This window comes from Chroicocephalus ridibundus, chromosome Z (genome assembly GCF_963924245.1).
Source record: "Chroicocephalus ridibundus chromosome Z, bChrRid1.1, whole genome shotgun sequence".
NCBI classification, from domain to species: domain Eukaryota; kingdom Metazoa; phylum Chordata; class Aves; order Charadriiformes; family Laridae; genus Chroicocephalus; species Chroicocephalus ridibundus.
In genome coordinates this window covers 47,735,901-47,796,848 of record NC_086316.1, presented here as the reverse complement: position 1 = coordinate 47,796,848, position 60,948 = coordinate 47,735,901, and the positions used below count along the sequence as shown (strand labels likewise).

Sequence of the window (60,948 nt, the reverse complement as noted above, 5' to 3'; positions counted from 1 at the left end):
CGCAAAGCTATACTTGGCTCTGATTAAAAAGTTGGGTGTTCCACCTTGTTGAATGACTGTTTGCCTTCTTTTGCTCTTTTCTCTCTCTCTCTCAGTCTTTCTCATGAGTCATATACACATGGAAACATTATCTGAGTCAAGACTTTTGAAAAAATGCGGACTTAGAGTCACTACTAGGTGCTACATTTTAATCACATGGAAATGTTTAAACTGGCAAAACAAGACCATCACCAGCTTTCTTTTGCCTGTGAATAGGAGAAAGACTCTGTCAAACGAGTGCTGAAATAGATTTACAATATTGCTGAGAACAGTATTAAAATATTTTAAGCACTGTAAAGAAGAATACATATATGCATGCAATATACAATATATATACACAATACATATATACCACGCAATATTCTCCAATACTACTCTATCTATGTTGGCTTTTCTTTTTCATTGGGTTATACTTCGAAGTCATTCTTTACTTATGCTTGCAGTTGCAGGTAGCATAGCCTGGTAGGACTGGATTTGCAAACCTATACTGCCAAAGGACACCGTGAGGAGACGAGAACCAACCGCCCACACAGTACACATTCAGAGGGGAGTTACTTCGAACTAGTCCTAGTCTGCTTCTAAGAGCTGAATGGCTATTAGTGGTTGGATCATAACAGACAGAGGCCAAGTATGCTTATCCTGTCTTAGTGTCATCAAAAAGGCATCCAGTTCTGCTCTCCTGTATCAGTCTCCCATGTGAACCAACGAGTGTAAGTGGGGATGATCAGGAATATAATTTTGGAAGTGCACTCCTGATCCAAAATGAAATGCAAATGTAGGCTTACTGTCATTTGGCTTATTTATTCTCCTTTAAGATTTCTACAGCTGAGTTCAGCAAAAGCAGAATTTGGATAGTTGAGATTTATGCAGACCCGTACCTACTCTACAGACTACTTTTCAACTCTTTTTAAACATTTACTCTTTCTTTGTGTCCAGGTATTCTCTAATACTATGTTCACTACCACTTTTAGAGTCTTTCTGAGTGTTTTGCCATTCTTTTTTTCCTCTGCAACTTCTTTCTTGACGATTTTTTTTTCTTTTCCCCATATTTGGCATTTATTTTGATTTCTGTGTTTTATTCTGTACACTTTCCTTTGCTGAAAAATCTCTGCTAATTATTGTCACAGTATATTTTTACTTTTGGTTCGCTCTTCCTTCGTTTCCTTCTTCTCTTATTTTGTTACTTGTTTCTTATATGGGACCAGGATCGGGTTTGTTTGACAACTATGGCTAATGAAATTATCTCAGAGGGCAAATGTATGTGATTTGGAACTGACACCTTTCAAGAACAGATAATGGAGAAGCCTGTGGAGAGATATATCTGTCATGCAAGTCTTATGTCCAGTTCTTAACTTCATGAAAAAAGTCATCCAGAGAAGAGTCATAGGTGAAAACCTGATGTGTGTTTTGTTTTAAGCAGCTTATTAAAAAATAAAATAAAATTGACAAGCAAAACTGACATCCGAAAAACCAGAACTTATTTAATTTCAGTACTGTGCAAATTCTCCATACTTGTTGCTTAAAAATTTGTGGTGTGCTATGTTCTCACTAATGGGCAGAGCTTGTAGTAAGGTAGTAAGTAAGGCTGACCCTCTCTAACAAGAGGTGAATTGTTGCTCTGGATTTGGTCCAGAGAAAATATGACCCCGTCAGTAGCAGGCTATGTAATTGTTGTACTTGTTGTCTGTAGACTACTGTCCCAGAGCTTATCTGGTGGCTGCTGATGGTGAGTGTCTGTCAGACGGTGCTGATAGCTGCGCTGGCAGAGAATTGTGGAACACTGAAGCTGCGCAGACCGAGAGACCTTAGAGGTTATGATGAGCTTGGGACACATATATCTGCAGAGGGACTTTATGAGAGTGAGCAACTCTATGAAAAAGAGAGGTTGAGGAAGAAGGATGAAGGGAAACAATGCACTAGAGGAGGAAAGAGGAGGAGGAAAACATACAAGTTACGTGCAGGAATATAAGCACAGGAAAAACAGAGCAGGTGTAGGTCACAAAGGAGATTGCCTTCCTCACCTCCCCTTCTTTTCTTTCCCTTCAATATTTCTTGCTTGTTATCTGTTAAGACTTTTTTATGTATGTATCACTACAAAGCCAAATGCAAATTGTCCAGTGTTCTGTGTGTTCATGTTTTTCCTTTTATAATACTGTCAAAGAATTAGGGAATTCGGTCTCCCTATAGCCAGTATAGCATAGTTCTGGTGCTCTAAACACAGCAGAAAGACAGTAGTGCCTCTTTAAGGATATAAACCATGTGCTGGAGAGCACCCAGAGGTAAACCAGTGTAGTAAAAAAGACTAATGAAAGGAGCAATATTACGTTTTGAAAGTGGATTTTAATATTGTTTAATATTACTGAGATTACATTTGTGTAGTATGATGAACAAATTCAGTAGTCTACGAAATATGTCTAGAATAAGTCTATTATTTTTGAAAGACACAGAAATGTATCTACCTGCTAATTACTCATAAGTGCTTTTGTTAAGGCCACAAAGAAAAGAAAATGCAAAGAAAGCTTAGAGCATTTAGTAGAACACATAAATTCAGATTCTACCTGTAGGATATATTGAAAAAAGAACATTTTCACAGCACTACAGAGACCTTCCACTGAAAATAAAAAATACTTCTTTCTGAACAGGAATTTCAAAATTAGTTAGCTATGTACCAGACATTAAATTTTCCTTTTCTCAGTTAGTCACATGAAAATTTTCTACATTATTCTTTATATTGTTAATATAAGCAAGTACCTCTTATACAAACAGAAAGGAAAATGGTTAATGAGTTATTTGGGATTTAAAACTTTTCAGAATTCAGATAGCCTTTTCAGATTCATTTGAAGATGCTAAATTCTGCCCCTCAAGCAGCATTATGAGTTCTTCTGTGGGATTTTGATTGTGACAGTCTTCACTTCTGTGTATTCATGAAGGCCATATTCTCCCCTAGATAAAAGAGAACCAAGAGCAATATTTATGCTAATGCTTTTTATATGAGTTATGTCCTGGATGGGATTTTTGGTGGTGGTGTGCAATTGGCCAGATGTATAACAAGCATACTGGATGTATTCGGAAGACATCTGTGAAGCTAGACTGCTGCTGGAAGCCTTTCAAAAAGCTACAACAACTGCCTACTGAAAAAATGGGAGAGAGTGCAATTTCATTTCTGTGCAAAAGAATGGTGTTTAATCAATTTAGTGCATTTCTAAACTGGGTTTCTGTGCAGCAAATCAGGCACATGCTAGGTATTCACAAGCATGTTCAAGCATGTATATTTGCAAAGGCCTTCCTCTAATGTCAAGATTTTTCTCCAGAGTCAAAGAATAGGTGCTTCATCTCAAGTAAATGGGGGACATACTTAATTCACTATGAATTCTCCCAGTCGGTGAAAAACACTTAAATCTTACTGACGTGTTATTAGCATGATTCCATCTTTATGTTTTATGTGGTGAGATGATGCTTGTTTGTGTGCCTAGGTGTTTGACATCTGACTCACTCGAACTATTTAGACGTAATTGATTGTTTTATAGAACAAGCGTTTGCTACAGTTCAACATTACCCAGTTCTCACTGCCATTATACTAGATACATATGTATGCAAAACAGAAACCCCTGCTCAGGATTTTTGTGCTATGGGAAAATGTTCTCTTCATTTTTGAAGAGGCATTCTGTTACTATGTGACATTCAGTAGTTTAATTCATAATGGTATTATCATTCCAAGAATTATACAGGGAATTTTATTCTGGGATTCAAGGAAGTCAGCTTAACACACTGACTTCCTGATTATTGCAGTGCAGTTGTTTCACACATATTTCTGCCTCTCCTAAAATTGATTGACACATGTTTACAATACTTTTTTCCCATAGCAAACATCTATCTGGTGCTGATTCCTTAATTCCTTCCTTGCCTTCTGGCAGGAATACTTTTACTGGTCCACCAATTGTGATTTTGAACAAAGCATTAGGAAAAACTTCATTTGCACTTCATTTGCTTAACTCCTTCAAAATGCATTGTTACAGAGAATATTAATCTTTATGGCAGCCTATTATTGTTTTCCTGTTATTTATAGCAAATAAATCCAAAAAATATTTCTGCAAAACTCTGTAATTCAGAGTCGGTGATCTCCCAGTTTTTGGCACTCAGCAAATGCAAACCAGTACTTGATAGTAATGGCCTAAATTATTGGTGGTTTTTTGTTGGTTTTTTTTTGTTTGTTTGTTTGTTTTTTCATTTTGACATCTTCTAAAGCTCTCAGCATTGGCATAACTCTGTTTCCTTTGAAGTCAGTGGGAGATTTGCCATGAGGAGCAGATTGAGTCCAGTGATGAGCAAGCATGAAAAAACTAGTCTTTATCTCTTAAAAAAAAATGAAAAAGAGAAGAAGAAGCTCTGAAGCACTTCATCTGCACATGTATTTTTTAATTACTTCCATTATTCATTAGAAGTACTATGCATTTGACTTAATAAAAGAGAAAGCTTACGTATTTTGATTTTTATTCATTGCTTTAAAAATAATTTGTTGCTCCCAGATATATGTAATTTTTACAAAGGACTGCCTTTGATTTATGTTCCAAAAAACCCCAGAAAACAACTCTACATAATGTAATGAACATGTATTATATCAAATGTTTCATGATGTAACACATTACATGATTGTCTTGCTAATATGAAGATCAGGATGAATACTGGTAAGACAGGGCATGATTCAAGGTGAAACTGGACTAAACCTTTGTTTAGTTTGAAAGAATTTGATTAGCTTATAATTTCTGTATAGTCCTCCACTTCTAGTTTGGGAAAAGGCCAAAGGTCTGAAGACTACAGGGGACTATTTTTGTCATAACTTTTGAGCAAGATGGAACGTCCTGTAAAAACATTGTTATTGCAAGACTTTTAAACCAAAAACTCTTGCTTAAATCAAGGATTTTGAAATGTCTTGTGTTTTCAAAAACCTAGCATTTAAAGGGGATTCCACAAACTACAGACATATATATCTTCATGCAAATGACACTTTCTGTATATATGCAAAAAATGTAAACCATAAACACAATGATCAGTTTTAGATATCAGTAGACTGAAAGCTAATTAAAACGGTCATTTTGAAAAAGTGTGTATTTTTGTTTTCTTATTTGTTTTATAGAGGAATTCTTTGCTTGACATTGTGTCTGGCAATGTGAAGCCTCGAAACACTATATAGACTAATTTGACAAAATCTCAAACTAGAATGTTTAAAGCTGGGGTATGGAATTTTATTTTGCAGTTCCTGTGAATCTACATTTTTAAAAGTATTTACTTACATTTCTCGTCCATTTCCTGACATCTTAAATCCTCCAAATGGACACTGAGCAGACATTGCACTATAACAATTAACCCTAGAAGAACAGGAGAATTAATTTTGACAGCATAAAACAACTTTTCTTTTTTTCCACTTCTGAAAAATCAGTGCTTTTCAGTTAATTGTAAAAAGCCTTTGATGTTACTTACAAACTATATCTGACTAACATATTTGCAAAAATATGTGTAGTTCAAGGTTCAGAGAAACAAAACATTACCAGAAACTATACTTATGATCAGGGTTCTAACACTCAAGGGTCTTCAAGCAGACTGACAGTCGTATCTTTCTCTGACAGTTATGATAAAATTCCTTTCTAACTAATGCACAGACTCCCAAACCAAAGATTAGTCACAGTCAAACCTTCTGCAGGTACACTTCCAATAGGTAAATTCAGAGTCACTTCAGTACATATTTAGGAAATGTTGTTGGGTTCTACTCAATGTTTGACCATATTCTGTATTGTGGTTGAGAACAAAAATACAATAATGAATAAGAAAGGAATTTCACTGTGGAATTTGTAGTATGAAGAGTTTTGGCAGAATATGCATCCTGCTCCCTAGCTGAGAAGCTCTTTTTGTCTTGCAACGTTGGCAAATCAGATATTCTCTATTTTCATATCTTATACTTTCTCCTGCTGCCAGTCTACTGGTGTTAACAAATGAGTTTCTTCTCATAGTTAGATTCCTAGACAGACCAGTAATCATGTAAGAGTAAAACCCAAAGATTACACTTCTATTTTAAGCTTTCTTCCATTTAATGAATACCAACTCCTAAGTCAAAACAGTTAACTTATTTTTAGAAAGTGTATGTTTTTAGGTGACAGGACCTGGTCAGGAATTTGTGCTGGTTGCAAGTTCTTTCAGATAAAATGTAAATCGGACACAGGCTTTGTGTTCAAGTAAAATTGGTTGGTCTTTTTCTGATGCATTGAGATAACTGTAGGGAAATGCAGGTCTCTGTCAGTGACAATCATTAGACTCAGTCTGTTATTTCTCCAAGATTTCACTCTTGTGTCTCTCAGCCTTTGCCTTTCCAGCTGCATGTAGGTTGCCTCTTTCCATCTCTGGAAACAGCTGTCCTTGTACTCGTAGCAGGTCTCCCCCACTTGTGTTTCTTTCTCTTTTTCAACCACATTTTTTCAATCTTTTCCCTCACAGGTCATTGTTCTGCCCAGGTTAATGGCCAGAGAACTTCAGATAATTAATTTTTTTACACAGTACAGAAAATTTTCCCGACAAAGTAAGTGTGTATTGGGCTATTCTCAGATCCTGAACACAAAGAAAAGTGTCACTTGTATTTCCTTCTGTCTCTTTTCCTTTTTAGCAAATCAGTTTCCTCCTTCAGACTAACTTTACAGGACAATCGTATGAAGACTTACATGAAGTCTTCACGTAAGCATTTTAAGTATGGAAAGGTGAGGGGAAGAGATACATGGGAGGATAGATTAATCTACCTCTCTAAAGATGACGAAGAATTGAATTATAAAAGTATACCACTCGAAGAAGTGTTAAAATGTCCTACAATTACTGCCATTGGCACCTGCATTTCTGAATGAAGAATTAAAAAAAACCAACATTACTTACCATACTGTTCCAGCCTGAAGAGCAGCTGCAAACGTCAGTGCTTTATCAATGTCTTTGGTAAAAACTGCTGCTGCTAAGCCATAGGTAGTATTATTTGCCCTCTTGATAACCTCATCTATAGTTTTAAACTTCATGATTTGTTGAACAGGTCCAAATATCTGTTTCAGACACAAGTAAACATATGGACTAGTATAGCTTACTATAAATAATAATAATTTAGTAAAGTAAATAATTCATATTTTTAAAATTTATTTGTGTCAGATGGCCTTATTCCTAAATTCATTCAGTCAAGAGTGTATGTCTCAGAACAGAGATCTAAAAAAGATGATAAATTTGCACAAAGATGAAATTTTTTGTAGTATGGAGCAAATCAGGATAGCCTATTGCAAAATGATTAACAAAACAATAAATAAATAAATAAGATGAAAACAAATAAATAAAGATGAAAAGACAACCCCTATAAAGGTAGTTAGCATGTTGCTGCAGTATGTTGCGTACCTGTACTGGTTACCAACAGACTGGTGTTTTCTTGGTAAGTTCCAGTTTTAGTGTTGAGAAGGACATTCAACTTTTCCTTCCCCTAAACTTTCTACTAGACTTTTATCTCTGCAGATAGTTGCACAACTGGGCATGTACCCCAAACGAGATAGCTAATTCTGCTCTAAATTATGGGTGTTATGTGAGGTAGTAGTCCCTCAGGCTTGGCTTTCCCACTATTCTCGCTCTGTCTTCTCAGCCAGAGGTGCCCACACACACCCACACGGTGCAAAGGCTGTGTAGGGCAAGGGGGAATTACCACATCTAATTACTTCCATTCCCATAGATCGTGAGATTTCCACCGGATTTTCCTAGAAAATGTTTAGTGCTAGTTTCTAACCAGGGATTGATTTACGTAGATCAAAAAAAACCATCAAACATTCCCTCACTGTCCAATCTGTGAGTTTCAGAACCTGGATATTCTTTTAGTTGCCTTGGCTCTCTGGGGTTTCATTATTCAATGCACTTAAAATAGTGTGAGAAATGCAGTTCTTGTACCGCTGACATGAAGGAAACATACATCTGTGAAGAAACATACCTCTGTGCAGTTTCCTACCAGCCTCCTAGACCAACAGAAACAATCAGAATTATTTCTCATACAGCTCTCTCCTGTTTTACAGCTCTGTTCCATTCACAATTAACTCTAGATGCTCTGGTGTTCGTTTTAACTCAGAATGTTGGCCCTTGCTGAATATACTAGATATGTTCATCAGACTGCATCAGCAGTATCGCTGGCTACATAAAGCAACACCTTGATTGGTAACAATTTTGTAGGAGCTTTCTAGTATGTTTAATGGACACCAATTGCAGCACAATTGCAGCAGTTACTAATCAAGATGAATGTAAAAAAAAGAAAACAAAGCACAGAGAAGAGGTCATGACTGGACTTTGAGGCTATGTTTACTGAACTGTTTTTCTCAATGGCACAGCAACTCTGCAGTCCGAACTCTCATTCCTTTCAGATGATCACCGCTGCCTGGGCACTGCCACCGTAGTTGCGTCAGTAAAAGCTCTTTCAACGCTATGTAGACACTTCTGCAAACTGATCTAGGTTAAACTCTGCTTTGCTGTAATTACCACCAAAAAAAGCCTGTGGAAGCACAATCTATTTTCTCTCATTGCAAAATAGCTGCTTGGTGTATGTTGTGTTCAAACCCCAACTTAAGTGGCTCCTTAGGCAATGCAAAGAGTTCTCAAGCTGTGCCTTCAAGGTCTGCTTCTCTGTTAAAGGTTACTGTGACTCTGATATGTGAGACATGGGCAGTATGGAGTGATGTAAACAGTCTGGACCTCAGCATTTCTTATCTAGTGCCAGCTTAAACCAGAGCCTTTATTGGCAGGCCAGCTTCATGCTCCTCTCCCTCACCTCCACTGAGTTGGTGAAACAGGCATCAGAACCCAAGAAAAGCATTTTAAACACCACCAGAATGGAACGACAGATTTAATGAGAGCATTTTTATGTAGCCACTTGACCTTATAAATGGATATTTTGTACAGACATTTAAACAGACAATCTCCAGTGAGAGTACAGACTGCCAAGAATTTATTTACCTCTTCTTTGGCGATGCGCATATCATCTGTAACATTAGAAAAAACTGTGGGCTGGATGAAGTAACCTTTGTCTCCCCATGGACCTCCTCCACATTCCAGTTTGGCTCCTTCCTTTTTCCCACTCTCAATTAGCTCCAGGATTTTTTTAAACTGCTCCTTATCAATCTAAATGAAAAGATATCACAGGGATGAAACAGCATACACTGATAACAATTGGTCTTCTAACTCATTAACCAAAACCTAACAATGTTCCAGCTTTGTTCAATTGCATGTATTGAAGTGGAACAGCTGGAGACTGCTGCAATTATTCTTGTCACTAACTTCTCAAAACTTTACGGGTTTTTCTCAAATGGAGCAGTAATCAGAAATTTTGACGTAGGAGAACCAGCTGTAGAGGGACTGATACCCTGTTTTTCTTTGGTAAAAAAAGAAAAAAAATCTATAAAATGAATGTCTTTTGTACTTCTCTGGGTACTCTTGCCAACTGCAAATGGTTCATCAAAATAAAAATTCTGCAAAAATAACAGGAGGGTTTGGTCTAGGCAGCAAGACCCTTCTGTACTTCACTAGGAAAATGTGTTTATGGTGGCAGTACAATAGGGGCTTATATTTCTCTAACCCCTTCCAGTTTTCAGTGACAAAGTGGATAAAAGAGGGCTAGAAACAGATCAGACATAGTTTCTTCTCCTCCCTTTCCAAATCATCCAATCACCACTTCAGACCTGAAGGGAAAGTGTGCACAAGATAACATTTATGTCAAGAAAAACTCAGTGATAAAGCTTGTTTGGTATAGACCTCTGACACCCTCTTGTTTTGTTGGTATTTTTTTTCATGTGTTTAATTTTCATTATTCTTTCCTTCACTCTTTCAGAGTTAAGCCCTTCTGGCACTGGCTTATGAAGATACTGAGATTACTTCTAGAGGGACTCTTGCAGAGAAGCTTCCTCTCTGTGATCATACTTGCCAGTCAGCAAAGTAGGTGTGTGTCTTGGTGTGTATCTTATTCTCTTATTCATGCAGTAATAAGGTCGCATTTCAGTTTAAGCAACAAGTATTACCATGGTCATAGGACACAACGGTATTTTCAAAGGTTCTGGGGAATCCTGGGTGCGTATTAGACTAAACAGCTATTCAGCTAAAGCTGTGATAAAGGCTTATATTTATAAGGACATGAATTTATAAGGATATTTATAAGGAGGTGATTTTTAGTTCTGAGTGCTTCCCTTGTCATTTTGCTTTCAAACAATTGCTTCACTGCATGCTGAAGACATAAAATTTCTGCTACCCTGGTGGCCAAATATCTCTTGTACATAAACATCTTGAAGAGAAGACAAGTTTTAGATGATACAGATCACGTTGCTGTCAGTCATTCCTTTGTTATTCTCATCATCATTATTTTTCTTAATAACGTGTGAATTAGTGTATATATGATCTTTTGCATTACAGTAGGGCTTTTGGCTCTTCTTTGGTGCCCACTGTGCAAAGCATTACCCAAACTTGCTGCCTGAGGCAGGTGCTGTCCCAGAGGGCCCGTGAACTGAAGGACAAATACAGCTGTCAAGGAGTCTTCTATGATAAGAGAGCACAGTGAATATGCCTGATACAGGCTATAATTTTTATTTTCTAGAAAGAATTAGTCAAAGCACAAGGAATTTGAAGAACAAGAGAGATATTTAACACAATTACCACAAAAAAAATGAACCTAAACTGCGTAGTTACAATTTTCCATTAAATAGGACCATACCGCTTCTAAAAGGAGAATCTTTGCTAATCTATAAAAAAGTTCAGATTTCTGCTAAAGCTTGCTTAGAAGAAAAATAGGTCAAGAAAGGCAAATGATGAGACTGGAGGAGAAAAGAGTCTTCATGCTCTGTCAAATATTTTCAGTAATGCTTTTTTTCCACAAGTTTAACCTTCTCTTTTTTTTTAAGTAAAAATTTGTTTTTTTTTTAAATAAAAGTTTACTTTCATTTCTCATTTAGATTGTTAGCATGACTTTCAAACTCAGTAAAGCCACAATAACAAGAGAGTGTATTCCTGTTAGTTTTGTATTAGCTGTTCACCAGACACCTGGAGTTTACTTGTTTCAAACTTCCAGTGCTCTGGAAGGACTTATTTTGTCTTACTCAGGTGAACATTAACTTATTAGCAAAACACATTGCAGGATACCAAAATAGCATCCTTAGTATTTTAAAGTTCTCCAACGCTTGTGTGGCTTGGAATGCAGTTTTGCAATTTACTTGGTGTCTTTGATTGTATAAAGTGACTGTGATAACGAATGAAGAACTTGTTATGTTATCAAATGTGTGGGAGTTGCTTTGTCTGCGGCTTTTACTTTGTGACAATGAAATATGTGCATAACAGCTCTGCCAAGAAAGTGTACATCTTGTAGTACAAGCTGATATGGAAATAAGACTCTAGGTGAAAACTAATTTAGCAATGCTCTAATGTGATCCACTGAATCCACAGCATTGTGATAGCAATGTTTTTCAATGTTACATTTTAGCATTCCTTTAACAGGGAAGCTGTTGGCATAAACTTTACACATAAGCGGGAAAAAGTACAAAATGATGCATCTTGATTGAGCAATGTTCTAAAACAGAGAGCAGCATAATGAACACTAACACCTTGAAAAAGGAGAAAAGACACTATCAAATTGTATTTCCCCAAGCTACTCACTTACAGTGGCACTGTTTGAATATAATGTTAGTAATCTTTGACGTGGATGATCATACTAGCACTTTTACAGCTGTTGCATTGGAGCTTTCTCAAAGCATTTCAATTCTACGTAGTTGTTTCTATTCCATAATAAAAGGAAATAGAAAAGAGAAAGAAATCTCACCCTTAGGCTTATGATAGTGGCACGAACAACCATCACTCCAGTTTCTTCCTGCTGGTCCTGCAGACTAACCACTAGACAACTGTACTTAGCCTTGACACTAATGCAACAGGTTTAGAAGTACATTAAACTGTGATGTCATGTCACAATTATGTTGGAAAGGCATAACATTACTTACTTGAGGGCCTTGCTGTACACCAGGCAACAGAGGATTCCCAAGAGTATACTTCTTTGCTCGTTCAATGCTCCGGCGAACAAACTCCTCATAAATAGGCTCTTCCACAAAAATCCTAGATCCTGCTATACAACACTGTCCTTGGTGGTAGAACAGACCAATATGTGCAAATTCCACAGCGCTGTCCACTGCAAAGAAATGCAGAGTTCATCAGATCATAAACTTGAATGGTCACATCATAAATTCTTTACAGACCTTTGCCACTCCATTACATTTCCCCTTTTAGCACTTTTTATTTTTATGGCCCTTTAAAACACAGATACTCATTCATTTACTTATATCCAAAACTACTCTTATCAAAAGTAGCATGGTACACCTGGACAAACAAACATTCAGCTGCTCTATGTGAAACATAGATTCAATATTATTTGCTCTATCAGCAGTACCAAGAGGAGTACTCGGCTAGAAAATTAATAAACCTGTACAAGATCCATCTAGCTGCTTTTGGTCTGCATTCACGTTTTGGTAGGATGATCATTAATTACAGTAAAGGTGGACAGGTTGTCAAAGGTTCATATCCATTCAGGAGCTAATAATTTTTGGTGGCAATCTAACTTAAAACTATAGCATGACCAGAAAACCTTAAAAATTACTCCTTCATTAAACAAATACAAATTATTTATTGACAAAGAAAAGAAAAAGAACATGGGATTTGCAAAAGGAGTAGGTTTATATAATAAAAATGCTACTAACAGTCTGCATCCGCAAATATAATGTTAGGACTTTTTCCTCCAAGTTCCAATGTAACTCTCTTCAGATTGCTCTTCCCTGCTGCTTCTTTAATCAGTTTGCCAACCTAAAAGGTAGGGAGAAGACAGCTTCATCTCATAAAGTTTATTATGACCTCAATAACACTTCTCTGAGTTCCTCAAAAGTGAAAATCAGTTCACAGCTGTCTACTATTCCAGTACCTGTAGAAATGAAAAATAAATTTAAAAAAATAATAGTTTGAAAAGAGGAGCCCGGGTGCAGATGACTTGCAGCCCACAAACCAGGAATGCTTTCTAGAAGAGTTTCCCTCTGGACACACTCATGTTAACTGCCAAAGACATCTGGTGCTTTTTTTGGTTACCACCACTCTACTTAGTTGTGTCTGTAATCTAAAGTAGGCATTGATTCCTGCTCTGCCAGTGACTCCCATTAGGTTGAAAATCCTCTGTTTTATACATTGAAAAGACCTTTGATGCACAAAGTGTATGAGAGAAAAAGTAGATATCTACACTGTCTGCATGGCCAACTCTTCCTTATTCCAGTTTCTCCCATAGGAGAAAAAAGAAGAGGAAATGGACACTGTAAGGCAGAATCTCTGTCCTTCTTCTTTCCATTGATGGCATAATTAAAGGAACTACTTAATATGAATTGTTCTGGAAAAACTGTGAAGGGAAAACATGCTGGTAATCCTTGCGTCTTTCATCTGTAACTGTTCATGTGTAGCAACCATTGTATGTCTCCCTTCCTCTGCCAGCCTTCCTGCCTTCATTTCTTGCTGTTAAATTACACTGTCAGAAGAGGACTGTCACCAAAGTCTATGAATACACCCTCTGGTCCACCTGCCTTTAGAGGAACATGGGGCATTGAGAATTGTAGTTGTTACTGTTCATTTGGAACATCTGTGGGATATTTCTCAGATGTCTGGGTTTTGGGTTGTTTTCCTTTCCCATTACTTTAAAGTTAAAGGTTTCTAAGAGTAAACATAGCTTTTGTACTCAGTGCCTACTGATCCTTGACATGAGACAGTGATACTTATCTTTGGAGTGTACATCCAAGAAGCTAAGAGACCAGTTGTCAGGTCTTCCATGTAGCATGAATGCAGAGAGATAATATAATGTACTGCGTTAATGGTATAGCTATATAATGCCTGTATGGAGAAATTTTCAATTGTATCACTCGCACTTCTTCAGAGTGAAGGTTAGGGAAAATTATCAGTGACTTTCCTTTTAATTATTAAACTGATAAATATTCAAATACCCTTATAAGACCACACAGATGATCATCAGTGTCATTCAAATACCAAAAAGCCAACACCTCTTCTAAGTGTGTGCAGAACCGGGAATGAAATTTCTGAATTACCCTCCTACCATCCTGTTGTTATTAAAATTCAAGAGAATGGAGCACAGCTTGTTTCACTTTTTGCATTTTTTAAATAATTATTCTTAAAAAAAGAAGCAAACATAAAGTTATGAAAACATTTTCTTTTTAAAGGACAAGACTTAAAATAGCTTTGGTATACTAGAACCTATTGTATCTCATGGTGTGCCTTTGTTTGAAGGGCTTTCCTGCAATACAAACATTGTTTAAATATGTTCAAAGTTAATAATAACCAACAAATCATTAAACAGACTTTGTTTAACAAACCAGAAGCCAAAAGAAAGAAAGAAGTTAAAATAGTTACATAGAACCAGTTAGACATTAAATCATTACTGGGAATCAGAGGGGCACAGTTCCTGCTTATATTTTCTTGCATTCATTATAGTACCTCTGTAGAGCCTGTGAAAGCTACTTTATCTACATCCATGTGGTGAGAAATTGCTGCTCCAGCGGTGGGTCCAAAGCCTGGCACAATGTTCACTACTCCAGGTGGAAATCCTGCCTGAATTGGAAGAAAGAACCCTGTAAATTTGGGGAAGGATAATGACTAAAAGAATATGTCATATAGTCTTCCCTTTTCAGTTCTCCAGCCATCTTTTCCCATACAGTTATTCTCAGCCTTAGCACCCCAAATGTGTTCATTCTCACATGATTTATGCCCTCTTTCCCTCACCTATATTTAGGCTATTAACTGGCTCTTTTTTTTAAAAAACAAAACAAATCAAAAAAGAACATTCCATTTTAGTTCTTTTTCAGTACCATTGATAAGGAATGAATTTGGGTTTTCTTCCCCCAGTCAGATGTGTAAAGAAAAAGATTGCTTAATTTCATGTCTGCTTCAGTAAAGCTATTTGAATCATCCCGTGTGCTTACTGACTTCTGCTCACTAACCTTACGCTAGCTGGAATTTAATTCATGATCTGCTGATTTAGACTGAAATTCTATTAAGAAAGATGATGGAAATAATACTTCAAACTCAAAGTCTTTGCTTCTTCCTCTGGAGGTGGGTTGAAAGTAGAGTGGGCAACATGGGAGTTGACAGCACAAAAGACGTAGATCAGCCACCAAGCATGAAAAACCTGGTTACCTGAGACATGCACATTTCCGTTATCTTGAAAATTTTCTATTTAAAGAGGTTTTTCCTGTAGGCCAAATCAAACCTATTGTTTCCCACCAATTCTGTGTTAGTTATGTTCCGTTCATAGGCAAAATAAGTTATTTTCTTCCAACAGCTTGTCAGGCAAACTTCCATGGATGTGTGAAGTGTGACTGGATTTCCTGCTGGCTTATGAAACAGCTGTGGGATCTCAATGGCACTTACAAAGCAGTGCAAGCACAGAATTAAAAGACCAAAAAGATGCATTTCCTGTATTATCACTTAAATGAGTCTCTTTTTAGCATTAAACAGGACTTTGGAATTGCAAAGATTTCATTTTCATTTGGAAAATAGGGAATTTCAGCTGGTGAGTTACAGCTTCTAAACCTCATGTCCTGCATTATGGACACCAGATAATTACTTTTGTTCGAGCAACTTTGGTTCCTGACAGGTTCATGCTCAGATATGCACCATCAATACTTTTTATGCTCATTTCATATTGTACGTTAAAATCTACCCAGGAACCGGTGAGATAATGAGGTTGCTTCAATTTGCTTAGCATTCTGTTTCATACTTAATTTGTAGAGAAAAATAAGAAGAATATGGGACTAATTCACACTGTTACTCTCGGCATTTAATTTCCATGTCTGTATTAGAAGTTATTCTCTACATATTAGCAAAGGAGCCTTGTAAGGACTTTTAATAAGGATAATGAGGATTACCAAAAGCGACTATATAGTTCTTTTTTCAGAGAAATATATTTTCTGATATTTATTGTTAAAAATTAATAGAGACCGTATCTCATATTTTTTTTAAAGAAATTCCTCCTCCCCAATATTATCTAATAGCATTTACTGTGTGATGCAATAGCAGCAGGACTTGGCTCCTTCCTGATACTCACTTAGTTTCTGTGAAATATTAACGCATATCGAGTCTGTATGCTTTGCTGAATCATTGTTTTGAAGCAGAATAATAAAATGTGCTAAGTCATTTCCATTAACACTCTGCAAGATTACTGTGCTGGTGATTATTGACATCTGCGCCAACTCTTCAAACATGTTAGATTACATTTGTTGATTTCATTGTGAAGCAAGTTAGCTAAACTATTTAACTGTTCTTTGGGTATTTGCTGGGCTGGGCACAATAGTCAACGTAACTTTGGAGACATTGGAGAAACTACCACGCTCCTTGTGTTCAATAAAGTATATTCTCCCAGTTTCTGTGCAAAGAGAGTTCACAAATTTGGCAGCAGACACCAGTTCAATTTTACAACTCCCTGTTAAGAAAAAAGCCAGGTGGATGAAAGGTTTTTTCAATTAAAGAACAATAATAATTAGCTGTACAAACAGGTCCTTTTCTGTGATAACTATGTTAATATAGTAATTGCCATCCAACTCGAAGTACTTTGCTCTTGAGTCCTTGTTTGCTTTTGACTTTGAAAGATACTGTGCTTTTGTAATACAAATATGTTTGCCAAGGAATGAAGTTTACTAAATTGCTATTGTGGGGGGTTTTTTTGGTGTATGGACTAGGCTGAAAGATATGCATGCTTTTGCCCTGGATTTGCTTCACTGGTTTACAGTAAGTTAAGTTCCATAGTACAAGGCTAGACATGCAATGAGAGGTACTTGCAGAGGACAGTCTGGCTTATATTACCTCTGTGGCACTTAGCTGCACTGTAGTCTTACATTTCTGAGAAGGGCAAAATACTCTGCTGTTGCTGACTTACCTCTTTAATTAAGGATCCCATGTAAAGGGCAGTGAGTGGAGTTTGTTCTGCTGGTTTGACAACCACTGTGTTTCCACAACAAAGGGCAGGGGCGATCTTCCAGATGAACATAACCAATGGAAAGTTCCACTGAAAGACAGACGAGAAGGTGTATCCTATTTCTAATACATCACCAAAATGCCTTTGCTTTTTCTATGATAATAGCACAAATTGTGAACTGGGTGGTTGAACTCTTTGTTGAACTCTTTTCAGAATGAAGATATTTTGAAAAAGCAACTGGCAAGCCGTGTTATACAAAGACCAGTGATTTTGGTGTATGTGAGTCCAGGGGATTCAAGGTTTTAGTTAAAAGCTCAAGAGACAATAAGTGTACTCCTTTAACAAAGCCTTACAGAAAGTTGCTGGATTAGTGGTGAAATTGGGAGTTTTGCTATCTTAAATGATCACATCCATCATCAATTCAGTTTTCTAAGGGAGACAAGGTAATAACGTGTAACGCTGCCCCTGCTCTCTTCCCTGGAGGTTTCACTGGCAGCTCCCCATTGTGGTCAGTCCAGCCAGACTGCAGAGCAACTGACTCCTTTGACCCCATATTCAGCAGTACGATGGACAATGTGACTGGGGAAAAATGGGTTGCTCCTTCGAGAATATTTCTAATAGTTTTGGAAGCAATGAGCTCATGACCCTCATCACAAAAGATGCAGTGTGCCTTACCTTTATGAAAGTGGGGAAAAAGGCACTTAACAGTTGCCTATTATGTCAGAAACGTTTGGAGAAGTATACATGCAACTGTTCTTTATCCCTCTTCTTATCTCATTTAAATCTCACCCCACCCCTAAAAATTACAGGAGCACAACAGATACCACAAAGTAAAGGGATTACAGGGTTTTCTGAATCTTCATCATTAAGGTGGAAATGTGTGAGTGGAAGGGAAATCGAATTGCTGAGCTAGCAAAAGCGTTTTGTAGCATTCACATAGTCCTCAAGGTTTTCAGCTTACGACAAAACCTCCAACTTCGTGGGTTCACATTTCAATGGAGTGAAAATAAAGATACACTCAGAAGTCCTTGAACATTTTATAATGTTTGTACTAACTGCTTATACTTCCAGATTGCATATTTTTAAAAATGGCAACATCTAGTGTGTCTAGTCTATCTTGACTGTGAGTGCTTTACTTGAAATACCCTATGCCTGATATACAAGAGAATCTAAACCAGCAGATTCCCAAATATGCAGCTGGATCCATACCCCAGTGATGTTCTCTAAATCAATGCGGTGGTCAAAAGAGACAGCACCTCTGAAAGCTTAACTGAAAGACATCAGGAACATGTGCGACACGCATGTCTGAGCAAACCTGATAGACAAGCTGACTGTTTCAGAATCTGGTTAAGTTGTCAAGCAGGTCAGGTTAGGCTGCCCACACCTACCATGTGCAAAGAGGTGGGTGGATTAGGAGTGTCTAGTGCATATAACCATTTTCACAGCAACTCATTGTAGCTGTGTAGACCTCACAAATAAGTTTAAAAGTTGAGTTCCTCAGTGTTTTGGATGTTCAGACTCAGGCAGGCCTTTTGAATCTTCACTTAAAATATGTGTCTTCAAAGCTGGGAATTTAGACACTCTGAACAGGAGTTTGGGAACATATGGCTCAGTATCACTGAGCTTATTGGACACATTCTTTGAGTTGTTACTTGTACCATCAACACAGTGAATGAGTTTTAGTCATAAGTAAAGATCCAGCTGTCTGGATGCTGTACAGAGCAGTACAGATATTGCAGGTCCAAAAGAGCTTATTGTTTATAGGCTGTAAATATTCTACTTGTTTATTTCTAATAAATTTTCTACTTGTTTATTTCTAATTCTTTCAGTTCTAACAAAACACAATTCTGTCTTTCAAACCAATCCATCAATCAATCTTTTGAGATTTATTTTTCCCCTCCATATACAGGGAGGATAGAGATGAGGCTAGACCAGACCGACTCATCAAAAACTCCATGTTGCAGAATTTGATGAGTACGCAGGGTAGCCTTTGTCTTTCAGGATCTGAAAGTTTCTGATTGGTAATGCTTCATAAATGCACTTGCATAGACAAACTTTCAAAAGACTTCCATTTGTAACAGGAATGTTTGTGTTTTACATAAATGGCTCCAACTTACAGGAATAATTTGTCCACAAACACCAATAGGCTCATGTCTTGTAAACGTAAAAAAGTTTCCATCTAGGGGAAGAAGCAATAAATTAGGCATTCAGACAAAGCATTTGTGAGAAACAGTTAAATCGGAAAGACGATAAAGTTGGATGCTAAACTTAGCTAGATAAAATTTTACTTATAAATGATATTTTCAAAATCTTAACTATGCAAAAAAACAACCATAAAGTACATCTGGATTCAATATCTACTTTCTTCATAGCTCCGAGGTTTGATTCTGCCAGTCTGACTGACTTTCTGCAGTGATAACCCTGCTTCTCAATATGGTATGCACAGCACACCGATGAGCATTCCTCATTTCTTTTTTCTTTTATCACCTTTGCTTTTGGAAAGTGCTCTTTTAAAAACTACTTGCAATCCTAGGTACATATCAGACATTTTTTTAATATTAGATCTTAGCTTAAATCAAATCCATTAAGTATAGCATTCTCTTTGATTCAAATAAACATGTGTTCCATTAAGCCTAGTATAGAGATCTATGTGATGCAAAAAAGTTGGAAGTATTTATCACTCTAGTTTTCCTTAATTCCTTCTTTATTACCATTCTTTTCTTTGTCCTGAGAGAAGGAAGCTAGAAGCAATGTTTTCATAGAGCTGCTTAATGGGAGAGGGAATGAAATGAAATTTCAGCAAAATAAAGGAATGTTTCCTCATTCCTATGTCTTAGTACTCCTCCTAATATGTTATCCAATAACTGAAACAAATATTACTGTTTGTGCTAATCTTAGATTTAATAAGCAAATACCTGGTTTTCATTAGTGTACCATTGCATAAGCTATATATTACTGTGCAAAAGTAACCTACCAGACTTCTTAGGTGTACATACAGACTAAAATATTTTGGTCAATAAACAGTGTATATTAGTGGTGTATAGAACAAGAAATAAATGTGAATAATTGCACTAAATGTTTAAAACAAGCACTATGATAAATCTTAAATAACCTCTATTAAGCTATCCAAAATATCTTCCATTTGAGATAGGTGTTGCACAACTTCTAGAAAAAAGCAGTTTTTCACAGATCATATTGGCTTCAGTTCTGTCCTTTTGTTATCTCAAAACTACTCACCCATTGGAACAGTACGCCCATGGATTTTATCAGCCCAGCCTGCAGAGTAGCGTAATGTTTTGATACAGGCACCTAAATCCATTAGGTAGGCAGTGGAAAAGAGTTTCCCACCATCAATGGCTTCCATTGTCTGCAGACAACAGCAATTGCAAAGTTAATATCTAATATTGACAATGGTTCTCATGAGTGTACTCTATCACTTAGTTTTTGGTTGTTCAGTTCAGAGATTTTCAGCTTTAGTACAAACATTTGGATTAATTCCACTCTGAAGGATACTTAGCATTTGAAAAACCCAAGGTAGAAACGTACAAATGAGAAATTTTCGTGATGGTTTATTCACAGTGAGCTATGCAGAGAACATGATCACGGCACATTTGTAATGGTGAGATGTTCTGAAAAAACAATAACGTTTCTCCCATCTGAATCAGTTACACTGTTCTAATTTATATTAAATATTCTACAAGTGTAGATGAAAAGATCAGCTAGGAGTCTGTGCAAATAACTGATGCAAATAAAATGCGTGGCCTCCCTCAGACTATTCGCACTAAGACTCAAGGTAGGCAGTAGTTTCCTGGAAATAACTGTCACATTAACTGAGGGTCTTGTGCTTTATAATTACTAAGGAACATCTTTCTAGGCGCTTAATTAGCAACTTATATAAGCAGGAAGACTCAAAGCATGGAATAAAATACCCCAAATATACCTTGAGTTTTTGATGTGCAAAGGAAAGATCTGAGCCACCAAGATCTCTTAATTGAGAAATATTCACAATAAAAAATAAATATTTACACAGAAGAGACTTCTTTTATTGGCTAACTATTAACTGAATTAACTAACTGGTCTTCTTTGAAGCCAGGCCTGACTCTCCATAGCATGGATCTCCATTCCAGGCAGATATAAACCTTGAGAATGATAATCAGTGAATACTCTTCAACATCTACAACTTTTCAGTTGACCAATTCTGTTCCACCCACAGTGCTCTAATGATCCCACAGAGACACCAACCCTAAGTAGGGTTGATTTCCAGCCAAATCTAGAGAGTGTGGTTTGGATTAATGCCATTGTAATACCCCTATATTGTTGGGACATCTAGTAAAGAACATGTGCAGTTCTTCAATGGTGTCAACGTCTTCTTGACACTGCTAGTGTTTTTTTCTTGTTTTTCAGCATAGAGACTCTGGGAACAATCCTGTTAGAATGCTTAGTAGGAAAACCCCTAACTACAGTTTCAAGATCTAGTTAGATCTATTTTATTTTCTAAATTTATTATTTTATATGCCTAAGTTTCTTCAGCATTTCAGGTGGAGTCTACAGACTGATTCTGCAAGCACAATGTATCACCAACAACTCCCCTGTGGAGTTTGCAGTTTTAGTTAACGGGACACATTGCAGATATCACACTTGGGAAGAGAACAGAACAAACGGAGAAGCCAGCAATGCTTGATGGCTTTCAGCGACAAGGAACTGATTAAATGAGATATGCCTCTGTCATTCCAGGCGATATACGCAGCACTGTGTTGTTCTGTGTGGACATGGGAGAAAATTTTTCCTGGCCTCAAACTTGCGAACTCTATGGCTTTGAACACCACAACAGACTGAAACATAAGAAACAAAATTGTCAGTGGCTCTTTCAGTACGCTGCTTTGACTTATTCTTCCAGTAGCCTACCTGTATGGCTATTGAGCCTCTGGAGCTTCAGGAGGGGCATCTTATCATTATACGAAACACTGAAATGGAATAATTTTGATCCTGGCCAGATGCACAAACACAGAAAAATGCATTTACAATGAGCTTTGGGGGTCTATTTGGACCTCTAGTGTTACAAGGCTATTTGCTATTCTATAGTACTAGTTCTGCAGTTAGGATAAGCTGTGACTCGAGAAAATCTCTCTCCATTTTGACAAAGTCTGGAAAGCACTTCATTGAAACATATTTTATCTAAAAGTAGTCAATAATGTAAGTAAGGTGTAGAAAATAAAAACACTCAGTAAAATAGAAACTTGGGAGGGGTCCCAGAGAAAAGCTATACTTTCATTTTATGAAAATGGCAAGTGGGAACAAAAACTAACTTAATGCTTCAGGTTTCCTGTAGAAAAAAGATTTCTCCATCCTCTTTGCATGTGTAATGCCTTAGGCTGTACAATAAAGAAGTAAATACTGGCTTATCCAGTATTTAAATGACAAGAGGACATAGTTTTGCTAATAAAAATGTAATTCCCTTAAAATTCTGTCTCTCTCAACTCCAATAAATCTAGTGTTGTTAAAGACATGAGTTCTAGCCACCCAAGTTTTTTTCTGAGAAGCTAGGTGATCATCAATCCTATCAAGGTTACAAGATTCATTTAGAGAAATAATCTGGTTGAAGAAAAGTGTAAATTTGACAGTTGCAGACTTTGGAGCTCAAGGAAATAACCTCAGTTCCTTTAAATTTTCATTTTTTCTTTTAAAAACCTGTTTGGGATGCATGCAAGTGTCTTCTTATACTATAGTATAGTATAAGTGTATAAACATATATATATATATAGTATAAGTACAATAGTGTGGGCAATAGATTCTTTGCAGGTTTTACATATTTTGAAGGTTTAAGTTTTATAAGCTTATCAATGGTGTAGTTGTAGCTAATGGCTAAATACTTCAAATTGTGACTAGACCAATCTCAGTGATGATCCTGCATGTTGGATACTCGTCTCCTGGTCTCTTAAATTTTTGACGCTGTTGGCAGAAAAGCAGGGTTCATCTTCAGGATGAACCATTGCAAACTACTATCCTGCCTAAATGATAATTCCAGAAGGTGCTTGAAACAGCAAAATGATTGTCTTAATGGTAGCACCATATGTGGTGTTTGAAACGAGAGTGAGGGGTATTACCCTTTATCAAATTGGTCGTGCATTTCTATTTTAAATGTTCTTTGTTGTCTTAGTGCACAATTGGTAGGTGGTGGTGTTGTAGTTTATGTGTCTGCTGCTAAGAGTGGTAAAATGGCCAATAGACAGTAGGTGGTAAAGACAGACATCATTCCCCACCCCACAGGTTCTTCCTGCTGATAAGTAATTCATTGCTGCTTTTGGTTCTGGTTAAGATTTTTCACTTATTGCCATTTGCAAGCTGGAGTTAATGAAGAACCAGTTACAACAAAATATATAGCCATGAAATTCAAAATTTCTCCCAGCTCTGACTTGTATTGTGCGTAAGCACTGAGCCAGGCTTTGAGTTTAGGCCTTGATTCAGCCCTTGGTTTAGACAAGTATTAAGCATGTGGTCAGTGTTAGTGTGTCCTTAAGAATCAAGAGCTGAAATTGCATCCAGTGTAGGTGGCCTAAGTATCACCTTAAAGCTAATCAAATACTTAAATACCTTGTGGACATGAGGTGTTAGTGACCAGACTGCAAGACAGTTTAATGAGGTCCATTTGCAATACAGTAGAAAAACAAGGATTGAGACAGCCTGACTTTCCAAGGATTTAGTATGTTACGCTTGCTTGTTTATACCTTTCTTTAAATATCAGGACATAGGCTTTTTTTTTCACAGTCCTTTTGTTCACATATCATACTCACAGCTAAAATCAGCCGATCTCTTTCAACTAAGTCAGCTAGTTTATTCAAGAGCCTTCCTCGCTCTGAAGCATCCATTGTACGCCAGGGTGACCCGAGCTCAAAAGCTTTCCTAGCTGCTTTAACAGCCTTGTCAACATCTGCCTGTGGGGAAAACAGAAAAACTTTCATAATCAATAGTTGATTCTGTCATCAGTCTTCTTGCTTGTTAAATGTGCAAGGTGTTTTGCAAGATAAATATGAGGCACCAGCCCCAATCTAATCAGAACTAGTACAGTAATGTTAGATACATGTGTTATTTTCTTTCAAACACTTCTGCTATCATTTTAGCAATGTGAAGTTGTATAAGAAACAGATGGGTTCTCAAAGCTTGTAAAATAAAAACATATTAAGGTAGTCCATTTTTAAAATTTAGATTTTCAAACCCTCTGCCTCCTTATGTCTTTAATTGGGAATACCCACCGATTACACTGCTGATGCAATTTAATCTCTTTTATGTACTAGAGTTGCATAAATCTGTAAGTTAAATATTTAAGCACTCAACTTTATCTAAAAGTATCTGGTGGTGTGATGAAGACCAGGTTAGAAAAATCTATTCCTTAGAATGTTTTGTAACACTAATACAGATTTATTATTGAGGAAGACAAATCAATGCATTTGGTTTTGAAAGTTTTAAGGAACATTTGTATTTAAAATAATTTTACCAATTGACTAATTGACCAGGCTTGAAATGCAAAGCCTAAATTTTCTGAACTCCAAGCATTGTCTTTGCATTAAGCAAGCTAATTTGTCAGTCCATTAATGTTTTTTATAGCATAATTTGTTATTTATCATTTGGTTTTTGCTATAGCAGGCAAATCTACAATGACTTATATGAGGGTGTTCCAGGATATAAAATACCCAATTAAAAATCTCTTGAGAAATGGCTGTTAGTACTTGGAATTATTCTATATTTCACAATTCTTATAAAAAATTTCCCAGGAAAACAATGACAAAAAATGGAGGTTTATTCTAGTTTTTTGTTAGAAATTAAAAACAAATTTCAAGGGAAAGAGAAAAGGAATCTCTGCATGGCACATTTCCCTAACCAATTTACATGCATTGTTTAAAGAATTTCTTTCAAACTTTTTTTTTTTTTTTTTGTATTGCTGGTTGCTAGAATAACCTCTGGGGAAATCACTATCGAGGTTAACTAAGACAGTAAAGTTAACTAAGTCAACACTGAAGTCAATTGTTCTAAATTTGAACCAGATCTTGAATCTTTAACTGATGTTGGTAGCCAACAATGAATTTTTAAAAGGAAGGAGTGGGGTGGATAAGTGGCTTGGAAAATCCAGCACAGATATGCTAGGCAGGAGGCCCACAGAACTTCCCAAAGTTCTTTCCAGGAAGTTTGGGAAAAAGATAGGAAGGATCTCTACAAATGGGACAGTCAGTACTATAAAGTAATACTGACCAGTCACCTATCTCAGGTAGGTGAAATTTACCAGATTAAAAATAATTACTTTTCTTCAGAATCTGTCAGAATTTCATCAAATACCTCATCACTTATCTGTGACCCAGAAAACTGTATTCAATGAATATGTAATTAATTCTATATTTTTCTTATCTCTTCCTATCATACATACGCTACAGCTTTGCAGTATGACTTAGGGTATACGCCTTGACCTTTACTGGAAAAGAACAAGGGAAAACCATAAGTCATACTTATGTGAATGATGTAAATTAAAACTAAATAGAGTGCCATGTGTTTTTTCAACTACTAGTGCAGAAATAATTAAAACCAAGCAAAATTATATAAAGCCAATACAGGGCCGTAAATGAAAAGTAAGGAAAAAAAAAAAACCGATGTTCTTTAGCTCTAAGAAATTTAATTTGGGTATATAAATCTACACCATGAATGTAAAGACTGATAGCTCCTTCCAGAGCTAGTTTAGACTTTTGCAGAAGTACATTTACTTTACATCCCACTGACCATTTGTTGAGCTGTTTTATTATTACTAGGGGCCTTTAGGATTAGCAAATGTGGCCTGAAAGAGCCATCAAACTGAAAGGAAAACAGTTCCCACCCACATATGTGTCTGTGCTTTGTAATCTCCACTTGTTTTTTTAAATACCACTGCAAGGCAGTGTACAGCCCTTTGTCAACCCTATTGTACACACAAATTAAATTCCTAAAATCTCTTGGCTCATTATCTAAAGACTAGGCTCTAGAATATTAGGTTCACAATGACTGTGTAATTTACTAGATTTGTACATTTCACTTGGCAATTTAGTTAATAGCAGTTGTCATTACACATTAGTTTGCAAAATTATTGAAGAGAAAGCAAACCTGTGTGTCGAACACTATTATCTCTTTATTTAACGAGTTGTTAGATTGCTTGTAAGGAATGAAAACTACAAAAAATTCTGAATGGTAAGTGAACAGTTGCAGGTCATGAGTAATTTAATTTGAGGATGATCAAATATCAGGCCAGCCAGATTTGCAATGTAATTTGGTTTTTAAACACTGAATATAGAAGAGGTAGAAGTAGCATTTTACATCAAAAGCATGTATGGTTCTCGTGGGATACAATTCAGATGTTAACAGTATGTTTATGAAATGCTTTGACTGAGAACAAAAAAAGCCTGAAATAATCTCAGTGACTCTGAGCACTATATACAGATAACCGAGAGTAAAGAAAATGAAGAACAAGGCATTTGAAGAATTTAGGATTAAATATATGAAATTATCAAAAGACAGATTAATGCAGACCTTTTCAGCCATCTTTGTCTAATAAAAAGCTTTAAATGTGTCGTCACTATGACCTTCTTAATAATGTGTAGTTACTATCGCTCATGTGCTAGACAGATAGCATTTGAGACAAAGTTTACCAGGAGATTCATGATAAAATTACAGAGCAGAACAGAATAACTATGACTCGGTGAGCTCAGGATGTTAAATGGACTGGGTTTCTATATATTTCTGAAAAGAGCATTTCATTTCAGAGTGAGTCTTTGTACAGGAAATTAAAATATTCGGAAAGAGATTGTGTTTATCATATCGACAGTAAATTTTTGGTGAATTTATAACACAGATAAATGGCTTACAAGTTTTATAGTAGTTCTCATGGATAAAAAAGGTGTTTAATGGACACTTTACTGCTAAGTTTAAAACACTTCTTATGCAAATTATTCTAAACATCCATATATCTTTACTAAAATGAACATCCGATTTAATTTTTTGAGAAATGTGAGAAAATTTTCTCACTTTTGGATGCCAAAATTTGACTTTGAAGGGGAAAGTATCAAAAATGAAATAAATATGTGCAAGAGTCAAAACAGTAACTATAAACCCAATTTTATTTTCAGTCACAGTCATCACTTTTTGTATACCTGTGAAGTAGAAATAGAACATTCATTTTTCATACTTGCTTTCTCAGTGTTTATAAAAAAATATTCTTTAGTCATTGGTTTTAAAACTGTCGAAGCAACATTGTCTGTTCTATTTAAAAAATAAAAGTAAAAACAACCCCTTACTTGATAACTTCCATTTAAAATATATGGTAGTACTAGGAAAATCCTTTTTCAGCAGAAAAATTCATAATACAAAAAAACCGCAGAGCTGCTTATTTGAGGGCTTAGGTTTTCATTGTATTTTTTGAGTATGTGGCATCTACCTGTAATTTTCCACTAAGAAACCTCATCAATATAAAAAATAAATGTTTGTTTACAAGTGCGAACTATCTTTTTAGTCCTTTGCTTAAATTCATCAATTCAACAAGCTGTAAGGGAACCAGTCTTCGTGGAATTTGTGTCTATTTCATAGGTTACCTGCAGCTTCAAAGTCTATTTTAGGACTATGTTTCAACATGTTTTTCACAAAACTAAATTTTTGAAGGGGGCAGTAATGAGAAGACATATTCATAGCTAAAAATGCTGACAGTAATGATCATCTTCGCAGAGTCTGTGTGGGAAAATATCTGTATTTGTCCACTTCATGTTATCTATAATGAAAAGCCTTGCGTATCTGTGTAATGAACAGATTACATCACAGTGTAAAGAAGAGCTAAGAAAAAATAACACCCCCCCAAACAATTAAATTATTAGATGTCATTAATCAAAGATAACAAAATGAATTGATAATATTAAAAAAAAAATAAAAAATATTTCAGAATTTTCAGAACTCTTCTCATATGAGCAAGGTCCTAAGAGTAAAGTGGTTTTTCAGTGTCTGTTTACAAACAATATTAGGGCTTCATAAGAAAGCTAAGAATTACGTTTGCAGCAGAAGATATACGGCATGATGTACATACATCCCTGAGGTGATATTTTACATTGGCAGAGATGGATGGTTGCCTTCCTGCTTTTAAAATGCAGAATTAAATTTAAAGCTAGGGTTAAGAGCGAGAAAGAAACCCCTACCTTGTCGCCTTCTTCAACCTCACAGATTTTCTCTTCAGTTGCAGGGTTAAAGACTTCAAATTTTTTACCACTGACCGCATCGTGCCACTCATTGTTTATAAATATCTGCAGGAGAGGAAATAGTGCAACAATATCAGTAACCTATGTATAGGTGTTGTCTGTTATCTGTTTGAATGAATAAATCTATCTTTCATAGCCGAGAGCTGCCTGATTGATAGGTACCTGAATTAAAAATGGAATAGCTCTTCCAGGAATATGAAGAGATGGGTAATCGCATAAGCACTTAACCAGGAACAGCTTTATAAAATGGGCTTCCTTTGAAGAGGCAAACTCTCTCTTTCCACAATATTTTCACTTTGTTTCATGTCATAAAAACATACTGTTACAAAGGGGTCCTTCCTCTCTTAAGCTGAAGTCTGCGATGTACAAGGGAGGTATTGCCCAAACTGACCTACTGAAAACTACCTGGGTTTAATATGCTGACAGGGCTGGTAATGATGGAGGGCCTTTCTGTTACAGGCCCCAACATAAGTAAACCCAATCCTTGCGTTTGGTATATATAGTACGTGTTGTATCTTGGAGAACACTATGTTATTTATCTCTGCTTTGATTTCTCGTCACTCCTGCCAAGAAAGAAAATCCCAACAAAAAAGAATTAATAGTATATTTTTCTCAAATTAAAGTCAAGAATAAAAATCCCCACCACAGTCAATTGAAGGAAACAAAGAAAGAACCTCTTAAACTGAGTAAAAAGCAAGCAAGTATACTTCTGTATTTTCATGTTACAGGAGAAAAATAATTAGAGATTAGGGAATGCTCTTTTATTTTTCCCCAAAATCCTTTGTCTGTGTTGATTGGTGCTTCATTGAATGTGATCCTAATCAAGATTTAACAGCAGAAACAATGCTCTTAATCTTTTGCAGAAAAAAAAAAAAACCACCAGAATTTACTCCATTAAATAAAGATAGGAAGAAATGGCTGATGCATTCACCAGAAGTATGATGTTTGCAAGCTCAGAGAAAGCCTAGACTGTCCTTGATGTTGGTAGTTGGTGCATTTCACAGAGACACTGTCTTAAAACACACTTAGCAGCACAAACTGGGAGAAAAACCCTCTCTGATGTATATTTGTTGCCTTGAAAACAAGTTGAATTACTTTATTGATGAAATCACAAACACCTTTTTCTTTACCTGCTGTTTTTCTTCCTGTCCTGATCTTACAAGAAAAGTAGGACTAGCCTTCCAGATTGAACTAGCACATGCCAAAATGTTTACATTGGCCAAATTGAAATATTCAAGAGCTGACAATGAGGGGAATTTTATGGGTGGTTTATGGCCAGAAGATGACAGTGATCCTCAGCTGCATATATACAGCTGAGGATCAGCTGCATATATACCCCATACAGCCCAACAGGTCCTAGATGAAAATATATGGGAAACAGCGAGTGGCGCTTCTGATCATAGTTTTCAAAGCTAGTTGCTGCTCCTCCTTTGGAAAGACTATTTGAAGGATCTCAGTCTGAAGATTGTCACATCACAATGCTGTTACATCCCAGCGGCTATAGTATGGGTCCCAGAAGTGGGGTTGTGCCATATTACCATAATCCTGCACACAGCGTGTGAATATAGTCATACAAACATGCAGCAAATGTGGGTGCTGACAGTATACATGCCCTCACAGCTCGGGAGGATTAAAGTTGACGGCCATGTATATGGGAGGGCTCTTTTCTCTCCCCTCCCTGCCTGAAGGTTTCTCTGCAAAACACCAGGAATTCAGACCTCTCTGGGTTTGGTCTCCAGCACACGCTGCAATTCCTGCTTTTGAAGGGTGAATCTACTTGCCTCGTGTGACTTCAGGCTTTGACAAGATGACCCTCGGGTAGCCATTTTAGTTATCATTGGTTTATAATCAGTATGACTATCTTCTGTTTAAGGTGATCCTAGCCATTTGATGCTATTTATTATTTGTGCAATAATTTCTACCAATAATGGTCACAGCTGTCAAATCTTTTGTCACACTGACATTGGTGAGACTTTCCTACCTCCCTTTCAGCCTTTAGGCATAAAATGCAAACATATTCCTGTTTTTCTGACTATTAGTGCCGATGTCTGACTGTTAGTATTTGAACTGCAAGAGATATTACAGCAAATTAATATGAATTGTGTAATTTTGATAGTTTTTCACACTTCATTGCAACTCTTAGGATCTCTGTTATGTTTCTACACTGAATTTGCCTAGTGCCACCACTCTTGATTTTCCATCCTCCCAGAAGTCATCTAACCCCTTTTACTAATCTGTTGCCTTCGTGTGGAACATCCATGTACCAGGGAAACCAGGCCAGCATGCATTGCTGGTTTTCTTGTTTTCTCCTGACTTTTACCTGACAAGGACTGGAAAAAAATCTAACAGTAAAACCAAGAAAATAAGGTAAAATAGTGCTTTCCTTACTTTTTCTAGAAGATTCTGTCTTGTTATTTAATATTTTTCTGTTTCAAGCTTTTCAATATATAGCTAGCTATTAAGAAGCACAAAAGAACCGCAATTGCACAGCAGCTGGCCTACACCAAAGTTAATCATAACAGCTTACACAGCAGCAATGAAATTGATATCCAAAAGTTCATTTAATAAACATTAGGAACAGTGTCCTTGCTCAACTTTTATACTGGCTGAAAGCACATTGAGTGCTGAATTTACTTTGCATGGCTGTAACAAATACCATCAATTCTTGATTGCAACATTGCTGGCATACTTAGAACAAGACCTGAACAAAGCAAGGTGGGCATTGTTGTTGCCCATATTGAACTTTTATGATCCGTAATCTTTTGTGGTGTAATAACACCAGAAATTCAAACCTAGGCCCTTTTGTATGGGAATAAGTAATTGGCAAAGGTACTGTTACAGCTGAAGGAATAATTAAATGTTTGAAATTCTTATAAAATCTAGACATCACTGTCATACAAGAATACTTTCTCCAAAGACAACACAAAATTCCCACCATGTCTTCTTTCCTTTTACTATTAATTTTGTTGTCTCTTTGGTATGACACTTTCCTTCTCTTTCACGCTCTGGTATCCTAATTTCAGTTGCACTGTATACATCCTTTAAAACTATGTCCAAAGAGGGTTTTAGGAGTGAGAAGTCCTGCAACTCTCTAGGTTTTTAGTTACTGAATATTAATAAGAGTGTTGGTGAAATCTGTGGAAATAAGTCTGCTTTTCCATTAAAACAAACCAACCAACCAGGAAATAAACCACTGCAATTGTTCCTGAAAAATATTTCTTCAGTTCTGTAGGGAAAATATGTCACCATGCGCACTCTTCTAAAAAGGTAAATGCTGTCTTTTAAAAGATGTACTTTATACCATTATTAAATATAATTTCAGCATTTTCTCTTCTGTTATACTAAAGATGATATAAAGTGAATTGATTCAGCAATTGCTAAGTGACAAAGAATAAAACAATCTACTAAAAATATGCTGTACTTTAGTTGTAGTTACTGAGAAATTATATGATATTACAAAACTGTGGAAATTTAGAGGACAAGTAGAGTGAAGGCTAAGGATCACTGGGTGAAATTTGAGGTACTTAACCCTGTTCACAAATGCAAAATAGAATGTGGGCCTTACCCACAAGATCTGTGCTACCCTAGAGCATGCCATTTCTGAGCCACTGCTGGTGAAATTGTCAAAATGAGTTAACTTTTTATTTCTGGCTCTGCAGGTTAGCCTTGAAACAGAAAGGAAAATCTCATTGGAAAGATCTGATACATGGCACAGATGTTGCAAAGAGGAGGCTATGTTGCTACCAAGAGTTGTGTAGGTTGTTCTTTAAAGTGGACATGATATTGTATATAGTCCAATCTTAACAGTACCTGCCATCCTCTGTCTAACCATCTGGGTTCGAGATTCAATCTGGAATCTCTGCAATCTCTGCATTTGAGTCAGTGTGGGAGCGGGATCCCTACCCTAAGCCACCCTCCCAGTGCATGAGTCCACCTTTCTGCAGCTGATGGCTTGGTGCCCTCCCTTCTTGCTCTCTCCCAGTGTTGTTGCATTGCTGGCACGTGTGTGAGATACTGATCATGCTCGTCATTGAGACCATGGCAGGCTATGACTGACTGTACCAGGTATTTTTTGCTCAAACTGTCCCTATCTTTAGGGTCATGGCATCTTGCCCCATCTTTAGTCATGGGAGCTTAGCTGCGAGACCAACTGGCAGAAAAGATGTGATTCCCGTTTCCTCTCCATTAGGATAAAGGAGAGGATAAAGGAGCTACTCTGTTACTGCTCAGAGGAAGAGGAACATTTGAACAGAAAACAAGAAAATACTATGGGGCAGGTAAATCAAAGCCAATGATTGCTTTGCTTGCAGTACAAAGTCAAGAAGACACCAAAACTGCAGGATAAATGCTTTTTGTCACACAGACCAGGGATTTAAACCCCACAACCACATATGTTCAAAAACATGTCAGCTTTCAGGGAAGAGTTTTTTTGCATATTATTGAAATTGCTTACACTGAGTGTCTGGGTGATTGTTAATAATTGATGAATAGTTTGGTAATAACTACCAAGATCAATAGAAATATTATCTATAAATGGATATGGTAACAATTTGCTATTAATATATTCCTGTATATTTCAGCTTGTTTATAAGGGGGAATGATTGTATAGAGAGCGTCATTGCGGCCTGTGACCATCAGGACTGACTAGCAAACTTCTGATATAACAAAAGCTTTCAGGGAAATAAATATGAAAGTCCCTGGAAATTTCAGATATGTGATGAATTTGCTTACAGGAATATCCGCACAAAATTCTGGCTGTTATGAATGAGCAAAGATAGCAGTTAAATGGTTAATATGAAAAAAGCCATCTTTAGTAACTAGCTACATTGCCAAGAAAAGAGACAAAGTAAAAGGTAAATATTAAGATAACACTGCTATGATGTTACAGTATGCCAAATTCATATCTGTCTCTGAAAGGAATAATAGCAAAACATACCATTTTTGGAAGTTTTTAAAGTATTTGTTTAAATACTACATTTATTGCACCAACCAGTATCACCCACAATATTAGTTTAGAATATCGTTCTTATTAATGTTTCTAATACCATTCCCATTTAAAGCATAACCTCATTATATTAAATTTATACACAACATTGTATCAGGGCTATATAAATCAAACTACCCAGATGTCTTCCGTATGCTAGATAGAAGTCTTGCATGTGCAGGTATAAAAAGACAGGAAAAAGAAGGAAAAACTCAAAACTGACCATGTAAGTAGCGTTACCTACATTGCGGGCAGCTGCACTCATAAATGTGCATGCAGCCATGCTCATTTACCGCTGCGGAGTGTATGCTGCAAACAAACGGTGTGGATCTCTACGTCCGGGTGGCATTGAAGTACTAGCCAACAGCAGCCTGCCGTGACTCCCCCTGTCCCACTGAAAAGAAACATTTGGAATCATCTCGCAATGGGCTGCAGTGCTTTGCCTGTCAGGCAGAACTCCAATGCAGCCAAGGTGCTTTGTTTGTTTGTTTGTTTTTATTTTTTGTGTGCTGGTTTGTCAGACATAAATGTGAAAGACCTACGCTTCTGCAGCATGTGCTGTGCAGAGGGTTGGCTGTGGTGACTGACTATGGTCCATGAGACTTAGGGCTGCAGATTTATTTTGCAAGGATTTAGAAATGTTGTTGCAGGCATTTTGTAACTGTTATTTCACTGGCATTTTTAGGAAAGAATATGGTTTTTATTTCAACAACCTAAGGAATTAATGGCTTTCAGACTTTGCACTAGACCTAGGTATATAGATTTCTTGTAGATTAGACTGCACACTGCTAAAGCTTAGTATTTAAAACAGAGCCCAGGTAACAGGCTATTGCAGTCAAAAACTCTCTGACTGTCTTTATTTCCCAGTGCCAGAGTGCAATAAAATCTTGATTCTCTGAAATGATTTATTTCAGTTCAGATAACCTGATATCATTCACCATTTGGGGTTGAAGTTACCTGCAAGACTACAGTACTTCTGCCATCATTTAGACAGTTGATTTGGTCACTCAAATCACCTGAGCAGAAAAGAGGGAGACAAGACCTGCTGTTTGCCTTTCTTTGTTATCCCAGTGTTTTTTTCTGTTCAGTCCTTGAGTATTTTGATACAACTGTGTGTTCATTTTATAAAGTATCTGCTATGTAGGAAGGGCCAAATTTGTGTCTGTGCTGCATGAGGAAAGAAAGTATTTGACTCCAGACAGCTTTGTCTCAGATGGACCACACCGTAGCTCCTCTGAAATAGATTTTAGGGTGTCTACATCTGGTACCATCACCTTTTGAAACATAACTTCCTGCTGCATCTTCTTTAGAATAAGAATCCCCTTTTTGCAGGTACAAAAGGGTCAAAGTCTGTACAGGGTCTCAGGCCTCAGTACTTCTGTCGAAGTGATTTAAAAGTGCAGTTTGGAGAAAAAAAACACTTATTTCTGATTTTGCAATGTTCCTATACGTGATCCCATATTCAACATCTGTTTATAAACTTATTCTTAGTCAGGGAAGAATTTTAATGTAATTCACTATTATTGTTAAAAACTATAATCCATACACAGAGATGTAGCCAAGAAAAGTACTAGAACTATCTAAAATGTGGACTTTCCCAAACTTAGCTATTGCGGGTAGCTTTATAAATATGGAATGAAATGTCTAAGCTATCTTCTCTTTAGATACCAGAAACTCTTCCAAACTTACAGTACAAGAAAAAGCGTAGCCTCTTCCCACCATAAATCTGCCCCCAGATAGCCTCCAGTTCTTGCTATGATGAAATTTTTTGTGACAATGCTCTTCACATGAGCCCAGCTGCTTGTTTCACAGCGCTGCTCAGCTGACTGCGCACAACCTTTCCAGTGCAGACAGTAAACCAGGGAATGAGACCACCAGTGTTTTTTTAGAGGCCAGGAACAGTGAAAAGGCACCAGGTCCGTGGCTGGGCTACTGCATGCTGGAGGCAATTCTGCATCATTCAGGTGTGGTGATGCACAGTGCTGAACAGTTGCAGGCCCCTATTCACACCTGCTCGTATAGATTAGGAGAGTCATTCAGATATTCTTGAGTTTGATGGTGGAAGTAAATCTTACAGTTACACCTAAACCCGAAAGACATTTGTGGCCCAAGAGGAGGTTCATTTCAAATGCTACAAGTTCTGATTTACTAGTCCCAAATATGTTATGGAGTCTCACTGTATTCTTCAATACAGTTAAAATACATGACATTCTTTAGAGGAACAACTAAAAGTTGAAGTTGAAGCTTTGAGCAATATATCAATATAGAATACTTGCCATGAAATCTCTATTATTTTTTTTTCCCCACAGTTTTTCCATACAAGAAGTTGATATTTGTCTAAAATTTCTCATAACTTTTTTTCACCTTGGAATTTTATGTCATTATTGATGCAGGAGTTATATTTTACTGCTGCAATGAACTCATAATCAGAGAATATACCCTTTCTATTAATTATTTATTAGATCTTTTTGATTAGTCAGTTAGTGGCTATGTATCTACAAAGTCAGCTGATCATAAAAAGAACATATTTCTGTAGTACCTTTATAGCTGATAACATTTTCCCAGATATTCTAATTAAATTTTTGTGTTTTTACCCCTCATTTATGTTTGTGAGTCAAGTGATTGGAACATATGTGATACTCAGCTACAGTTTTTCTTCACTCACAGTGGTTTACCCTAGCACACTTTCTGATATTCCACATGCAGCTCATTGAGAGAATGTGCTGCTGTTTTCTCTCCCTCATGTAATTTGACAACCTAATAATTAACTAATCTGAGTTTCTCTGATTAAAGGAACACTACAGGGATTAGTGTATGTGAAAGCATCATGACAGAAATCATTTGTCAAACAATCATTGCCTAATTCCTCAGCGTTGACTAAGTAAAATATTTACTAGTACATTTTTAGCTAGTTACCAACACTCATCAGTTCATTGGAATATCTTTAAAGGAGATTCAGATACGAATCCAATCCAAGTTCACTTTGTGGTTCAACATCCAAGCCAATTTAGCTGCTTAAAATGCATTCAAATAAATTCTTTAATTTAAAATTCCCTGAAGAGTGCTTAGTTTTTTGCTATACATGAAAGGCATAATCTGAAATGTAGCTGTACCAACCTATAGATCCATAGACATATGGAAATACTTAAATGATCTCTGTTAAAGGCCCCAAATGATCCCTCTCATAGAAAATAAAATAGAGAGAGTGTTAAGTAAAAACGAAAGTCCTTGGAACATCTCCTGCAGACATTTCTTCAGATCCTTGCGTGGTGCCTGTTGATATTGTGCCATGGTAGAAAAAGAGAAAAATGAGTTTCTAGAGCTGAGGGATCTGCCAGCGTCCAAGGTGCTTCAGAAAGGTAAATACCTCAGCAGTAATTAATGCTTCCCTCGTCTTGATCCCTCCAATGTAACTAGTCAAAACAATCCCACACCCCGCTTTCTCACTTGTATGGGACAGGAGGGGAAGAGGATGGGTAAGAATACAAGAGTGGAAAGGCTTTATTAAACCGTGGGATGACTGCTGAGTATTGGATGACATTTCTATTATCCCGTCTCCCTGTCCCTCAGTACACTGTTGCGGCTTCCAGAAAAACCTGTGTGATATTTCAAGAGAGGCGGACAGCAGTACAAAACCCACCCCTCTGCAAAGGTGTGTTGGATTTGCTCACTTGTGGGTATACACTTTTGGAAACAAGTGCATTGCACTTCTGCACAGTTATACATTATATAAAGTTTTAAGGAAGTGGTATCTATTGTCAAGGCAAAAGAAACATGCATCCGCTATGCGACACTCTTCCTGATTGCACACCATAGACATTTCAGCCACGCTGGCTGTCTTATGGTTGCTTTTTGTATTAATGGAATAGGTTTTTGCTAACTAAATATATTAGAAGGATAGAAGTGTTTACAGGAATTTATGTATGTCTTGCATATTTAGTTACAGCAGATTTCTGAGCTGATGTTTTGCTATATTAGTTGTTTTCCTTTGGAAGAATAAAAAAAACCAAACGAAACTGTAGTTTCTGACACACCACTGCGATGTAGGTACTAAAGTATCTTCTCTGAATTAAGCTTTTTTTTTTTTTTTGAGACAGGAAGAGCAGTAGAGAGCTATCACATGGCAGAACTACATATCTTTCATAGCCGGTTAAATATTTACAAAGTAAGGTCCTGCGTGATTTATTCAAGAAAGATATGCATTGAAATCTGGTTAGGTTTTTTCCATGAAAAAAACAGATAGAATGGAATTCAAAAGGACTAATCTAGATAATCACTGAACACCTTGCTTTTGGAAAAGAAAATAAACAGTGGTTTTAGTAAATAAAATTCATTTCGATTGCAATGGTAATGAGAAAAAAAATGTAAAGTGACCAAGGAGTCTCCAAAGAGAAAAGGTCCTTTCCGATCAATTGTTCTACCTGAATGTTGCAGAGGGCAAAATTTCAGTATTCTCTGCCAACAGTTTGTTCTACGTTCTTGCAGATATCTGCATACTGTGATATAAAACAGGCAAAGGGTCTTTTCAAGCTGAGAATGCAAGTTTGGATTCAGACCTTCTTTATCTGTGTATTTCCAACTACATATGGAAAGAATTTGCTATTACAAAAAGTTTATGGTAATATTTACTAATTAGTGATGGCAGACTTTTTCTGTTTTAATGATAGTTATTTAAGCTGAAAAACAGATTCATTATCACTAAGAAAAATATGTGAGTGGAATGAATTTTATTTTAGTTTAATTTTCACACATTAATTTCCACATAAGCTTATTTGGTATAATTATTTAAATCTGATTGTAATACGATGCAATACACTAACATTTTAATTTGTTCTTGCTGTTCTGAAAAATAAAATAATAATAGAAACTTTTCCTCCTTTGCTCCATTTATACTTTCGGAGAAACTTATCACAGCAGAAAGTTTGTTTCAGGAGAAAAATAACACCCACCCCAAGTGAAATATGAAATGATTCTATCACACTTGCACACTTCCTGAAATACTTAGGTTAAAAGGATCACTGAAGATTAATTGCTAATATGTATAATATTAGAAGCAGGTCAGAATAAACATTTTAAGCACTGATTTACAGTTGCCTCCATGGTTCATATAAGATTAAAATGAGCACATCCTACTGTTTGAGCTGAATGCATAAGAAAAATTAAGAAACCCAAACACTACTAACCTTGGTGTACTTAATTTTCAGATCTTTGAGTGGTTCTGGCAGCGCTGGCAAAACTGGAGCAGGATTGCTGTCTGAACCTTGCTTCTTCATATTTTCAGTTGAGGAGCTTGAGGATGTTCCTGAAACACAGGTGAAATGAGATATAAGGGAAGCGCAGTGATTTTTGTCCTGACTGAGCTCTTAGCTTTATTTGTGCTTTTTTATCTGTACCAGCTATGGTATATTTGCATACAGGAATATGATTGGATGAAAGAATTCATTGCAAAGAGAAAATGACACTACTTACTTTTAAGACCAAAAGCAACAGCCTTTTCACCGAGCTGAGACCTTGATGAAACAAACGCTGCTGAAACAATCTGCTTAGCCAGGCAGTATGAATTTCTTATTGGGGAACACAGTTTAAGGCCTCCTCATCTTACCTGTAAAATTTCTTTGTCTCAGCAGGCAGGTCCCCAGATTTTAAGTGAAGTTCTTCACGTTCTTGAAGGCAGCTCTGAAGGAAAAGACAGACTTGTTAGCTCCGGAAACAAATTAAGCCCTTCTCTCTGGACAGTTGGCAAGAATATTTCCCAGAGCTGGAAAGTGTTCACTAAAAAGCAAGCTACCTTAAGTTACACTTTAATGCGTTCAGAGTACTTTATAATTCCTGTAATTAATACCTGCTTTATAGATCACAGAGATAAGGGATGACTATGGTGATACAAAATGTCTCACATGTTTTTCAAGAAGTGTGAAAGTAGGATAAAATTGATCAATCCAGAAAAAATAGTCTATGGGTAGAACCAAGCAAAACTTGTTTTTTTTTTCCCAGGTAGCACTACAATTTTAAGGACACAATTTTTACTACAGTACTCTTTGGAAAATCTGAGTTTGTGCCTTTCAAAAGAAGTTATTTAATAGACAGGACTTTTCTACCCAGGGTGGAACACGTTGTGTATATATACCCAGTTCTGATTATTCAATTACAAAAATATCTCTGGTGCTGGCAAATCATTTCATAAGGCAGAAGAAACTCCTTTCTTCATTAAGTCCTACCTTTTCTGATGAATGTTATCACAGAACAAACTGGGACTGAATTAGCACTTGGTTTTATATGCTAAGCTTCTAATGTATGCAGAATGGATTTGTGCAATAGTAATAAAGAGCAATGATCTTATTGCTTTCATTGACACTACACAGATGTTTGAAAAAGTCACTGAGATCAGTTAATTCATGTATCAGGCATCATCTAAACCATCTGGCAATGGAGGCTTTGTTGCTCTTAACTGGTGGATGATATAGGACTTATCATGAGATTAATTACGATGCGTTAGTTATATGTAACATACTTTCTGAATTAAAAAGCATGTTGTAATTATCATTGATGATTTTTGTGTTTGGACATATGGTTGGAGCAACAATTTCTGGCCTTTAGAAAGGTCCAAGTAATTTCTGGTTAAGGGAGAATTCTTTTCTCATAATAGTCATCTTGTTGAGATGTAAAAAGCTGTGGGGACTTGAACAAGTTTCAACCATTCACTCTGTTATGGAAATGAAGGGCACCCGTTCCCATTGCCATAATGCCATGAGATCCAGGGTTACCAGCTCAGTTACTTCTTTTTGGATGCATCCCTTAGCTCTTCTGCCCTTGCTGGCTGGCTCAAGACATCTCAATGTAGAATGGTATGTTTGAAAGTTTTGTGAACATCACTTTCAGGCCTTAACATTTTGGGTTACCATGTTTGCCTGTCGTAAAGAATGTCTTTGAATCTCCTGAAAAAAGACAATGTCTAAATAGGGCTTGTTCACTTTTATTTGGAATATATATTTTCTGTGCTATCTTCATGTAGCAAATTTTTGTGATTTTCTTTCTTTTTCTTTTTTTTTTAAATGTACATGTGATTTTCTGGTTTAGACACTAAAGTCTACTCTAATAATCTTCCTGCCACTCATTTCTCCATTAATGCCAAAGAGTTTGTCTCTAGTTAATTCACCTACTAATTGCTCACATTTGCCTAAATTAAACAGAATTTAATGGGAGTTGTAAGACAGAGATCAGTGGAATTGTCTGGTTTCAAGCAAAACAAATAATATTTCTCCCAGGCAGCAGTGTTCTAAATACATTCTCATATTTAGGTACCGTTGCCTTCCTGATATTTTTAAAATGATTAAACTAGGAATGAATTATGATAGCTTATTTGGAAAATGATAGCATTTATTCTCATCTCATGCCTGTAAGAATAGCCTGAAATCTGCTTGGACAGGCTTTAGAGGTACAGCCCTGGGTGAAAAGTTTCAACTTTTCCAAACATGCTGGTAATCATTGTTTTATTTTCCACTCCAGTCATTCATTTAACACATACTTTACCCTCTTTTTTCCTTTCTGTTTCCCTCTTTCACTCTTGGATGGCATGAATCACCTTCACTACCATGCTTTCTGTTAAGTCCTTCCTTTTCTCTATAAACCTTCTGTATTGTTAAAAAGGTCTCATGTCTTAAAAAGATTACTTGCTATCTTGAGCAATTTGCTTATCCTATCATACTTTCTTATCTGCTGAGACTTGTTCCAGGCATTACCTTTAATGTCAATAATTCCTTTAACTTCTCTGTGTTCTCATGTGCCTGAATCTCCTCCCTTTTTCTAGGAAATTCTAACTATTGCTTAGACTAGCTGTTCATGACCATCTCAATCATCTCCCATCCAATAACTTTCCTATTCACTCCCGTCTCCCATCCAATAACTTTCCTATTCACTTTCAGCCTAGGATTCCTTTTAGCCTAGTGTAGAAATTATACCCTTTTCTTCATGTCTCATGTTCCTGGTTATTACAGCTTCCTGCTATTTTCATTCTGTAACATTTTTTCCCCTATCCTGCATCACTACTGTTACACGTTTCACATAAATTAAGATGTACACTTCAAGCACTACAATGTTAGTGGACTATATTCTTTCAAATAGTGGCTTTTACACTTGGATATTACAGATATTCTACATGGAAGTTTACATAGTTTTGTTGTTAATACTTTCATGGAAAATGTTAGATTCTATCTATTTTTTTCATTTCTTTTAGTCAATAATTTGAATGTTACTTGTTGTTGCCTTTTCCTTGATAAGGAATGAACCTTAGACACTTCACACCTCAGAGAACTACGTGATATATTATGTAACTATGTGATACTGCTTTCTACACTTTAATGAGTAACATTTCTCACAATTTAAATTTACTGAGCTCCCTTATTCAATGCAAGATCAAAGAAGAACAAACAAAAGGTAGTGGTTCACCATGCAAACGGTAGTTAAGCTATGAGATGCCTTACTGTGTGACGCTGATGGTGCTAAAACACAAGATTTAGGGCTGCATGAACTTTAGGTTTGATGTGTCTGTGTCAGTAAGTTAAATGAAAGTTTTATGCTGGAAGAAGCTGTAAATCATTTGTCTATGTGTTTCTTCAGAAAGATTTTAAAAAAATAATTAATAACTAACCAAACACGGCATTCCAGAGTACAAGTAACCTTTCTTCTCAGATGTAGTAACCTTTGTCCTCAGATGTGATCATACAGTGGGATATCACCTATGTTGTTAGCAGTTACTGTTTGATTGGGTTCTTTGTAGTCTAGGTGGGCAAACTATTTAGCCTATATCCTTGAGATTCATTGCAGCCCAATATTCATTACAGAGATACGATTTAATAGCCAGCGGCACACAGTCAAAAGCAGAGCTTTTCGTTGGGCTAGCTGGCAATCCAACTAATGAAATCAGTGTGTCACAAGAATCAGCCAGAGGTAACCTGTGACTGGGTTCACTTCCCTAAACACAATACTATCACTATCTGAAATGCCCTGGCCTTTCCTAGCTGCCCTGACATGTCAGTCCAGGAGAGTCCTGTAGATCCTATGTCACCTTGCCAAAGTTATATCAGTGCCTTCAACCCCTTGTGCAGCTCAAGTGGCACTTGACGTCAGAGGAAATGACTCGACCATAAGGTTTATGATTCTACTTGGTATTTTTATGTTGGTGAATGCCGGGCTAATACAGTCTGAAAGCCATATACTTGTTATAGAAATTCCCCTTCCAGCATTTAATAGTGAAATATTTACTTTATATTGTAGAAGATTATTCGCAGAATGGAATTATCTCTTATCCAGAAACTACTTTGACTTTCCTAAAGGACAGAGGCTGTTGGTTTTTTTTCCCCAGAAGTAGGCACAAGCTTGTCTTTTTTCAAAGCAGTCTTTTCTTTTTTCTTTTTTTTCTTCTTTCTTGAATGACTGCCAAACTATCTTCCCAGTTCCCACAGCCTGTGTGTCTCCATTCTCCTGCGATAGGGGACAGGTGACTTGCTCTTTGAGTAATGCCGAGATTGTAATCACAGCAGTAAGAAATTCTGGTCCATAGGTTTCTACAGAAAGCAGACTTTGCCCTTCAAATTACATATGTTAGATCATTAAAGAAATCTAACTATTATCTTGTACTAGACATGCTCAAAGCTATGCAGATCAGATAACACTGCATGTATTTAGCTTGGACCACCTCTAATTTAGGACAGTGCAAGAATTTTATTTCAGGTTAACAGACAGTAGATGTTTTCTACTTTTGTTTTTTTGTCATTTATAGCTCTGGGAATGTTCCAAATGGCATATTTTTGGCATGTGATGATCTATCAAAATTACATCTTGAACTGTGTAACAATTATGCCTTCTAAAAGGTGGCATAAAAACATAAGTAACCTCTGGAAAGTTAAAGTTGCTATAATTTAAAGCACTGAGGGTGAATAATCTTTCCTGGTGACTTAGGGCACTGTTCCCTGGAATAGGATATGAACAGAGTAGGCTGCAGCACTCCACAGTTTGGTAGCTGTATTGTGTCATCTGTGATGAATTCATACATGCCTACGTACGTGTTTGCACTTTATAAAACCTTATAAAAATAATTCACTCAAAAAATCTCTATGGAGACAATATCACTGTTACTGAAAATTCTGATCAGCTGAACCACTTATTCCAAACTCAAATTATACAGGGAGTTAAAGAAAGGGAGTTATTCAGTGATTCATAGAGATCCCCTGCTGATACTGGCAGAAACTGACATTAGGTTAAGAGTGAAAGATGTAAGTGCATGTAAGTGTCAGAAACACCAAAATATGTTTAAAAAGTGGAAATCATTGAGATTCATGAAAACACTGGACTCTCACTGTGAAATGCTTTATTCACTTTGCTAATCTTTCTTATGACATCCCATTAATGGCAGTAGAACAGAAACAGTGGTCACTGTTTAGCGTGATGTGGAAAGGCAGACACATCAGAAACTAGGCAGAACTGGTGTGGAATTTCTGCCATATTTGCCCATCTAAATGGAGAGTCCAAAGGATGTACAAGCTCTGATAACTCTAACTGTGAAGCACTGAAGTCAAAATGACAATATTTTCAAGGCCACTGAACAAATTCCATTGGCTTTTGCAGCACAATGGATAACCTGGATTTCTGAAAATCCAAGTGTTCCTTTTGTATAAATGCAAGTATCTCTGAGCACAATTAGCAGTTCTTTAGTCATTATAAAATTTCTGTAAGGTATAACCTCATGGAGTGATGCATCTGACAGGCGCATAACTATTTATTTGAGTTTGAAATTTGAACTCACTTAGTGAAAAATCTTTCCCTTTTGCTACATGGATGATAAAAGTGTATGAAGAAATGTCCCGGAAGATATTTCTGCAGAATGCCTCCACAAACAAGTCTGAACACACACCATAATACTAGCTACTGTTTGGCTGATTCATGCTAACACCTTTGCTCCAGTAATGGCCAGATTTAACTTGAGCTGGTTCACTGCAACAAGGGCAGAGGCATAGCAAGAAGTAGAAAAACTAGTGCTACTAATTTTGTAATCTTGGTATCAAAAGATATTGAATAAGTTCTTGATATCAGTGCTTGGGCTGACACTGGATGCTCTCATGAGGCCTATTTTCTGCTGAATCTTTAATGACACATTGGTCCTAAGACACTTTCTGAAGGGAGGGACAAATAAGCATTTCCTCTGCTCCTACACAGAAGCCTGTGCAACAGCAACTGGATGTTTATTTTCATTCACATAGAGCCCTGCGTGCTATTAGGGAAAGATCATTGCTTCTGATTTCATACACAGATCAGACACTGTCTGTTCAATTGTGTGCTGAACACAGACCTTCACAACAAATTTCAGGATAAATTCACCTTTTCACCATAAATCCTTTCACAACAGAAAACAAAATATGACAATGGAGCAAGAGAGAACAGAGCACCTAGAAAGGAAGCTTGGGGCTCAGAGCCGAAAGTCCACAATGCCTACTCACTGTTGGATTAGCAACAGTGCGATAACACATAATGCCTGAGTGCAATGGTACCAAGGTTGGCCTGTGGAGCAGTCGGTGGCTCTGCAAATCAAGTTTGATGAAGAAAACCATTCAAAAATCACCTTTAGAAAAGCAACCATATTTCCACTTTCTCAGATTTTGGTAGGGTGGGACAACATGATGTATCGTGATTAGCCCAATGGAAAGGGGCATGCTTCAACAAATTTACGTCGCACCCATACAGCTACCTATGTCTGAGCTAATTGTGTCGCGACTCTCCATGATCAGTGGTGAGAAACAAGATATTTTAGAGCAGAAATCCTCTCACTCCAAAGGAGGGGTCTCTAAAGTAGCTCAGTATCCCAGTAAACTGAGCAGTATCCCATAGGTAAATAATTGTCGGTGGCTATAAAGGAAGTCTACTCATCTGCCTCTGAAACAAATACCTTACTGGAGATATGTACTGTCAAGTGAGATGGCTTTCACTTCCCCCCCTACTTCCCCCCCGCTCAAGGGAGAGGGCTTCCTATCTGTCACTTATGAACTATTATATTGCTTCTGGAGTGCAAATAAGCTTAACAATATCCTTCTGTGGATAGCAGGCCCTCAGGACAAGACAAACACATCCTCTTTGCTGAAGAGTCTTTACTCTTTAAAAGATTGACTGGGAGCCCAGCAATATGTATTTAAAAACTAGATGGGTTTATTTAGAGCAAAATGTTTTATTAGAAGCATGTATATCAGTCTAAATACATTTTTGCAGCACTCATCTCTCTTTCTGCTACCTGGACATCTGCTCTTTGGGGTCTTTATTTTCTGTGGCGTGTTTCATACTGTGTATTGATTTTGGGGACAGATGTTTTATCTTTGTATATAGGGCAATTTGCATACAGAATAATGACTAAAATGCAATCCTAAAAATAACATAAAAAAAAAAGAAAAGTTAAAGGAACTGGATATGTTGTAGGACAAGGAGAGATAGAGTAGTGTTTCAGGAATTATTAACACCATTTTTAAAAACAGTTATTTATATAACCTATTTTGGCTACGGTAAGCAATTTTCTTTGTAACACAAATCAGCAGACTAAGTGCTAGCTATTTCAGCATTACCGCATTTCCTAAAAGTCGCGAGAATATTTGGTAACATGTAATATATCTAATTTCCTTAAATTGATATGACTTGTAATTATTTTTCTCTCTTCTTGAATTTATCAAACAAGACAAAAGTAAAAGTGGTGATAGTTTCTGTAAAGAAGGCAATCAAATGAATAAAACCAAACCAAAATAACTCATTAAAGTCTGATGCATCAAAAATGTGTCTACATTTCTGGAGAAGAAGGGAATTCTCATAAAACTGGAATAAAGCATACCAAAAAAATGTATCTGTGACTTGTAAAGATCTATGTTCATATTTGCCCTAAAATATAAAACATAAGAATTGTATTTTACTTATATCAATAGAATTTTTCCTACTTTACTAATTCCTCCTTATTATTCAATCATGACATCAAATATTTGCAAAATTAAGGTCACAGAAACAGTCCATTCATAAATTAGCAACTGGCAAAAGTGTGCGTTTTTCACTCAGGCTAAACTAGTTTTCATGTCAACAGGATATTATTTAATTAAAACATTAATAATGGTCTATTGCTTTTCTAACTATTGCTGAAAGTTAATGGACATTTATCTTTTGCAATGGTGCATTGAGAAAACTGGAAAGAATATATGGGCTGTAAAAATGAAAACTGATAAAAGAACAACATCTTAATTAATAAATGAGTGCAATTTTATCAACTATAGTTCCAGTCCTGGCAGTCTTGGAAGAACAGAATTACTTTTATATTTAGAATATCTTTCTGTGATACTGTTACTTTTGTCTCTATTCTATGCTTAAAAAGTGTGACAGTAAATAAAGTCCATTTTGCATGAGTCAGAACAACAAATTTATTCCTTTTTACTGTTAAAAATTAAACTAAATTTTTTTTTAAACTGTTTTTCAATACACAGGTGAAATGAGAGCAAGTAATAAGTAAGGAAATAGTTTAAAGTTTCCTCAAATAATTGATTATGACTAAGGAGGTAGATTTTATGCCACAGGTCACAGACAAAAGCTCTTATCAGTTAACATCATGAATAGTTTGATGCAAATCAATAGAGTTCATGCAAGTGAAAAACTAGTCAGGGTTAGATCAGAATCAGACCCAAGACTAGTTATTAACCTGCATTGTTAGCAACAATTACTGCCAAGTAATTTTCAGCATTTCCTCCATGAACCTTTGTTTCAAAGCCAAGATTTAGACAGCCTCAATTGATTTTACATAATTGCTCTGTGTGCTTTATAAGCCTTTGCGTAGTGATTGTGTTCTTCAGTTATGAAAGCCTCACGTGTCAGAATAACCCTCTTTCTACTTCTAAAGTTTTAAAAAGCATACAAAAAAAAGTTATTGCACAGCTGATACAAACAAGCAAACAAAATAACATCAGGGGTATATTTAACCCACCTTTTCTTTTGATATTTAAAAATAATTTTCTAAATGTGTATTCCTTAGTTTCCTTGTGTCATTTATTATTATTCCTAGTGTTAATATTTGATATTAATAATCATCATGATTATAACTACAGTGTTTTTGTGAGATTTACTTTTGTATCTTTTGGTATAGGATATATTGGGCCCTGAGGTCTCTGCAGCGAAAATAACAAAAACCATCTCACTCGAGAGCCTGTGATCATTTTCCTTACATCATGGTAGTAAACTGCTAAGACATGATTTGAAACTTGCTATTATTAGAAGAAATCAAACAAATGTTGACTGAAGTTACAATTAAACTGATGTAAAACTGATATGAAATTAACAACAGTTAATTTGTGTCATCCTGTTCCCTTCCTTCCCCAACTTGCTTTTACTACGATTATTCCCAGAAAGTTCCTACAGAGTTGGCTAGAGACCACCCATATGGGTAAGCAATCTTGGGGTCAAAAACCTTTATAACATTTGAAGCAGAATAAGAAATGCTAGGAAAGAACCATATTTGCAGTAGGAATACGAGTTATTAGAAATAAAAAATAACTTGGCACAGAGATTCATCATACAGCATTTCCAAATTAACTGCGACACTCAAGTGTTTTCCTTGCGTTATAATGCCAATAGAGGACTTTGATGGATTTCCAACTCCTCTATTTCCCAACTATTTAGTTTAACTTAAACAAACAAACAACAAACAGGAAGAAAGACCCCTCCTTGTTTGCAAATTTCAGGGAGGCTTCTGTGGATGCTGTCAGAGGTCAGTGTTTCTAATGAAAAATGGACTTCAACCAGATTGTAGATCTCTGCATACATGTGCTCTGAGGAACTAGGACTCAGAATCCAAATCCCACTACAGAATAAGGCTTTTGCAGCACATTATGAAGAGTCTCTGTTTTCCTGTTGGCACATCTACTCTCCTTTTAAGGCAATTAGTAAGATTGACATTATCCCCTGTCCTGTAGTTTATATCTGAATTTCAAGTTTAGCTGTAGTGAGCTGATCCCATTAGCTTGTCATTTGTAATACCCATTTTTCTGTACTTTCTCATGGTTATAATCCAAATCTCATGTGTTTTTTGATAGAAGTATTGTACAAGTCTACATACGCTACTCATTAGCATCACTGGTAAGTGAGAATTAACAGCTAAAATACTTGACTATGATTTTTAGAAAGATGATGTGATTAGCCTAGCTTCCACTGAATGCTGTCAAGAGCTTTCCCATTGTCTTGTGAAGGAGTAGTTTTAAGTCCTGTGTACCATTTAATTAAATAATTGTAATTAAAATGGAATATGTGTTGTGACAAATTTGACTTATATTAGTCATTTCTGTAAGATCCTATGAACTCAGGATCAAAAAAAGATGATAACATCCTAGTACAAGAAATCAGATAAATAACATACACTCTGGGAACCAATTTCCTGCATTGTTACAGAAACATGTTAGCCAGCAGATTTACAAATGCAAACCCAGTAACAGTAAATCTTGGAAGGAGCCAAGCTTACAGTGACAACAACATCTCTGCATGTGGTGTGCGACATTATTCACTTTTAATCTAAAATTAGAAATATGTTTTGTGGATGTGTGTGTGCACGTGTGTGCATTTGAATATATATGTAGATTATTGCAGATAGTGACAGAACGAGATCCACTTTTTGGGACTCATTCAACAAATATGTTTCACATCCCTTCTAAGAAGAAAAATAGGAAAAGTGAAAAAAACACTCTCCATTTTCTAAGGAGTGAGAATGTTTGACCTGGGAACAGTGTAGACCAATAAAATGTACCAGTACTTAACTATTTTATTGTAATTCTGAGAAAAAAAATGGCTGCAAATATTTTAGATTGTTACACGATTTCTAAGAAAACAGGAGCAACAAAACTATTCCTCTTTTTCTTTTCTTTTTTTTTTTTTTTTTGGTCAGAGAGTTGTGGGGCGTGCACTGCTTTTCTTTCCATAAGCACATTAAACAGTGAAAAGCACCTTTTGATTCTCACACTGTTTTTCATCTTGTTTGATTTCCTGTAACTTTAGGCTAATGCTCCAAAGCTTGCTCTGATCATTAGTGGATCCAGGCCACTGGTAGTCTATATAATTAAGAATGTAAATAAACCCTTTTTTTACACCATTTCTGTGTAACATCATCTGGGTGTTGCTGCCAAAGTGTCCCAAAAAAAGAAACAAATTCAGACCTTTAAAGAAAATCTCTGAGGACTTTAATATCTTTCTAAAATTTTCAAATAAAATGAGGTTTTACTTTGTTTTGACTGCCCCATTTACTAGATAACAAATAAATTAAAAAGACTTCTTAATTCTGTCACTTTGTGTAAGGAAGCATTTGAGAACAGAAAACATCAAGTTTTCATATTCTCAAGAAAAATCAGTGCACGTTATAACATTTTAGTGCATTTTTCAACATCCTTCTGAGGCTTGTCTAATATATACACTCTGACTTATGGCTTTGGTAGTGATAATGTGAAGCTTTACGCACAATTATTATGCTTATACTGAGCACTCAAAAAATTCTACAAATTCTACATTATGTGCATGACAACCCAAAGTTGTTTTGTGTGGTGGTGATAAAGATAGTAATAAACTGAAATTTACCAGTGATCAGCAGATTCTGGAGAAAGTAGAGAGGCAAAAATGAGTCACAGGCAGGAGACAGTGCTCGAAGGTAGAATTACTATTTATTCCTTACAATTTTTTCCCTGAAAAACAAGTCGCATGTAGCTAAAGTTATAAATTTGGCTTGAACAATTAAAATACTTCTACTATTTCTTGTTTAGTTAGCTTGCCAAACTCCACTGACAAAGAAGTTTTGCAGGCTGTGGAAGACAGTGTTTAGTCTTTCACAACCAACATAAATTCACTATTGTTTTGCTCAGGGTAAGGTTTGAACAAAACTACTCCTTTCCTATCACTGCCAAGAAAAAATTACAATTTCAGATCAAAAATAAGTAAAATTCTGACATTATCTCACAGTTTCACCTGGAATTTCATATTAATTCAGCATAGGCAAGTATGAAAACTTTTTTACCAGACCAGAAGGCAAAAAAGGAGATAGATTGAAGGGAGAAGCAGTGGAGAAGAAGAGATTATCAAAATACACACAAGCTAAAACTTAGAACATTGATGAAGATAAAGAAATGTTTGAGCAGATGAAGACTTAGCCACTGTGGGCTAAGATATGCATTAGAATCTAAGAGAACTGTGTGTATCAAATTATTTAAATGAGATGAGAAAATGCAAGCAAAATTGTTAGAAAAGACCTCAATAGCAAATTTTATTTTCTTAGTTTGCACGTTGATTGGGAAAATCCTAATATAGGTCAACGATGGCCAAATCCTCCTTTCACTACCTCAGTGAGAGCACAAGCAGGCAACTCACATTCTCTTTCAGTACATTAGCATCCGTATCTCTGTGATGTGCCTTTTCAAGAGAAATAATCCCAAAGCCACTGTAAAGCTTGTCAGTTACTGGGAACTGGGGCTCGAACTGCAGCAAATGGATTTTTAAAACCAGTGTTCTTCCATTTCACTCTAACCAGTTAATCACGGTGGTTGGGGCCATACAGGGGCTCTTGAACTTCTGTCTAACACTGAAACTTCTTACTTTCTTTCATGTCCCTTTAATAAATCTGCTTTTCCTCTGCCTTGTTTTAAATCACTATATTGCACTACAAGCGTGAGTGGTAAAGTTCACAGCTAGAATATGCCGTAGACTAGAATATGTTCCATTTTGTTCTCTCTCAAGCAACTCTATGCACTGATGCAACTGCAGTATCAAGGTGGAGTCTGTGAATCCTTACCTTTTGTGGTCTGTTTTTCACAAGACTCCCTTCCCTTTTTCAATCTTTCATCAATAGCACCTCTTTCAGCCTCCAATTTGCCAGCAAAATCCATGTAGCTGATTTCTTGTTAGAAATCAAATGAAAAAATAATAATAAAATGATACTAGTAATGATTGTGTAATACCTGTGCAATACCTGTCTAATATCTTCATGATATTGTAAGTTCTTATGAAGAGAAACCTATCTGTTAATTCATTTGTTTGTAAAGTGTCCTGCATTGCCAAGGACACTTAATGAATAGTGAAAGAGAATACTGCCGTATTTCTACAAAAGCGGAGAAAATGTTGTTTTTCCTCTGGATCATTCTTAGAAAAACTACAGACTATCTGTTCTCTGAGGGGAAATTACATGAGATTCAAGTGCTGTAATTTGCAATGAAGAGGAAGAGCAATTGCAAGATAAGAGCAGATTCATCTATCTGGAAAAGTCATGCAAGTTCATATTAAGTCAAAGGGGACTGTTAAGATGTCACTTGGTATGTAAGTAAATTTACCAAAATACTCAGTACTCACAGTTCAGAAATGTTCAGTGTTTGCAGAATTGCATTTTCAGTTCACCTAATATAGTTAAAAATATTTAATCATAGACAGCAGTTTTTGGATGGAAGGATAATCAACGTAAGAATCTCTGAAAGGCAAAGTGCATGAGTTGTTTTGACAATGTTAGTCTCATGATTTATTTTTCCCATTTCTTCTTTTTGCGACAGCACATCTTGTCTAGTTTTTGTGTAGCTACAGTTGTACAACTAATGCATTCAAATGCAAGCCAACAGCAAATCTACTAATTTTTGTGTAAGTGTTTTAATGAGGATAAAGGAATAGCTATCTGGCCATGCTACCTCTGTGGAAACTGCAAGAGTGAACTTAAAAAGTAATGAAGTTCTGATAAAGCATTTCAAATCCCTTCCCTTTGTGTGCTATCCAGTCCCTAATTTTATAACAAACTGTAGAGTTAGTTAAATAATATACACTGACAACGTATTCTTAAGGCTATGTATTTTTGTACAACATTTCATTGTTCACTTTATACAAAGACCGCAAAGAACATTTCTTAACGTAAGTCATGGCAATTTGTTTTGGAAAAAGTTTTAAAATTCCAAACACATGAGAATGTCATGACTTCACAAATATCTCCAAATAAATGTTCTCTGAGTTCTTTTTCATTTTCCCCCAGACCTGACCACAAAACAAGAAAAGCTGTTTGCTTTGATCTAAAAAGATAATACTTCTTAGGGCTCTGAACTTTCTTTACTAATTTTGGAATAACTATTCATGTTAATAGAAGTTAGGAAACGAGACAAATTAAATTCACTTACTCAAATTCAGGTGTAAGCAATATGCTAACAACCAAGAAAAGATACTAACCTGAGTATTATGTAAAGACATTTTGTCAAATATGTTTGTCCCTGCAGCTGGACAGCCAATATGGGAAATTCAGCATGAATATTCATGGTAGAAAGTGCTTTGCCGTATGGTGAGAATTTGCAGAAGCAGGGACTCTATGTAATGCCAAGCAGTGGATTAAAAAGGGAGTGTTTGTGAATAGGGATGGTCAGGGTTCAAAAAAGGAAAGGCTATTTTGTGTGGGTGACTCCACAGTACAGTACACTACAGTACAGTACAGTAAGAATCTGTCTGATTTTTGTCCTAATAATATCAGATATCTCTATGACTGAAATATAAAAGCACTCAAATATCTCTGCATAAAAGTTGAAAATATTTTCTTTATAGATTTTTTGCTGCTGTACGAAGATGAAAAAAAGAATGCTGTCACCTGAGACACAGACACCATCCAAAATCTTAGTGAGTATTTTTACCCACATACCTCTATTTTTTTCAGTCAAAAGATAAAAGAAGAAAAAAAAAACAAACCAAACCAAAAACCAAGTCTCCCACACCCCAACAGCAAGCAAACTTCCTTAACATTTAGAATAATCACACCATATTGCATCAGGATTGAAAACCCTTGAAATAAGAGTTTGTTTTATGGAAACAAAACATCTTTCAGAAGAAAGGACCATGCCATGTGTCAGTGAGAGTGAATTATTTACAGTGGCAGGGTCGTTGCATGGTGGTGTCATCAAGCAGAGCTTCCTCACCTAAAGCTGTGGGTGGTTCCTGTGTCTGCTGGGACCTTGAAGTCCTTTCTCAATATTTTCCATTTCATTTATGAAGTTTTTATATATATATATACATATTTCCCCCCCCCCCCCCAATCTGCTATTCTCACACAGATACCAAAAATAATCTGTTCAAATCTAAATCCCAGGAAGACTTCGCTGTATGGAGTTAATATTTTATGAGAAAATGTTAGATTTAGATTTATAACATTTATACAGGGCCTCATTGTCTAATATATCATACTTTTTTTAGCATCAGTCCAACAATGCAAATGTATTTAAAGGTACAGAACTAATTAAACTCTGATTTTTTTTGCCAAAGGCAATAGTAAGCAGGATGGAATATACTGTAGGAGCATGTCCAAAAATTGTAGCATATTTCTACATACAGCAAGCTGTTCTGACTATCTAAATCCTTTTCCAGTGTCCCTATTAACACATTAAAGCTTATTAACCCTCAAAATTTTCTGCTGAACCTCTGGCTTCTGAGAAAATTAGCAATCTGATTAATATTCTGTGTGTTCCTGAGATATCACGTAAGATGACTCTGATCATAGTTAATATTCTATAGTTAGCCTAACTAAATTCTTTGAGATCATGAATTATACTGCTACAGCTTGAACATTGTGAGCTTTATTGCCTTTATGTTTTCAGTACCTCTTTTCTTTTTTCCTGGATTTCTTTGTCTAGGTGGCAGAATTAATTTTTATGTAATTTTTAGCAGTCTGCCTAAATATATAAGCAATGCATTTTAAAATATTTCTTAATCTGAGTTTTAGTTCTGAGGTGAATTTAAGCATTATATCAAATCTAAACCCACCATTGTTTCAAGTGCCAAAATACGTTGTTTCATTCTATATTTATATTTATCATTCTCTATATGATATAGACTCTTTCTCTATATGATATATAATCTTTATGTGTTATAAAATCTTTCTCTATATGATAGAGAATCTATGTCTCAAGAATAAAGCAGAATCAATACAAACATAAACACTGATAACACATGATAAACTGTCGTCACACCAAAATGATTTACAGCAGTTTTTCATATCAAAGTTATTAATCCACTTGATACAGTGTTTCTTAAAGGATATTTTCTAAAACAATTGGCTTCATGCTTTTGTAATATTCTGGGCTAGATAACCACATGTATGAATAGCTGCGTGTCACTAACTCCCACAAAACACAGCCACCCCTTCACTACCTGTGCATTTTAAAAGTTACTTCGCTCTCGGTCCTGTAGCTGTTTATTATCTGATGCTGCATTCTGCAGCTTTGACAAAGTCTCATACCCAGTACGGCTGAAACTGAGCTTGTTGTGGAAACTCTGTCAGGACTAAATTTCATAGATAGCAGTGAGCTGAAAACACTCAGGACTGTGGATTCCTCTTTGCATTACGTAACAATTTTCTACAGTCATTCCGCTCAGCTCATTACAAATATTTGCCCCAGCTTTTTACATACTGAAGTGGTTCTTTTCAGACCACAGCACTATCTTTCTCCTGCTTTTGCCATGCCAGTATATATGTTGATGGAAGACGGGGGTTTTGTGTGCGTTGCACTGAAAAGTGTGCTGTTATGGGCACAGAACATTTTCAGGGGCTTGCACGTCAGTTTTATGTGGGGAAAGCAATAAGGAATGACAAAAACTCTGGTTCTAATCTGCTGCATGTGGGGGAATAAATATGTTTATTCTTGTAAAATCACTGGTACGTTTATTATATGTGATAGAACGGCAATTAATTTCTGCCTTTCTAAAGGTATGCACTTTCTAAATATCTGTTGGATAGATGTTAGATTAACTTAGTTTTACTATTTTTCCCTACTATTTTACTTTCTGACTAAATAATGTTTTTAAGCGTGAGTTCATATGTGTTTTATGGCTTCCTGAAGATGTTTCAGCATCCATGTAGAACTGGAATTAATATAATTTCAGGTGTTAAAACTGCATAAAATTATTAATGTCATCTAGTGTACAGGTTTACGATACCCTGGAATTTTATTTAATCACGTTTATACATTTTTCCTATGCAACAGTCCCATTGTGTTCTATAATGCTTATAGAAAAAGATGATATGTAAATTAAACAGTCTTAATCATCAATGTTGAAACAGAGGTGTTACTGTAAATTCTTTTCATTACATGGAAAAAGAAAAGTATTTTTCGTTTGTGGTGTAAAATAGACCAACAGCCATCACTGCATTTTTGCATTACTGTATAAAGCAAAAATCAAACAGAGGATCATTATAAGGGCCAAATCTGTCTCTCCTCACTGGATCTAATACAGTTTGCACACAGTTGTACCAATATTTTGTGAAATAAATAATCAATATATTAACCATAAACTGTAAAAATCCCCTAAACTTAGTGCAACATCTCCTTATTTGGTCTCATGTTGATTCTGGCTAGCTAGAACCTCCCTCACACTCCCCCAGAAGAAACGGCCAAGGATACCTTTTCAGGGGATATTATCTTATACAATGCTTTAACATTCTTGTACGTTCTCATAATCAAGCTTATACTTTGTCCTTCATTACACATTCCTTTTGTGCCCCATTAGCCTGAAGTTTTCTCTATCATAAAGAGGTGTTTTTGGCAGAAAGGAAATTAATTTTTCTTAACATGTATAATGACATTTCAATTGCAGTACTTTCAATATCTTTCTTCCCTTTTTCAAATAGATTTTTCATTCTGTTTCCTGAATGTCAGATTTCAAAAAGACCAATGGAATTCTTTTAATTTCAAACATATTTGCATTAGCATTGCTAATTAATGCATAAATTATTAACACTAATTACTGCCACACATCTTCATGTGCAGGCAGGCACATACATACAAAATTAGCAATTTAATGTAACCATTGCCGTAAATTTGACTGTGGATAGTCCTTGAATCTTGCACAACTCTCTCTGAAGACTTAAACTTTATGTATTTGTGTTTTTACATATACATATATAAACATACAAGTACACAGAAACATATCTATGTTTTACATAGGATTTACATATTTTTCTATTAGTTGCACAGTTATACCTGTCTTTCCTGAGCATGCATTTCAGTCAAACAGTACCATATGTAGTCAATCAAAAATGCAAGGCCTTACCTTTACAATCAGGGCTTGATTTCTTAGATCTGTTATATTTCACTTCCACAGCACTCTCTGCCCTAAGGTCTGTGATCAGCACTACAGTCAGAGTACCAGGCATGACCTCTATATATACACAATTGAGTAATAGCAACAAGTGAATACTTAGATTCTTACTTCAGTTCCACATTTATCAAATGATATTACTCATAGAAAGAGATCCTTCAAGCAAACACTTAATCTGCATTGAATTGGGAATGATCTTGATGATACACTTGGGAAAAAAAAAGGAGCTTATTGTACAACACAGCAGATGAAAATACCCGCAGCCATTACACGTACCACTCATTCTGTTAACCATGTAATATACATTGTCATTTTGACGTGTAGACTATTTCTCTTCCTCTATCACCTCCATGTCAATCCAATTCACTCATTCTTGCCAATGATGAAATGAAAAAAAAAAAAAAAAGAAAAGGAAACACGGAAAGATTGTTATCCTAGATCTGCATTTGCGGAACATTTTAAAGCCAGTTAGATTAACCATTGGGAAGATGTTAGTCTAGATAAGAGAATCCCCACTGGTTTTCTGTCTCCCGTAGACAATGAAATCACATAGTTGTGTCTGTGCCTCTCTGTTTTGGATTGTTCTATTTTAACACATAACAGATTGAGGGCTGCCTACTATTCCTAATTAACTCAAGTTAAACTAATGAGAGAGAGAGGGTGGAGGGAGTGCCAGAAAGAGAAAAGAGATCATGAGTTGGAAGAGATTGAATTACAACTTAAAGGGGATGGAGAAAGGAAAAGAAAAAGGAGGGGAGGGGGAGGAGTTGCAGATACAGTTAGGCTGAGAAGTAGGGGAGAAGGACCTGAGAACAGATTTGCCCTTTATTTCCAAGAAAAGGCAAAGATGCCTTGCAAAAACACCAAAGAAATATAAGCAATCCAACATTGTACTGAGGTCAGATTCTTGCTTGTTGTTAGGAAATACTTCAGCACCCACTGGAGAACAGCTCAGATTCCAAAATCCAGCTAGTGCTCTGCTATCAACAGCCTTCTCCAGCGTGTACCCAAAATTTATTGACGTAGTTATTTTTGCCAACAAAATACCATGTGAACTACTCATGGAAGAAAGTGGTCTGTTCTTTCTAAGCCTCACAAAAAATGCCAGGGAAATGTCAGGTTTTCCTGTACTGTACCGAACAAACTTCAGTGTAATTTTCCTTATACTAGGAGTCAGAAATGGGCACAAATGCACAAAGAGGAAGGTAGAAGTGAATGGTCCCAGTGTAAAAAGAGTGTGTAATTTTCTCAGCTATGGATAGAGTAATTTCTAGATTTTATGCTCATGTACAAGATGTTTTCACTCTTCATTTTTACTGTTACAAATTATTTTGTATGTAGACATCTTTAAACAGAATATATTACAACACATTTTTTGATAGACCTTCTTTGGAAGATTTCCTATGTAAATACACAAATCTGAATCTCTAGTGATCTTAAATACATTCAGTGCTGTCCTGATTCTGCTCTCACACTGCTGTTACCAGTAGGGTATTTGCTGGGCCTGGTAGCGCAACCTATAATAAAATAGCACTGACCAACTTTAATGCAGAGCAAGTGTGAAATTAGACTTGAGTTTCAGGTGCGCACATAGTGTGCATAAAGTCATGTTTAGAGGAGTGCCTTTTTGCCCCAGTGCCAGGAGAAGGCTCTGGCCAGCAATCCCATGTTTCTGTGCCTGGGGTCTCCTCTCTCCACGTGCAGAGATGGGGACGGAAGCCTGCTGGAGGCGGAGGGGACAATGGGAGCATGTCTGCTGTAGTTGCAACTGAGGCTGTAGGGCTTGCCCAAAGTGGGACTTCACAACTTCAACACGTCCCCACTAGAGATTCAGGCCAGGCAGGAAGAAAAAGGGCTGATAAAAGCTAGGGAAGCAATAGGAGAAGTGGAGGTGGAAGGGGAGAGCTGGTGATGACAAGGAGGAGGGCAGGCTGGGGGCAGTCACTGTGAGTCAGCCTGAAGGAAAATGGCAGTGAAGAAAACATGGTGTCAGACCAAGGGAAGGGAAGGGGGAGAAGGAGTCAAACCTTCACATTGGGGAAATGAGGGAAATAGTGGGAAAGCAACATGCGGAGAGGTGGGAGAGGCCAAAAACAGAGCGGGGCTGGATGAGGAGGAGATTCCACAGGCAGCGTGCAGCAGGGAGGGGAAGGGGAAAAGGAAGGCAGCGGGGAGGCAAGGGCTGGGGTGTAGCCTCGTCCCCACTACCCTCAGGCCAAAATCAGATGCTCTTGTTGGACTCCATGCCTGCGTGTGCTGGCACACGCATGCGCACATGCGTGCATGCATGTGCTTGCTTCTCTACCGTGGCCTGGATTGGGGTTAATAAAAGCGCCGGCTGGTTTAACAACAGCCGAGGGGATGTGACAGGTAAGCGGGAAGGAAAGAGCCGGCTCTTTTTGGCTGGCTGTGGTTATTTGTGTCTAACGAGGCCAGCTCGTCACCAGGCTCTGTGCAGATGAAATGAAGCGATGGGCTGAAGCAGGGCAAAGGAGGCGCCGCGTCCTGACAGGCCGAGGTGTGACCTGACGAATCCTAACCACCCCAGACATCTTTGGGAGGGTGAGGGGAGGGACGGCGGGAGCGCAGGGTGCTGGGACACAGCCCTGGCTTGGGGGAGAAGGGGCTGGGGAGGGAGGACGGGAAAGGGGGGCCCTACAACACCTTGTTTCAGACTGAGCACAAAAGCAACTTTAATTACAAACTCAGCCAACACAGAACTTTGCAACAAGGTTTCCTTTGATTTTTTTTTTTTTAATTCTTTTTCCAAGGAATTTTTTGACACATTCACTTCACATAGGGCAAAATAACTATAAAGATTCTCACATCTTCATCTCATTAACAACAGAGGGTTTGGGGTTTTTTGTAGGGAGGAGGGTACATGGTGTATGAGAGGACGCAAACATTAGCTGTCAAAATGCATTCAGCAACATAGCCAAATGATGAACAGCCTGACTTCTGGGTCCTAAGTATATGACCACCACTATCTTTGCAATCATTAAGTGGCTTTGGGCATCCAAAGACATTAATGTATAGCATTGGCAAACAGGTACGGCTGCAATAGACCATAAGATGAATGTGCTGTTGACTGTGTTTCTACAATTATGGGAATATTCTTTCTGTAGATGTGTATATATCCAGGTCCACATGGGCCAGAGAATTTACTTACCTAGAAATACCCCTTGCTCAAAAAACTTTTATGAGAAGCTGTTGAAATACACTTAGGGATGTTCTATTTTATCATGTGCCTAAGTCTAGCTGTTTGACAAAGCAAAGTAAAAAGGAGAATGCGAATAGTAATTTAAAAATTAAAAGTAGTGGAAGTAGTGGAAATATATCAAAGGTAGCAGAATATTCTGGTTACCACTAAAAAATTCTCCCCATGGGAACAACAAACCAACTGCTACTAGGGTTTAGAAGCAAGCAAAGGCATATCTGAAGAAATACATATGTAGCTATAGGGTAGCTGCATTTTGCATTCCCTGCTGCTGTAATTTCCTAAAAAAGGAAATAATAAGAGAAAATGATTACCGAGAAGAAAGAAAAAAAGTATGCATACTGCAGTTTATTGCCTTTAGTAATGCAAAATAGTAGAATATACTTTTGTTCTCAGTAGCCTAAATTTGACTTTCATCTTATTGTGATGTTTCAAAAATACAAGATAAATAAGCGGTAACAGTGGGTAGGTTTAGGCTGCTGCATTTCACTGTGCAAAGCTCACACTAGGGATTAGTATTTTACAGAAGCTATATTATGGTTAACGTACAGTGCTGCTTGGAGTCAAAAACAATCAACTGAGTGCAGGATGCCAAAAAGGCAACTGTTTTACTATTTTTACACTTGATTATCTAGAACATAACACATCTGTGCTCATGCCAACATTCTTTCTCTTTGCACTGGAAAACACAAAAGTCAGAAATCCATGGTTCCCAATAATTATTAAGAGCACACAGAGATTTGTAAAGGCAAAAAAAAAGAACAGGTCTCCGTTTCTGACAATTTTAACTGGCAGACCCTTCTGTATTGCATCTGTGTGCACACATAAGTAAATGAGAAAGATGAAATTTTCAAAGATGTAAATTAACTTTCTTTCTGAAATGGGTCTTCTACAATGCATAATCACTTTTTTCCCCATGCAACATTCATAAATCCAGATGGATATTGTATGTCACCTGAAAAATTGTATTCATGAGAAAACAGAAGAACTAGGGAAAACTGATGACAATTTGGCTGAAGTCCCAGCTCAAATAAGCAAAACTCTGTAGACAACTGGCATTAAACCTGTTACATACACACATTATGCTATATATTTACAGAAAGCTAATGCAGACAGTCCTGTCACACAGACTAGCGTATCTCTCTTCTTTGGCTAAATTAAGTTGAAACAGACCAGTCTGGTCCTCGTATACTGGCACAAAGGTCTGCCAGAAATGTAGGTTTACAACTGCTATGAGGCTTTGGAAAACAGAATGCATTGAGTGCTTGATCTCTCCGGCTCTCAGGAA

At 36.6% G+C, this 60,948-nt stretch overlaps 1 protein-coding gene across 1 annotated transcript; it reads right to left on the bottom strand.

Moving 5' to 3' along the window:
- Nucleotides 1–2,359: 2,359 nt before the first annotated feature.
- Nucleotides 2,360–39,379, bottom strand: ALDH1A1 (aldehyde dehydrogenase 1 family member A1). Its single transcript, XM_063320458.1, has 15 exons — nt 39,144–39,379; nt 38,904–38,977; nt 38,485–38,603; nt 28,258–28,362; nt 23,857–23,997; nt 20,303–20,432; nt 19,183–19,244; nt 17,027–17,155; nt 14,590–14,703; nt 12,807–12,909; nt 12,057–12,241; nt 9,040–9,204; nt 6,952–7,109; nt 5,331–5,405; nt 2,360–2,982 (listed from the first exon to the last, which is right to left on the bottom strand). The coding sequence occupies exons 3-15, from the start codon at nt 38,572–38,574 to the stop codon at nt 2,910–2,912; spliced, it is 1,530 nt and encodes a 509-aa protein (XP_063176528.1). The 5' UTR covers nt 38,575–38,603; nt 38,904–38,977; nt 39,144–39,379; the 3' UTR covers nt 2,360–2,909.
- Between the last annotated feature and the right edge of the window lie 21,569 nt (nt 39,380–60,948).

Coding starts and splice junctions, on each gene's coding strand:
- ALDH1A1 (XM_063320458.1), bottom strand. CDS start 38,574: ATGAAGAAGCAAGGTTCAGACAGCAATCCTGCTCCAGTTTTGCCAGCG. Junction 28,363..38,484: donor TGAAAATTAAGTACACCAAG/GTTAGTAGTGTT, acceptor CCTCTCCTGCAG/ATATTTATAAACAATGAGTG. Junction 19,245..20,302: donor TGGGCGTACTGTTCCAATGG/GTGAGTAGTTTT, acceptor TTCTTCCCCTAG/ATGGAAACTTTTTTACGTTT.